This window comes from Benincasa hispida, chromosome 11 (genome assembly GCF_009727055.1).
Source record: "Benincasa hispida cultivar B227 chromosome 11, ASM972705v1, whole genome shotgun sequence".
In the NCBI taxonomy this organism is placed as follows: Eukaryota; Viridiplantae; Streptophyta; class Magnoliopsida; order Cucurbitales; family Cucurbitaceae; genus Benincasa; species Benincasa hispida.
Window position 1 is genome coordinate 63,149,049 of NC_052359.1, and position 72,089 is coordinate 63,221,137.

A 72,089-nucleotide genomic window follows, 5' to 3' on the forward strand; every position below is an offset into this window, starting at 1 on the left:
AAGATTGAGTTGGTGGCTAATAAGAAAGCTTCACTGCAGAGCCAATGAACTTCTAACGCACAACAGTGGTGCATCAGTATGAATTTAGTGCACCTTATCAGCACAATCATGAGTGAGAGAAGAAAAGTTATCCTCAGACGCCTATAAGCCATGAAATCACCATGCAAAATACGGATTTTCTTAAAAGAAAAAAAATTAAAAACTGTAAAAACTTTCTTCTCTTACAACCATTAAAAAAAACCTAAGTGTGATTTTCGGTTTTCCGTGAAAGTAGAAGAGGAACTCCATCTTTCAGCACTTACAATGAAATAGTCATTGAGAACGTTGGAGGAAACAAGAAATTCCACACTACGGCTTGGTTCTCTATCCCTATTCCTTATCTTAAGTGTATTTGGATTGTTTAAACATTGAAAAGACTCATTTCTTTAATATGAATACATATTCGTTTCATCTTTTATCCATCTTCTCCATTTTTATTATGAGCACGTAAATTATTTATGGGTTGAGAAACATCTAGCTAACATGAACTAAGCAATACTTAAACCATGCATTTTACTTGTTTTATGTATGTCTGATGAAATACTTGGATAACTCGAAAGATTACTCTAAGTAGATTAAATCTCGATTTGAAATAACTCGAGATTTAGAACTCATAAAACAAGAAGAGAGGTTCCTTAGAAATAAGTAACATCTTTTGCATTATACACTCATCGCATGCATCCTAAAGATAGAATAGTGTGGCTATGTATACTGATAAGTGTAAGTTATAATTTCGAGTACATTGCTTGAACGCATGATTCATATATTTGCTCACGGATTGTTAGTAAATATTATTCTCAACCCTATCAACGCACATCTACATTTCACAACCATTGCATATACTATTTCACTCGAAGTGTAAACCCCATCGCACATAATTAGCATTAGAGTAGTACCAAAATCAATCATTTGATTAGTATTCCAATCGCATCAACATCAAAGCATTAGCTTTCGTCGCATACTTGTAAAGAAATCCCTGAGTTCAACCCTAGACTTACCAGGATTCTAGTTGATCTTACAATTGGGTTCAATTAGATAAGACAGTGCATTATAAACTCATAATTAACCTTTATTTCATCGCATGGTATGATCGCATCAAGTCCTTGGTGCCGTTGCTAGGGATTACGATAACCATGTGTGCTAAGACTATTGTTTTTTATTTTCGCAGACCTCGATTGTTGGAGTATTGCACCTTGACTGCGAGAAAGGTACAAACATTCTATGAGCGAAGGACCCACGCCTGAGCCTGTATACGACTAAAAAATCGAGAGAACTTTTCACAGATGAAAAAAAGCAAATAAAAGAAGATGAAAGAATAGAGCTTGAAGTATGGTAGAATAGCAAGATCATCCAAAATTTCTACAAGCAGTGATCAATAATGATGATGATGCACATGCCAAACCCATTCTATTGGCAAATTATCGCAATAGACCCATTAAGGACTATGCGTCACCTAACTTGTATGATTTCTCACCAGGAATCATGCAACCAGACTTAGATGGAACCAGATTTGAAATGAAGCTTGTAATGCTTCAAATGATTTAGACGGCTGGCCAGTTTAGGGGAAGGCATGGCAAAGATCCTTATGCCCATTTGAGAAGTTTTAATGAAATTTGCAACACATTTGTATTCCCTAACATCACTCCAGAAGAAGTACGACTCACATTATTCCCATTTTCATTATGCAATGATGCTAGAAAATGGGCATACTCACTTGAACCAGGTGAAATAACGTCCTGGGAGAAAGTAGTCGAGAAGTTATGGAAAAATACTTCCCACCGATGGAAAATTCAAAAAGAAACGTTTAGTGATGCGTGGGCGAGATTCAAGAGGCTAGTGAGAGACTTCCTACATAACGAACTCCCTGACTGCTTACAGATGGAAATTTTCTACTATGTTTAAACTCAGCATCGCAAACAGTAGTAAATGCTGCTACAACAGGTGGACTATTGGACCAAACGTATATCGAGGCTAAGAACATTTTTAATCGAATTTTGAAGAATCATGAAGATTGGCAAGGAAGTGAATATGGGTCAAGCTCGAATAACAGAAGTCAGAGTAATGATGCTATTGCAACATTACAAACGCAGGTGAGCACGATGACTAATTTACTACAGGCGATGATTATGACCAAGTCTGGTACAGAAACGGGCAAATGAACGCAATTGCTCAGATGACTAATGAAAGTTGCGTTCTTTGTGAAGAACCTCATTTTTTTAGGTATGCCCGCGCAACCCACAATCCGCTTACTTCATCAAAAATAGCCCTTTCTCCAACATCTACAATCCGGGATGGCAAAATCATCCCAACCTTTCATGGGATGGTAATCAACAACCGTAAGCCAATTCTCACAACACCCAAAGAGATGGACCACCTGGGTTCCATCAAAGACAAAGTGGGCACCAGCAAGCAACTAGTTCATCTCAAGGATCAACCTCCTCTTCTTTAGAAAACTTATTGAAGGAACAAAAGAATGAAATAGTTCTCCATAATCAAGCTACGTCAATTCGCAATCTTGAAATTCAAATGGGACAAATCGTAGGAGAATCGAAGAATAGGCCGCAAGGCTCACTCCCAAGTACCACCGAGATTCCTCACAATGTGGAGAATTCAGGTAAAGAACAATGTCAAGTGGTGACATTGAGGAGTGGACGCGTCGCAACAAAAATCGTGAAAGGAAAATGAAGCAAAGCTATTGAAACTCTATAAGTAGCGCAAAAACATGCGTTTGATGAAAGCGCTTATATGGAGCAAACAAATGAAGCTAAAAAAGAACCAAGAGATGTGTCTGCGGCAGCCTCTACGTCAAAAGCATCAAATGAGGTACAATTGTCTCCATTCCCACAGAGATTAAGAAAAAAGAATGATGAATGTTAGTTTCAACACTTTCTTGGAGTGCTAAAACAGCTACACATCAATGTTCCTTTCATCAAAGCAATAGAACAAATGCCAGCATATGCGAAGTTCTTGAAGGATATTATATCCAAAAAAAGGAAAATGGGAAATTATGAGACAGTAGCTTTGACGTAAGATTGCAACACTATTATTCCTCCAAAGATGCGAGACCCAGGGAGTTTCACAATTCCTTGCTCCACTAGTGGAATTTACATCGGACATGCCTTATGCGATCTGAGAGCAAGCATAAATCTCATACCACTATCAATTTTTAAACAGCTAGAAATCGGAGAACTTACACCTACTACAGTTAGTTTTCAATTAGCAAACGGATCTTTGGTGCATCCGAAAGGAAAGCTCAAGGATGTACTTGTCAAAGTGGATAAGTTCATTCTTCTTGTAGATTTCATTATATTAGATTATGAAGCAGATAAAGATATCCTCATCATTTTGGGATGACCATTCCTCTCTATGGGAAGAACTCAGATTAACGTGCATAAGGGAGAAATTACGATGCACATTAATGGCCAACAATTAAAATTCAATATTTTGAAGACGATGAACTACCCCGATGAGATTAATGTGTGTGAGGCAGTTGCGTTGGAGGATGAATGGCCCTGCAAGCTTGAGTTTGAAATTGATGAAGATATGAAATTGGAAGACGAAACCAATGCATCACCTGAATCATGCTATGCGGTGAGAGAAATACAGAAAAATTTCGAACCATTAAGTATGAAAGAGAGAGAAGGCAAGATTAAGCCTTCGCTTGAGTAGTCAACTGTGTTGAATTTAAAGGCTTTGCCTACCCACCTAAAATACGCGTTCCTTGCACAAAATGAGACCCTACCAGTCATTATCTCAGTCACATTCTCAAAAGAGAAAGAAGTAGCTTGTTGAAAGTCTTAAAGAAGTATATCAAGGCAATAAGATAGACTATTGCCGACATCAAGGGTATCAGTCCATCTTATTGCATGCATAAGATAAGACTTGAAAAAAGGCAAAGAGGATCCATCGAACCTCAACACAGGTTGAACCCTGCGATGAAGTGGTTAAAAAGGAAATTATCAAGTGGTTGGACACAGTTATCATATTTCCAATCTCAAATAGCACGTGGGTCAACCTCGTTCAATACGTTCCAAAAAAAAAGGCAGAATGATTGTGGTCCCCAACAAGAACAACTAGTTGATACCCATGCATACAGTCACTAGGTGGAGGATATGCATGGACTATTGAAAGCTTAACACATCGACCAAAAAGGATCACTTTCCCTTACCATTCATTGATCAAATGCTAAATAGATTAGCAGAGAATGATTACTTTTGCTTCCTGGATGGTTACGCAGGGTATAGTCAGATAATGATTGCACTGGAAGACCAAAAGAAGATAACTTTCACATGCCCCTATGGGACATTCGCCTTTCGGCACATGCCCTTCGGGCTGTGCAACGCTCCTAACGCTCCATCTTCTTGGAATATCTCGAAGACTCAGTTTAAATATTCATTGATGATTTCTCGGTTTATGACAAGACGTACGAAATATGTCTGGCAAACCTCGAGAAGATTTTGAAAAGGTGCGAGGATACGAACTTAGTTCTGAATTAGGAAATGTGCCATTTTATGGTAATTGAAAGAATCGTACTTGGGCATAGAGGGTCCAAGTCAGGATTAAAAGTTGACAAAGCAAAGATTGATGGCATAGAAAATTTACCACCGCCTACCAATGTAAAAACCGTAAGAAGCTTATTTGGAACGCCGGATTTTACTGAAGATTTGTGAAGGATTTCTCCAAGATTGCTAGACCGTTGAATTTAAGGATAGCCCCTTTGATTTTGAATCCAACTGTCTAAGCGCATTCAAAAAACTGAAAAAAAATGCACTAGTCAACCCACATATTCTGATCGTACCTAACTGGATGAAACCGTTTGAATTAATGTGTAATGCTAGTGATTATGCGATAGACGCGGTCTTAGTCTAGTGCATAGACAAGGTTCTGCACCCTATCGCTTATGCAAGCAAAACTCTTAACAGTGCTCAAGAAAATTATACCACCACTGAAAAAGAGTTGCTTATGGTGGTCTTTGTCATTGATAGCTTGTAGAAATGCAAGTTATTGTCTCTCAAAAGTTGGAACAATTAGGATTCTTAATGATAAAAACGCATTTGTCTTAAAGAAAAATGCATGGAATTCCTCAAACACCTCTAGTCTTTACAAAAGCATACTTTTTGATATAGCTGCTTCACTAACGCATCTTATCACAGGATTTTAAGAAAAATCGCTTAGTGTCGCAGGCTAAGCTAACTATTGGGTTTTATGTCCTAAAACTCGTGGTATGTAAACAATGGAGCTTATTCTGAAAATTCAATAAAATTTTTATTGAATAGATCTATTGCTTGAATAGAAATCCAATAAACCTAAAAGTCCCTTGACTATTGGATGAGTATTTGAACTTTATGTGGAGACATAAAGGTGGATCAGGTTCGAGTAAATAATCAAAATGATCTATAGTATATGGATAAGATTTGGTACCTTATTCTGGTAACACTATTGGATACGACCTACTCTGTAATTGTTACAAGGAGTTGTAAAGTGTTACAAACGAAGTGATCCTAATTCGTTCATGTTGGACATGAGGAGTAGGGGTGTCCTTGTTCAAAAGAGTTTGTACAAGATCGGACCACGAAATGAGTCACTCTTACTTTAAGTACTATAGTACTGTCTCTCTCCACTTAGTAAGTATGGATCCCTTCATAATTCTTCCTGAACCAACCCCCTAGCTTCAGCAATGTCTGGTTATAGGCATCTTTGTTTGACCACTATTGTTCAAAGGATCACAAACAAAAAATGTTTAAGACAAAGGATTGAAAGTGAAAATGTGATAAGAATTCATATTCAACTAACCGTGTTTATTGGGAATGTGCATAAATGGTACATTCAAGGCAAAATTCTTGTAGTGAATGTGTTGGATCTAAAGTTCCCTAAGAAAAAACATAAAGAGGTTTGACCCAACCGTTATTACGAACAACTTGTGAAGAGTTAACTTACTAATCATGGTTATATCGAGTGGACATAATATATCTACAGTGAAGGGAGTTCAACTATGGGCTTTAGTGGAGTGACCCATTAGTTAACGAATGGGGGTTAGATCGGTCTAATGAATTTAGCCGATTAATCTCAGATCGTTAGAGCCCATGATCTGTAAGTTCATGAGGTCCCCCTACTAGCTCGGAAATGGATTAGTTCTAGAGTAGCCTGATAAGTTAATTTGAAACGTTCAAATTAAAATCAAACGGAATTGAAAAAATATATTTAAATATGATTTAAATATATGAAGATGGATTTGTGTAAAAATTAATTTAATATTGGATATTAAATTAATTAAAATTATTTAAATTCTTTAAATAATTATTTATTAATTTTTTAGAACATTAATTTATGAAATTAATTTGTAAAATTAATAAATTTTGATTTTAGAAATAAAATATGATTTCAAAATCAAAATAGATTTTGGAAATAGAAAATTACACAAAATTGAAAAATGAGTTTTTCATGTTCATCTTCAACTAGCTTACAAGGAACCCACCTCTTCCTTTGGTTTACTCCAAGCATGAGCTGCATCTCATGCAGTACATCTCTTTGTATGATAGTCTGCAATATATTGAAGAGATTAGTGTGAAGAAAATGATGATGAACTAATTGAATTTTTGCTGAAAAATTCGGAGAAGAAGGTGTTCTTAAATGGGTTGGTTCAGTGAGCTTTCTCCATATTCCCCCACAACAAAATCTAGAGCCAAGAGGATAGTAGAAGATCTTGTGGTGGTCTACACAAGAATTTGGAGGATTTCGCAGCTGGAAAATGGAGATTTCAATGTTTCGGCCAAGGTATGTTCATGAAACCCATTAAACTCTGTTTTAGCACGTTTCTTTTATGCCAAAATTAATCAATTAGAATGCTTGTGGATCATGTTTTCTTCCGCTGCGTGATGGTGTCGATCCAACAATTTCATCACATGGTATGATCGCATCACCACGACCCAAGGAGGAAAAATTGTCAGAAATCGCATGTTTAGGCTTCACCATAAAAAACTAACACGCTTTTTGAAAACTCGTAAAAATAGTTTCTCTCGGTCCATCTCGGGCGAGATCGATCACCCAGAATTAGTTAAAAAAAATCAACTTTTTCTAATTTATCGATTGTTTTGGGCCTTCTTGGTATATCTGATTAAGATTTGCTATTTTTTATATAATCTTCCCCAATCTTATATTATTTTTAAATTTTTCCCAAATTAAGTTATGTTTACTGAATATTATATCAAATTATTATATAATTTTTCAAGTCTTTAATACAATTTATGTTTTTGAAAATTATATGAATTTTCAAAATTCCAAATAGGTTTTCCAATTATCAAAATAGATTTTTCAAATTGATTCAACATTATTAAATTTTGTGAAAGATAAAAATTTTCAAAAAATTGGGTAAGATTTGGGATATATACTGAATCTTGGTGTTAATCTGCCCGAGATTCTATCGAAAAAGCTCAAATATATGAATTTTTGGATATTAATTATGCCCGAGATTTCAATGAGAGCTCAAATATATAGAATTTCGGTGTTAATTATGCCTGAAATATCATCGAGAAAGCTCAGATATATAGAATCTTGGTATTATTTTGCTCGAGATTAATATCTATATAATTTCGATGCCGAGAAAGCCCCAAATAATCGATAAATTGGAAATAGTTGAGTTTTAGACTAAAATCTTTTTAAAAATATATATATATAAAAAAAAAAAAAAAAAAAAAATCTAGTTTTATAAGATAAAAAAACGTTTTAATTTTTAAAATTTTCCCCTGACGAGGCCTCCACTCCAGCCTTCTCTACAATCAAACTCGCTCCAACCACTTCGGCACCGTCCGCCGTCATCTTTGCCGCTTTTCCGTTTACAACCTCCTCGGCAACAGACTGCTTCTTCGCGCTGCCTTCTGCCGTCAGTTTCATCTCTGCCACATCGTCCTCTTCCGTTAGATCTAGAACCAGCTCTCCCAGATCGTCCACCTTCGCTCCATTCTTGTGCAAATCGCTACCCAATGCCGACAAGCCTCCTCTATTCGTCAGATCTGGTCGTCGCTGCCCCTCCTGTCCTCGACCCTGAGTGAAACCGGCCTCCCCTCTTCCGTGTCCCTTCCCCGTCTGCCCAGATCCCGTGGTTCATCCGGTTTTTGCACGGTGAGATCCCAACGCATGGAGCCACGATCCATACTCTAGCTCGTCACCTAATGAATGTTCAATAGCCTCACATCCTGAAAGTTATGTCCTATTATTCCACAATTATGGCAAAAATTGGGTGTTAAGAAAAAATGAAGCCCAACCAAGGTCCATTTTCTTTGCTTTATGCTTAACTATTGTTCTAACTAATGAGAGAGAAATGAGAAAAATGGAAAGTATGTAAATTTCATTCTAAAAAACTTCATATAAATACATATAATTCTAAAAATAGATTCCACAATGTTAGCAACTAATCCCACTAACTCCATAAGAATAGGAACTTAGACTTGACTACAACTAAAAATAACTTCAACTATTTCCTAGAAACTAGGAATTGACTAGACCAACTCAAAAACTAATTTGCAGTTTTGAGTTACTAACATCCTCCTAACTCAAATACTGCAAACACCTAATTTGCTCCTAAGAGCTTGAAAACAACTCACACAAAAAGATTTAGTGAAGATATCAGCTATTTGCTCTTCTGAGCTGCAATGTACCAGCTACACTTCTCCTTCTTTCTGCATCTCTCTCAGAACATAATACTTGATCTTAAAATGTTTGGTCATTCCATGAAAAACTAGATTCAATGAAATGGCTAGAGTGGCTTGATTATCCAAAGACACCTTCACACACTTTTCCTGCTTCAGATGCAAGTCATGCATAAATTTCTTCAACCAAACAGCTTGGTTGACTGCTACCGTCGCTGCAATGAACTCAGCTTCTGCAGTTGACTAAGCCATTATATCTTGCTTTTTTTAACACCATGAGAAACGCCATGAGCCAAAAGTGAAACAATAGCCTGAGGTGTTCTTCATATCATCTAATGACCCAGCCCAATCACTATCTGAGTAGCCTTGCAACTCAAAATTTTCAACTTTACCAAATTTGATCCCAAAAGATAGTATGCCTTTTAGATATCTCATAACCCTTTTTCCAGCAACCATATGATTCTTGCTTGGATAGTGAACAAATCTAGATAAGACACTTACAGTGTACATAATGTCAGGCCTAGTGGATGTGAGATACATGAGGTATTTAACTAGACTTCTGTACACATTCTCATCAACAAGTTCCTCTCCATCATCCTTTTACAACTTCTCCTTTTGAATCATTGGAGTGTTCACACTCTTACACTTCTCCATATTGAACCTCTTCAATATCTCTCTTACATACTTCTTCTGACAAAGGAGCATTTCATTCTGCCTTTGCTAAATCTCCATACCTAGGAAGTAATGCATCAGACCTAGATCAGTCATCTCAAATACTTTTATCATTTCTTGTTTGAATATCTCTATCTGAACATCATCACTTCCTGTCACTAGCAAGTCATCTACATAGAGAGATACAATCACAATAGCAGTACTTGATTTCTTCTCATACAGTGTGGATTCACTTAGACTTTCACATAACCCAGGTTCAACAAGTGATCATCCATCTTGTTGTACCATGCCTAGAATCTTGCTTCAACCATAGAGACCTTCTTCAACAAATAAACCTTTTGCTCTCGTCCTGGTATGATGAATCTATCTGGTTGCTCAACATAGATCTCTTCTCTAACACTCCATTTTAGGAATGTTGACTTCACATCTAGCTGATACAACCTTCCATCCATGTTTGGGCTGACACAGCCAGTAGCAATCTGATTTGTCCATTCTTGCAACTGGTGCAAAAGTCTCAGAAAAAATCAATTCTCAGACTTGTGCATACCCTTTTACCACTAAACTAGCCTTGAGCTGTTCACAGAGCCATCTGGTTCAATTTGGTTTTTGAAAACCCATTTGACTCCAATCACTTTCCATATCTGCAGGATTCTCCACCAGCTCCTATGTATTTTTTTTCTCTATCATACTCAACTCTTTCCTTCATTGTCTTCATCCACTTGGTATCTGTTTTAGCTTTTTCATATCCTGCAGGCTCTAATGCAGCTACACTAACTTTCATACACCTCCCTCAATAGTCTCATCCTCTGGTTGGTGCATCATCAACTAATTCATCAAGATCTAGAGAGACTTCTTGTTGCTTCACTTTTCTTTTTCTGTCCAATCCCACTCCTCATCCTCCAAAAACTGAACATATATGCTAATCACCATCTTCTCTGTGTGAGGTTGATAGATCTTGTAGGCTTTGGACACCTATGCTATATGCCTACAAAGAATTCCTAGTTCGGCCCTCTCACTCAACTTGTCTCTCTTCACCTATGGGAACATAAAAAAAAAAAAAAAAAAAAAAAAAAACGAAAGTAGCCAAACACCTTCAAATTTGTCAGTTTTGGTTTAGTATCAAACCAAGCTTCATAAAGGTATCTTCTTCTCTAATACCCTCATAGGTAGTCTATTCAATAGAAAGACTACTGTGTTTGCTGCTTCAGCCCAAAATTCCTTTGGCAAGTTTTTCTCATGCAATAAACCATCTTGTCAGTTTCTCTCACTGACTCCATTTTGCTGTGGAGAATATAGAGCAGTTGAGTTGATGCTCTATCCTAGCTTCTTCATAGAAGGAATTTAACCTTTGCGATGTAATATTCAAACCCATTATCAGTTCTCACCACCTGAATCTTACAGCCACTTTAATTCTCACCCATCTCTTAAATTTCAGAAACACTCAGCTACTTCAGACTTATGCTTCATGAAATATATTCAACACATTATGGTATAGTCATCAGTAAAAGATAATGAAATACCTGCTACCATTTAGTGAGAGAGTTGGTTGAGGTCCACACAAGTCAGTGTGGATGAGCTGCAACTTCTCAGTTACTTTCCATCGTGACTTCTTAAAAGGCAGCCTTGCTTGCTTCCCTGTTAAACAAGCTCTGCAGTTTGTTTTCAGCTCCTCTAGAACTGGTACTCCTACTGCCATCTCATTCTTCTGCAGATACTGCAACCCTTTCTAATGAAAATGACTCAACCTCTTGAGCCATAACTCAGTGTCATTCACTTGACACTTGAAAGCTATTTGCTCCTTCTCGAGTGGATCCAACAAAAAGCTCTTGTGTTGCATCTTTATTTTGAATAGCTCATTCTCATTGGAATCAGAAACGAGACATTTTCCTTCTTCAAACAACGCTTTGAATCCCTTCTCTACTAATTGACCAACGTTTAATAAGTTTTGATCAATTTGAAGGACAAACAACACTTTAGTAATCAACCTGGTTCCAACACAGCTCTCTATTGACACTGTGCCCTTCCTCTTTACTTCTAGATACTCACCGTTTCCTATCTTTACCCTTGACTTGAATGACTTGTCAAGGTCCTTGAACAACTCTTTGTCACTTGTCATGTGATTGGTACACCCACTATCAACCAACCAAGCATCACATTGAGTGACTGATGAGAAACAAGTAGCCACAAAGAGTTGATCTTCTTCTTGTTGTACTACAACATGTGCTTCTCTTTGCTATTGAGTTTTTGCTTCCTTACAGAATCGTTCAATGTGCGCCAATAAATGGCATCTTCTACACTTCACATATGGCCCTCTCCAGCATTTGAAATGTGGATGATTCTGCTTCCCACAGTGCTTGCATGTACTACCAGCATCCTTTGCAGCAGACTCTGAGTTACTGCTACCACTTCCCTTCTTCCCTTTCCCCTTCTTCTCTCTTCCACCTTCTCCCTGCTGCACTCTAGCTTTCAATTCCCGCTCAATGCTTCCTTCTTGTCTCATCAACCTCCTCTGCTCTTGTGCTTGAAAAGCACTAACCACTTCTATCACCTTGAGGTTTGAGAGGCCTTTAGTATTTTCTAAGGAAGTAGTGGTTGCTTCATATCTCTCAGGTACTGAAACTAGAATCTTCTGAACAAATCTATTGTCAGATAAATTGGTTTCTGATGCTCTTGCCTTGTTAGCAATCCCAATCAACTTATCTGAGTACTCTTTAATGGACTCATAATTCTTCATTTGTATTCTCTCGAATTCTCGTACAAAGTTCAACACTTTCATGCCTTTAATCCTCTCATCACCTTCATACTCACTTTTGAGGAACTCCTAGATCTCCTTTGCCGACTTCAAGGCCATAATTCTATTGAATATGGTGGGAAACACAGCTACATATAGGCAAGCTCGAGCTTTTGCCTTCTTAGTGACCCTCTCCTTGTGAGTCTTGATCTGATGTATTGTTGGGTTATCAGGAAGTGGAACAATCCCATAGTCTTGCTCAATTACTTCCCAATAATCACAACCCTCCATGTAGACTTGCATTCTGATAGCCCATATCTAGTAGTTTTCACCATCAAACACAGGTGGAGCCAATGATGAAAGACTGTTTGATCCTAATTCCATCTCTAACAACTCTCACAGGTGTATCACTCAGTTTCTCTCGAAGATATTTCAGTGATTCTCACTCACAGATCCCTTAAGAATTGAGGGCTCTGATACCACTGTTGTTCTAACTAATGAGAGAGAAATGAAAAAATGGGAAGTGTGTAAATTTCATTCTAGAAAACTTCATATAAATACATATCTTAAGTCTAAAAGTAGATTCCACAACGTTAGCAACTAATCCCACTAACTCCACAAGAATAGAAACTTAGATTTGACTACAACTAAAAATAACTTCAACTATTTCCTAGAAACTAGAAATTGACTAGACCAACTCAAATACCAATTTGCAGTTTTGAGTTGCTAACATTAACTCTTAAGCAAGTCTCTCATTGGCCAACATGGAAGTGAGTATTGATGAAGAATGAATTTGGGGAGGTGGAAATTTTTTTTTATAAAATGCAAATCAATAGTGGTTTTTTAAAACCAGCCGTGTGCCGAGAGTTTCTTAAAAGAATAAAGATATATATATGAATTGATTTCTTTGCGTTGTCTCACAGTGAGCATTTTTCTTCCTTTTTTGAGAGTTTTGTGAGCTTTGTAAGAGTGATTTGTGAGCAGTTCTTTTGAGAGAAAAGTGAGAGAAATCATTCTTGAACATTGTAAACTCTTGTACTCTACTCCCTACTCCCTGACTATTTTAGTGGAACCTGCATCGATAGCAGAGAACTGAACGTAGGCCATACTGGGTGAACCAGTATAAACCAAGTATTATCTTCCTTTAAACTTTATTATCGTTCTTGTTACTTGAAAGCTTAGGTTAGTTTATCTATTCTTTTAAGCTATCGAGTTACAAATTGTTTATTCCGCATAATTTGGAACTCGAATTTGATCTGGGTCTATTGGATAATTTATATTGTCTAAATTTTGGTTGATTAATTTAGATTAATATATTATTATCTCCTATCAAGTGGTATCAGAGCTGATTGAATTGTAGAACGATGTCAGAAAGAGATGAAAGATTGGTTATTTTTAGTGGATTAGATTTTTCATTTTGGAAGTGTCAGATATTAGATTACTTGCATTCCAAAGAATTGGATTTGCCATTGGAAGGAAAACCAGATGACATGGGAGAAGCGAATGGAAGAAATTGGACAAAAATGTGTTGGGGACTGTTCGCCTAACTTTTACAAAAAATGTGCAAAGCAGTGTACCGAAGGAGACAACCATAGCCGGACTGATGAGGGCTCTATTAACATGTATGGAAAGCCTTCAGTAAACAACAAGGTGTATCTCGCAACAAAATTCTTTAATTGAAAATGGCGAAAGGTACATCAGTCACTGCTCATTTAAATGAATTTGATTTGTTGATAAACAAATTGGATGTTGTTGAATTAGAATTTTCTGATGAAGTAAATGCAATATTGTTGTTGAGATCATTGCCTGATAGTTGGAAAACCATGAAAGCCACACTTTCTAATTCATGTGGTAAAGAGAAATTGCAGTTTTCACAGGTTAGAGATTAAGAGAAATTGCAGCTTTCACAGGCTAGAGATTTTGCGCTCGCAGAAGAGATTCACAGAAAGGATGCAAGTGTTGCTTCTACTTCTAGTTCAGCATTGAATGTGGATAGAGGAAGGAATAATAGAAAAATTCATGGCAACAAAGGCAAATCGAAATACAACAGAGGCAAGTCCAAAAATAGTAGGTTTGAGTGTTGGAACTGTGGTAAGACTGGACACTTGAAAAAGAACTGCAAAGATCTAAAATAGAGTGAGGAGAATGAAACTGGTGCAAATATTGCTATCGATGAAATTCATGATACTCTAACTTTGGCAGTTGAGAGCATTCACGATATATGGGTGTTGGATTCAGGTGCGTCACTTCATACTACTAGTCAATGTGACATTTTGGAAAATTATGTTGTAAGAAATCATGGAAAAGTATATCTTGTTGATGGAGAACCTTTGGACGTTATTGGGATTGGTGACATGAATATAAAATTGGCAAATGGTTCAATTTGGAAATTTTGCAAGGTACGTCATGTTCGAAATATGATGAAAAACCTTATTTCTATAGGACAATTAGACAGTGAAGGATGTGACGTGTTCTTTGGCAAAGGAAACTGAAAGGTTACCAAATGTGTTATAGTAATCGCGCGAGGAAGCAAGTTAGGAACTCTTTATGTCAACAACAATGACAAGAATATGGTGGTCGTTGTTGATAGTTCGAGTCAGACTGATTTGTGGCACAACAGACTGGGAGATATGAGTGGAAAAGGTATGAAAATTCTTCACTCTGAAGGAAAGTTACAGGGACTAAAAGCAGTTGAACACAAGTTATGTAAAAGTTGTGTATTTGAGAAGCAAAAGCGTGTTAGTTTCTCAAAGATAGAAGCAACGCGAAAACAAAAAAGTTAGAGTTAGTTCACATAGATGTGTGAGGGCCTTCTGAAGTATCTTCTCTTGGCAGTTCCAGATATTATGTGACCTTCATTGATGACTCAAGCAAGAAGGTATGGACTTATTTTCTCAAATATAAATCTGAAGTTTTCTCTGTTTTCAAATCTTGGAAGGTTATGGTTGAGAATGAGACAGGTTTGAAAGTTAAAAACTTGAGGTCAAACAATGATGGTGAATATGTTGATGGAGAATTTAAAAAGTACTATGCAAACAATGGAATTGTGATGGTAAAGACCATTTCAGGGACACCACAGCAGAACGGTGTGGCTGAAAGAATGAACAGGACACTAAATGAACGTGCCAGAAGCATGAAATTACATGCAGGATTGCCTAAGACATTCTGGGTAGAGGCAATCAACACGGCAATCTATCTAATCAATAGGAGTTCAACCATATCTCTAGACTTGAAATTGCCTGAAGAAGTCTGAAGCGGTAAATAGGTAAACCTTTCTCATCTAAAGGTTTTTGGTTGTGTGTCTTACATTCACATTGATGCTGCAGACAGGAGTAAGTCAAATGCCAAATCCAAGAAATGTTACTTTATTGGATATGGTGGTGCTGATATGGGGTATAAGTTTTGGGATGACCAAATACTTAAAAGCAGGAATGTGATCTTCAATGAAAAAGTTTTGTACAAACACAGAACAACAGTTGATTCTGACAAAAATAATAGTAAAGAAGAGAAGACTCAATAGATAAGTCTTCCTATGATTGAGACCAAATCAACAGAAAGTGAAGATCAAAGTACAATTACTCCTGAAGAACCAATACAAGAGTTTGAGGAACCAGTTCCAGAACCTGAGGAACTAGTTGTGGTACATAACGAACCAGTTGTTAAGCCTGATGAAGCTTAGAGAACACCACCTATAGTAGTTATGAGGTCTAGCAGGACTATCAGACCACCACAGAGGTATTCTTCTTCTTTAAATTATATATTATTGATTAATAGAGGTGAACCTAAATGCTATGATGAAGTGGTTCAACTAGAAGATTTTGTCAAGTGGGAGTTGGCTATGAAAGACGAAATGGATTATCTTGTGATGAACCATACATGGCAATTAACTGAGTTACCAAGAGGACAGAAAGCTTTGCAGAATAAATGGGTTCATAGAATGAAGCAAGAACCCAATGGTAGCAAAAGATACAAAGCAAGGCTTGTAGTCAAAGGATTTCAACAAAAAGAAGGTATTGACTTTAATGAGATATTTTCTCCTGTAGTTAAACTAACTACTATTAGGACTATATTATCAATAGTGGCAGAAGAGAATCTGTTCCTGGAACAGATGGATGTAAAGATAACATTTCTTCACGATGATTTGGAGGAAGAAATTTACATGGTACAGCCACATGGATTCATAATACAGGGACAGGAAAAACTAGTTTGCAAACTTCAGAGAAGTCTGTATGGTCTCAAACAGGCTCCCAGACAGTGGTAAAAGAAGTTTGATAGCTTTATGAGCAACAGTGGATTTCAAAGGTGTCAGGCAGAACACTGCTGCTACATAAGATCTTAGGGTAACTCTTACATTATTTTATTGCTATATGTTGATGACATATTGATAGCAGGTGCAGACAAATAAGAAATTGTGAAGATAAAAGTTGAGTTATCTAAAGAATTTGATATGAAAGATTTAGGAGTTGCCAAACAAATCTTGGGAATGAAGATCGAGAGAAAAGATGGTACATTGACACTGTCACGAAAAGAAAATGTGAAAAAGCTGTTGAATCGATTTCACATGGAAAATGCAAAACCTGTTAGTACTCCTTTAGCTTGTCATTTTAAATTATCTAAGGAGCACTCACCCACTACTAAGCAAGAAATAGATCACATGGCTAGATTGTCATATGCTTCAGCTATAGGCAGCCTGATATATGTCATGGTTTGCACAAGACTAGACATTGCACTTGCAGTGGGAGTTGTTAGTAGATACATGAGCAATCTAGGGAAGCAGCACTAGGAAGCTGTAAAGTGGATTTTCAAATATTTAAGAGGAACAGTTGATTATGCTCTGCATTTTAAGAAGTCAAATTTTAAACTGCAGGGCTATGTTGATGCAGATTGACAGGTGATACATATGGCAGAAAAAGACTGCAAAAGATAGTAGCTCTTTCTACTACAGAAGCTGAGTATGTTGCAATCACTAAGGCAAGTAAGGAGATGATATGGCTTCAGTCTTTTCTAGAAGTGTTTGGCTTGAAATTAGGAAAAGGGACATTGCATTGTGACAGTCATAGTGCTATTCATTTAGCAAAGAACCTAGTGTTTCATTCGAGAACGAAACACATACAGGTGAAATATCATTTTATTCGATCAGTTTTGGAAAACGGGGTACTAGTGCTTGAAAAGACTCCAGGAAGTCAGAATCTAGCAGATATGTTTACCAAATCTGTTCCTGTCACTAAACTGAAATTGTGTGCAACTTCAGTTGGACTTCTTCATGAATAGAGAGAGGAGTTGCTACCGTTGTAGGGGAGACATGATGCCTGTTTGGTCTCCAAGTGGGAGATTGTTAAGAAAAAATGAAGCCCAACCAAAGCCCATTTTCTTTGTTTTATGCTTAACTCTTAAGCAAGTCTCTCATTGGCCAACATGGAGGTGAGTAATGATGAAGAATGAATTTGTGGTGGTGAAATTTTTTTTTTTATAAAATGCAAATCAGTAGTGGTTTTTGTTTCTTAAGCAAATAAAAAATATATACATATGTTTTCGAATTGATTTCTTTGTGTTGTCTCACACTGAGCATTTTTCTTCCTCTAGTCCTTTTGAGAGAAAAATGAGAGAAATCATTTTGAGTATTGTAAACTCTTGTACTCTTCTCCCTAAACCAGATGTTATCTCTCTTCCTTTAAACTTTATTATCGTTCTTGTTACTTGAAAGCTTAGATTGGTTTATCTATTCTTTTAAGCTTCGGGTTACAAATTGTTTATTTCACATAATTTGAAACTCAGAATTTGATCTGAGTCTTGGATAATTTATATGATCTGAATGTTGGTTGATTAATTTAGATTGATATATTATTATCCGTATCATCCATCAATTTCTCATACAAAATCACAATCCACATCTCCTCTGCCATTGAGCCGAGTCGAATTTTAACTCCCATGCGAAGTGGTTGTGTGACATCCACCCGTACCCGTACTCGTAGAGTTTTCCCCCAAAGCTGTCCATCTTCATTGGCGTCAATTCGATCCACAGCCCCCACCAAATTTCCGAGCAATAAGGCCTTGTTTCGAGAGAAGCCTGCAAATGGGAGATCATGGAAATTCACCCAAAAAGGAGAATGTCAATTCAAGATGTTATGCCCAACCACACCAATTTGCATTTGGTCTACAACACCCCATATCCGAGGTATCATTGCCCTAAAAATATTAGAATTCACAGCCTTCTTTGTCAAAGTTTACCCACCAACTTCATTTGTTTATCAGTCAATTCAAGATCATCGTCTTCAAAATCTACCACCAATTTTTCAGAATCTCCCAATCGCATGGTCTCTACTGACTTCACCAAACTATCCGCCTCCATGGCCACAAGAGCCACCAACAGTAGAATAAAAAAGATGGGCTAAATCGAAGCAGCCCCCTTGCCGGAGAACAAAAGTCGCCACCGTTTTTCTAAAGTTTCTCGTTGTGAGAAAACCTAGAACCAGAGAGCTGCAATTGTATAAAATTAAAATTATGACTACAATTAAATTAATCATCAAATACATATTCTTTTCTTTTATTTTCTTTTATTTTTTTTTCCAACCATAACGTAACTCAACTGACATAATACTTGTACTATGAATTCGATTTTCCTACCCCACACTTTAATTACAATATCTTTAAAAAAAAAAAAAAAGACAACTTGAATTACGAAATTTATCATTAAAGTTTAATAATAAAATGGATGATTTCTTTCCCTAATCCTCTTATTCCCAGTAATTTCGATTCATTTTCAACAAAACAAATTTGAATTTTTTTTATTTTTGCAAATGTGTTGAATTAAATATGTAAAGTGGGAGAATCAAACATCTAACCAATTGAGCTATGCTCATTTTGGCACAAATTTGAAATTTTGTTGTCACATTTGATTAACATTTAATTTTTCAAAATTGAAATGTTAATTTTATAGTTTTTTCCACACCCTTTTCCTTTATTTATATATATATATATATATATTAATCCATTATATATACTATGCTTTAATATATTGATCAAACATATATACTTCATTTATATATATTACACTTTGACACGTATGTTAAAGACTTTTTTCTCAATTTAAATTATATTAAATACTAAAACTATTGAAAATATTTAACAAAATATCACTATCCATCAATAATAGACTACGAATGGCATTATGCTATATTTATAAATAAGTTGGCTCATTTTTTTTTATTTGAAAATAATCCTTTTATACAATATATCATAAATTTATTAAATATAGCTCGGAATGAAATAATAATATAACTCTTACATTATTAAATATACTCCAAGTCTATGGAATATAAACGTGGAATGGAACAAATATATAAAAACAAATAAATATAAATATATAGTAAAATTGAGAAAAAAAAATAGATTAAGTAAAAAAAATGAAAAATGAAATGAAAGAACTTTTGGGCTACAAATAGATATTACAGATTGGCGGATGTCAGAGTTGATATATATTTTTTATGATACAATGATGCTCAAATCACCAACCCAGTTTTCACCAATGAGTTATAATCACCAAGGGAAATAGCAGAGCGAGGTAGCTCCTCGAGCTTCCCACCATCTAAAATGAACACTCGCTTGGCCATCAGTATAGTTTCCAATCGATGAGCAATTACCAGCACCTATTAATATTATATTCATTCAATCCAACCAAGGCAAATGTAAAGCAGAAATTATAAGAAACCAACAGAAAATCCAACTACAGTAAAATAAGCATGAATTAAAAGAAACAAAATAAACAAGCTAAGCTTCTCATCTTACAGTATGATTTTCCATCAGGCGCTCCAAAGCTTGTCTGACCAGTAACTCGGACGTGCTATCCAATGCAGAAGTCGCCTCGTCCAAAACCAAAATAGATGAATTTTGATAGAGTGCCCTTGCAATGGCTAGTCTGCCATATTAAAGGACAGGTAAGTTTAACCCATTACAAGAACCAGATAGAGGAATCCTATAATAGTTAAGTAGAATTAAAATTTTGCCTTTGCTTCTGTCCACCACTCAATGTTAAGCCCCTTGGTCCAATATATGTATTGTATCCTTTCGGTAACCTTCTGATAAACTCATCTGCATTTGCAATTTGTGCCACTTCCTTGACCCTCTCCATGTCGATTTCCTTTGTCAGATCATAATATCCTATGTTTTCAGCTACAGTTCCTGAGAAAAGGATCTGAAAACAAGAACCAATGTTCATATAATTCATCAAGGTTATCATGGACAGTTTTTTTTTTTTACTAACACAATCATGGACAATTACACCATGTATTCATTTCTTAGAGGCCAATTGATTACTTGAATGAATTAAGGGATGAACCAAGATTCGAACCTCATACCTCATGAGAAGAAGTACAGGCTAATTATCATTTGTATTTGAGTACATGCTAATTATGATTGAGTTATATTGACTTTGGTAGAGATGAACCAAGATGAAGGTCAGTACTGTTACAATAATAACCTGAGAAGCATCGGTATGATCCTCCAATAATAAATTTGGTTAAATTTTAAATTTAGCCTGGAACTTTAAAACTTTAGAAAGCTTGGGTTACATTCCAAAGGGAAGTCAACGTATAGCTGGAAACTTATAAGAGAAGCAAAATTAAAATCCCCCGAAGTAATTACCATGGAACAAGGACGACTATGCAGCATTGACATACAGTGTACTTTTGTTTACATCACAACAAAATGTATGAACAACTAATCACCAATCGCTCACCATGTCTTGAGAAACTAGACCAACATTTCTCCGCAAACTTTTAAATCGAACTGTCCGAATATTGTGGTTATCAATAAGTATTTCACCTATTCAGAGAAAGAACAATATCTATATCATGAAAGGTTAAAGAATGTGTGTGGCAAAACAAAAGGAAACAATGTGAAATCTTGAAGCCAGAAAGGGAACTATTAAAAAAGGGATCTGAGAAACCGAACTAATGACTATAATATAAATAATTTACCAGATAATGGGTCATAAAGGCGAAGAAGCAATTTAACAAGTGTTGTCTTTCCTCCTCCAGAAGGTCCCATGAAAGCAACTGTTTCTCCCGCTTTGATATGGAGGTTCAATCCATTCAAAACAAGAGGCATGTTGCTCCCATAGGCAAATGAGACGTTACAAAATTTTAAGTCCCCCTTCAGACAGTTTAAATCAACGGCATCACATGTCTCAGTCACCTATAATCAAAGATTATCCATTAAATCAATGGAAGAAAATTAATCTTTGCAGATGGTATTCTCAACATTCATAAAAAATGAGAAAATGACATTCATAAAACTTTCTAGTTATAAACTTGCTTGCCTTCAATGAAAGCTCATAAAGCGATCATTTATTCCATACATTACTAAAAATGATAAACTGAAAGCCAAAAACGTATGTCTAAAGATAAATTTAAAATCAATTAGAAATTTACCGTAGGTTCGAACTCAATCAACTCAAACAAGCGTTCAATGGCAGGTTCACCTTCCTTCAACTCATTGTATGCCTTTCCAATTTTCTGTATAATTGTTACACATTCGGAAGATCGAACTTAAAACTTATGCAAAAAAGAACCTCAACCAAGAAAAGAAGGAAAAAAGAATAAAAGAAAAAGGAAAACCAAACACTGGACTATAAAATACATATAGAAGCTCTTGTCATAACATAGTATCACCTGAACTGGTTCAATGAGAAAACCCAATGACGTGACGAATGAAACCATGCTACCACTACTAAATGAATGTCTTGAAACCACCAGAAAACCAACACAAAGCATTGATAATGACACAAAATATAGAGCTTGTACAACATGAGGTACAAAAGCCTTCATCTTCTTCTTCTTTAGACGTTCATACATGTCAGTGTGAGCAAGCCTCTGAAACCTGATATTCTCGCAAAACTCTGCGCTGTTAGCTTTCACAAATAGAAATGCTGGGAGGACCTATTACATAATCACAAAGATTAAAAAAATAACTTAATCATTAGTCTTGAGAAGTGAATTGACAAACATGATTTAGATTACAATTTCACCTGGGAAAAATACACTCTTGAGTAAACTTTTAGTGAAGATATACCTCATTTAGATAGGATGAAAGATTAGCAATGCTCAGACTTGCCATTTTAGATATTTGGCGTTGTCTCTCACCAAGATAGGCAATGACAAGAGCTACACATGGAATAACCTGAGATCAGGAAAAGACAACCAGACTCACCATATGATGCCCCTGAGAAAACGCTGCAAAGAAACAATCAAAACAAGATAATTTGAACTCCTGCTTTCTTTTCAATTCTTACCATAGCTGCAATCAAGGAAAGGACAGGGCTAATAGCTAACATTTGGGTCGCCATTGCTGACAACTGCAACATACTGGGCACTACGGTCTGTAATATAAATGAAGCTACAAATAAAAACTAGAAAGTTAAGAACCAAATGATTAAGTTCCATTTCTAAAAAACTCAAATTATACCAGTTCATTAAAATTCACAATACATGTAGTTACTGTGCAAAAAGAGAGATCTCAATTTCACTCACATTCAGGAGAGAATACACAGTATCCGCCACATCAGAGGCCTCCGCGGTGATCCTGTAAGCAATATCGCCAGAAGAAATACCAGACCCACCTTCGAAGAAATCCAAGTCCATCGCCAGAACTCTCTCGAAAACACGAACACGGATTTCGTAAATGGCATTCAACGCCGCATCCCAAATGAAGGCTTCTTGGCAGTAACTCGCAACGAAACGAGCGAACACCAAAATCCCCAAAACCAAACCCTGACCCCACAACTTGATTACATCGATCTTGTCGATAATCGAAGAAAATTTCCCGATCTTAGGCACGAGTAGGGATAAAGAGGAAACGGAGACAATACTACAGAGCCAACCAGCAAGGATATGCTTACGCTGGGAGAGAATATAGGGAATTAGGGATTTGAACGTTTGAAAACTGCGAAGAAGAGGCCGATGCGATCGGGATTGAGAATGTTCGATTATGGGGTCAGAGGAATTGATTAAATTGACGGATTCGAATGCTAATGGTTTTATTCGGACAGGAAGATTTGGGATCTTGGTTTCGAATCTGGAGAAATGAAGAGAAATTGATTTGGGATTGAAGAAGAGAATCTGAGTTTTTGGAAGAAGAAGAGAAGATTGCAGAGCGATGCACATTTTTCCGTTGGTTACTCACGAAGCGCGCGAAGAAAAAGACGATAGGTTCTACATTTTCTGGAGGGATAATTGCCCAAAACATTCTCTAAAATGGCAAAACATCCCATTTTTTTTTAGAAAAATGTCAAATGTCCATTTTAAATGTCATGACCATATGAAATGAGAATATTATCCTTCTTTTTTTCTTTCTTTTTCTTCTTCTTCTCTAATGCGAGAAACCTTTTTTCTAGCTTCTTCTCCTTTGTACATCTTCTTCTTCTTTGGTATGACGAGTCCATACAAGCAACTAACTTTAATGAGCAAGAGCGAGAGAGAGGAGTGATTTTGTGAGTGAGGAAACAAAAAGCGAGATGAGGAGAGTGAGAGACATAGTGATTTGTGAGTGGAAAAAAGAAGAGAGCAAGATGAGTAAGAACGAGATTGCTTTTTTGCATGCGCATGAGTACGTTTTGGTAATTTCACCGGAATTTGACGTTAGCAAATGATTATTTGGCATTTTTTCAAAAACTGGGTCATTTCACTTTTTTTTTTTGTTTTTGCCTAATTTTTAGGTCATCCATGGAGCGGACCCGTTTGAAATGAGAAGGACATAACAACAACGAAGAATAGAAGAAAATAAAATAAATAATAAATAATTAAAAAAATACATTTTTAGTCCCTTATGCTCTGTTTGACATTAGGATTTTGACAGAAATGATTTCAAATAACATGATTTTAAATGCAGGAAATGATTTCAAATTATTTGGATCCTAAATGACTTGAGATAATTTAGATTTGAGATCATTTAAATTAAAATTTCTTGTTTGGATACTTACGGGAAATGAAAAGAAAGAATGAGATTTTACTTTTTTTGCCCTTATATGTTGCAGGAGATTATATTAATAATTATAAATTACTTTTATATCAAATAACAATATTAATTACATAAAATTTGAAGAACAAATTATTTAATTAAAACAAATTAACTTGTTGAATAAAAAATTACAAATGTCATAATCATGATCAAACGAAAGATCAATAAAAGAAAATAATGTAAAAAGAACCACAATTAACAAAGTAAAAAAACAAACTAGAAACTAACCTGATGAAATAATGTGAAGAAATTAGAAAGAAGATGAACTGAAACAAAAATGATATAACATAGGAAGATTGGGAGGGTTTTAGTTATCATAATATATATATATATATAAAAATCTATAAAAATGATCTTGGAAGGTTTTAGTTATACTGTTATAGTAGTATAAAAAATTTCTTACAAAAGATTATGTGGGGGTAAAATCGGAAAGAAATATTTTTTTAGTTTAAAATCCATTTAAATTCGATGCTTTTGGATGTTAATTGATTTCAAATCATTTACTATTTTAATCTATCCAATCAAAATTAGTTATGATTTGAAATCATCCCAAATCCTTGCATTCCAAAAATTTTAATTCTAATTTATGTTATACTTCTAGTGTTTAAGTTATGAGTTTAGTTTTAATTTAGTTTTCCTAAATTTTTAAAATATTACAATTTTAGTTTTGTTACTATTTAAGTCTTAAGTTTCAAATATACACTTTAACCTTGATTTTTTTTTTTTTTTTTTTTTGTAAATATGCATTTTTTTTATTAATTAATTTTAAATAGTTATAAGAATTATAATTAAAGAAATTCACAACTTTTCACCATTATTAAAATAAAATTTAAAATTTCACTTCATAATTATTTTATATTAATTAATAGACATTAACACCAATGACCAAATATGAATATTTAGTTAAAAATCGAATAATTTTACTTTTCCTTATAAATTAGGTGTAAACTATGAGGTGATTTCAATTATATACCAAAATAATATAAAAACCCTAGCAATCTAAAAATTAGGAACCCTTCTAACGAGCCTCCAATATCAATTCTAAAATCTCCCCATCCATTTTATGTTAATCCAGAGGGAATGATTAGATTTGGATTAGCTATCGATCAAGGACCAAGAGATAACGAGAAGGAGTTCTTCACTCCAAATTTGAACACTTTATAAACAAGTTGATCAGACCTACTTGAATGTTCTTGGCATGTAACTTTGACTCAATAATTACTAAATGGTGATGAGACGCTGTGTCATCTACTAGAGAATTTCATTAAAAAAAATAAAAACATAAAACTCAAAATTGTTCCGTACAACCTAATGACCATCCTTTGAATAGTCTACCAAAACCCTAACGTATACCACATCTTAGATTTTAATAAAATGATAAGATTACTCTTATTTAATATGTTTAAGAAAGGATATAATTTAAAACAATAAAAACTGGATTGATATTATAAAAGAAAATATAAATAATAATTTTGAGCCCTAGGCGGTTCATATCACATTGAAAAATTTTATTTCAACTCTCAAAGTTCGAACTTTTTTTCTAAACAATCTTTGAAATCTTTTGCTGTTAAAGTTAGATTTTTTTTTTCCAAAAAAAGTTTGTGTATATTTATGTATTGTTTAAGTGAACAAATCTAAATAACTATAAAAACTAAATGTAGGGATTCATTTTTAAGAAGAAAAAATTGGAGTAGTGATATTGAAAAGCGGAAGAAGACAATATGTATTCAAATTTTTCGTCTTAAAAATGTTTTTGTCTATAAAGTTAAGGAAAAAAAGCTACCATGGTTGTTGTATTCCAACTCCAAATTTTTTTAAATTGAAATAGTTAAGATATAATTGAAATGAATCCATAATTTATGAGAAACTTTTATAATTTAACTAAAATAACAAAAATAGAATTTTTTTTCTCAAAAGAAAATATTAAATCCTAATAATATTTCTAAATAAGTATTTTATTTACAAAATATTATACAAAAAATTATAATTTAGGTTGTAAACATTATTCATCTGTCAAATATACTAGATTGGGTTAAACATAAAACTCAGTTTACTTTTTTAGTTGAACCATTACTGTAGGGGTAGACATCCAAGTATCATTGATTGTTAATTGGTAATTTTATCCACTGACTTGAATTAGCTAATTAAGTCATATATTTTTTAATGATAAATTTTATATATATATATATTCTGTTTGAATTTCTTTCTAATGTAGTGGCCTAGTTGTGAAGCATTTTTCCCTTTTAAAATTTGTTTCTTGATTTTCAGTTTGTAAAAATATTCCAAACTATGTTTTTGTTTAGTTTGATTGTTCTTTTCCCATAAGATATGAATCAAAGGTGAATATCAATGTCAATCTCTATATTTAAATTTTAATTATACAGTTATATTGAATAATATATTAGTAGAATATGGAAATGGACAAATATTTGTATGAATAAAAATATTTATGAAAATTATTTAAAGTAATAATTGAATTATATTTAACTTTCAAACTAAGTTAGAGATTTTTTTTAATAAGTATTAGTGTTTATATTGAGATTAATGGATGATAATTTGTTGTGTTTGATGTGTATTTAATAATATGGATTTTGAACCCTCCAAGTTTGGTAAAAGAGATTGGTCAAATTGCATATCTAAGCTTTCAAATAAATTATTATAAATTACCAAAATGTTAATAAACAAAGTAAAAAATAAATAAATAAATAAAATAAAATAAAATAATTTTTACTTCAACTTTTAAGTGATTAAGATTTGATTTTTTTTTTTTTTTTTTTTTTTTTTTTTTGCTAAGATTGTATTATTTAAATGGTTGAACTGTGTTGCGTGGTAAGAAACACCAACAAAGCTCAAGTAGGGTTTATATATATAACATAAAATCATGTAAACAATATATATTTAAATTAAAAACAAAAAAAAATAAAAATAAAAATAAAAATCTCTCTTTCTTTTGATATTCTAACAAAAGAGAACCATTTTCTCACCATCACTTTTTTTTTTACTCTTTCCCATTAAACAACACACATCAAACAACATTAGGAAAAAAAAACAAAAAAAAGAGGTAAAAATTGGAGTAAGAGGGAGGGAGGAGCAAAGTTAAAAGAAAAATGAATCAGTTTTCTCGCAATTTTTTAACAATGGCGAAGGCAGCCACCGCTACGGCGGCAATGATGCCGGAGACGATGAATGTCGTCTTCAATGTCTGCATCGTTTCCTTCTTCTTCGCCCGCTTTCGTTCTTCTTCTTCTGCTTTTCTCTTCTCATGTTCCTGAAATTATGTTTCACAAATTATTTTTCAATTCTGTAACAAATTCTTTCTATATTCACTCTATATCTAATAAAATTCTCTTAACTTTAAAAAAATATATATAACATATGATTTAAATTTTCTTTTTGCATTTAATAGATCAATAAATTAAATAAATATTAAATAATTTTTTTTAAAAAAAAAAATATTTTGGGTGGAGAATTGAATCTATGATCTAACATACTCATTTTGGCAAACAAGTTAATTTTTCTTTTAAACATCAATGATCTTTTTAATACTTTTTAAAGTCACGTATAGATAAGATAAAGATTAGACTTTATCTGATAACCATCTGATTTTTTGTTTTTGAAAATTAAGTCCATAAACACTAGAATTTCTCTTTGCCATGTACTTTTTTTACCTATCAATGGTTAAAGAAATCGAGCCAAATTTTGAAAACTAGATTTTAAAAAAAAACTTGTTTTTTATTTTAAAATTTGGCTAAAAAATCAACTATTTTACTTAAAGAAGATGCAAGAAGAAAATCATCTTAATTTTCAAAAATTAAAAACAACAAATGAAATAATTTCTAAAAGGACCTTATAAATTGAATTTCTAATTCAAATACAGGATTTTGGTTTGCAATCTAACTTTTTTATTTTTTTTTTAATTTAGAGGGTAAATTAAAGGGAAATAACATTATAAATTTTTATACTTGCTTGACAAGTATTTAATTTTTGAAAATTATACCAATAATATTTGTAGCTAGATTTTTTTTTTTTTTTTTTTTTAATAATTTACATGTTTAGATGTTTGCAAAACCCAATCCAATTTTTGAAAAGTAGGGGAAAATGTCAATTTTTACAAAATTATTATTTAAAAAAAAATCTATACGAATTTAAATATTTCAGGTAGAAAAGATAATAAAAATTAAGCATATTTGGTATAGCCTTAATTTTTTTTAATTCATTTTTCAAGTTAAGAAAACACTACATCACTCCCCTCCATCTCCATAAATTGAATTTCGAGATTATTAAGAAAATTAAATTCATCAAAAAAGAAAAAAGAAAAAACCTTATTTTCCAAAGATGCAGCAACTTGAGAGGAAATGGGATCGACTTCAACGTGCTTGTTATGGCCGGGGTTTAAGTCTCTGTCCACGTCCACAGCCGGAAACCCTTCCCCATCTCTTCCTTGGCTCGACATTTATTTTTTTTATTTTTTATTTATTTTTTTTTTAATTTTTAATTTTAATGTTTTTTAATTTTTTTTAATTTTTACCTTTTTCTTCTTTTAAGTTGGAGAAAACAGAAACTAAAAACAAACTTATTGGCTTCGGTATTATATTCACTTCCAGTGGGAGGGATAGTGTGACACGTGGAGACAATCTAGTGGTTCAATTGTAATTAACTACCAATCAGGAACTACTTTCTTTTATTAACCGTCAACGTCCCGTGAATGCCGTCCGGATTTCCTTCTTTGGTTAAAATTTCTTTACCTTCTCATTTTGCCTTTCATTTTTAAACATATACCTATTTTAGCCTTATTTTAATAGGTTATTTATTTATTTATATAAAATTCGATTAAATAGCCTTTTCTTGATTTAGATTTAATAATTAATAAATTTTTTAATATGATATTTGATTAAATAGTTATTTATTGATTCATTTCACAACCTTTATTTAAATAGATGTAATGTGGTTAAATTGAGTTCTTTGCCGGATATGCCCTTTCAACTCTCCTTTTCTCCATTTCGCTCTCTTTCTGTACTTCTTAATTCCTTTTCACCTTTATCTTTTCTTTTTTCTTTTGTTTTATTTCCATTTAAATTAATTTTCATGTTAGCATGAAAAGCATAAAGGTTCAATCATGTTAAAAGTAGGATGTTCAGAAAATTCGATGATCTAAAAAAAAATTTATGAGTTAAGTTGGTTCATAGATTCACCTATATAACCAAATCAGCTCAAACTAACCCGAATTTATTATTAACTTTAAAATATATTTTTTTTATTATTTATAACACAATTATTTATACATAAGTTGATTTTAATTTTATTTAATTCTAATATTTTTTTTAATAATGTATTTTTTTTAAATAAATGATTTGATTAACCCGAATCAAGAAGTAGAATCCTACATTAATAATGTTGTCATTTCAATCTTAAATGTTTTTGCATTTTTTTTTTAAAGATTTTTATGAGTAGAGCTTAAATCTTTGATTTTATGTGGTTTTTAAATTAGGTTGGAGAGCAAATTGTTTGTATCAATTTTTTAATTTTTTTTTCTGTCCTAGCCATTAAAATTAATTAGAGTATTTTTTGACTGATTTTAATTCGATGGAGATTCATTCGAGCATAAAGTGAACACATAGTTTTGAAAATCTATTAATGGAAATAATGTTATTTCAACACTAATTTTTTATGCATTTTTGTTTACTTTTTTAGATTTTTATGCGTGAAACTTAAATTTTGATCGATTTCCATGATTTAGATTGATCATTAAATCTTTAATATGTATCAATTTTTTAATTAATATTTCTTTAGATTCTCAGCCATTGAAATAAATCACTTTTTTTCTAGATTTTAATTGGAGGAGGTTTATTTGATTATGAATAATTTACAAGGAGACTTGAGAATCATTTCAACCCTAAATCTTTGTGCATTTTTATTTAATTTTTCTTAAAAAGAAATTCTGAGTGAAACGATTGAATCTTGGGTTTTCATGGATTTAGATTGTGTTGGAAAGCAAATTAGATTTTTTTTCCTTTAAATACTTCATTTCTATCAATTCTTTTTTACATTACTTTTTATTCCTGACCATTAAAATTAAACTTGTAACTAAGAGGGTTTTTTTTTTATTATTATTAGATTTTAAATAGATGGAGATTTATTTGATTAACAAAGACTTTTTTTTTTAAAAAAAAAAAAACAAAAGTCAAATATCTTGTGAGTAGACATACATTAAAATGAAAGTTTTAGAATAGGATAACGAAGTAAAATACGTAAACAAAAATTGAATAAATATAATTTGATATGATAAATTAATTAAGATATTTCAATCGATGTTCGTACTTTTTTGTTCCTTGTATAATGAGACATTCTTCCTCTATTTTTCATTCTATAATATAATATAAGCTTTCTTTTATTTGTTTTCCAAACATAAATTTTTCTAATAAATAGAATAACTTTATAATTTTATTCATTTAAATAATATATTATTTGGAATTTAGTACACATAATCAAAATTATATACTTTTTAAATAAAAAGCAAAGGAAAATAGGTTTTGATGGAGGTTATATATATATATATATATTTGAAACAATGAAAAAAGGATTTTGATGGGAGGCTTTATATATATACACTTTTTATTTATTTATTATCATGGATTCACTTTGAAGAACTATAAATGAATCCATGCAATAATAATTAAGATGTTTTATTATGTACTTTTATATAATTTATTTCTTAATTTTTATTTCAATTACGTCAGATGTATTTTAATTTTATTCATCTGTTTAAGTTTATATTTCTTTTTTTCTTTTTATAGTTTTAAACTTCATACCAACTATTTAAATTTTAAATTCAATTATAAGTAAAATCATTTAAAAAAAATTATTTCCCTTTAGAGATGTCTAGATCGTAAACTAATTCGAAATAATAAACATATATAGTTTTAGACACTATTTTTAAATTTTCAATAACATTCAAAATATCTCATATTTATCGTAAACTAATTCGAAATAATAAACATATATAGTTTGACACTATTTTTAATTTACTTTATTTCATGTTAGATATTTACTAATTAAACTTAATGATTGAATCAAAATTTAATGTTAAAAAATAAATAAATCACAATATAAAATTTATTATACAAACCTACGTATAAAAAATAAGCCAAGTTCATTACTTCTAATATGATAAATGTTCTAAAACTTTTTTTGGGTCTTCGTAGTTCATATTCAAATATCATCTTCTTTTCATCTAAATTAAAGATCTTCAGGCCAACAAGAGCTTAGATCAACTAGCATCGTATGTATTGAGGATTGAGTGAAGTCAAGCACGCAACGCCGTGCACAGTCAAACAACCCTCTCTCGCAACTCTCCAATTTCGTTTTTGAAGATTATAAGCTCATACATTCAACATTCAAGAAGCTTTTTCACATTTCTTTAATCTTTACCGTTAGTTATTGTAACTACTTGTATCAGAAATTAGTATAAATCCTCATCATTTACAAAATTTTAGATACAACAACTACTTAGCTTCATTAATAAAACTATCTCCTTCCCGTGGACGTAGCCTTTAATAGCAAAACAACGTACATCGTTGAGCATTTTCTTCCCTTTCTTCTCATCGTCTACAAGATAGCTCGATCATTTACCATTTTTCTTCATACCGTCTAGAAGATCGATCGATCGTCTACCTTTTCCTTCAACAATCGTCTACATGATTGCATGTTCATTTACCTCTTCTTTCTGCCATCGACTACACGATTGCAAGACTCCTCTATCGTATACTCAAAGCACTCGCACATATCAAACAAGAAAGTATTAGGGTTAAAAGAAAATAAAAGAATACAGAAGGTGGAGAACGAGAGAATCAGAGAACAAGAGAGAGAAAGAAAAATTAATTTTGCAATAAACACCCATCAGAAAGAAAGTCATTCTTTCATTTTTCCATCAGACAAAGGACAGACCACGTGTAAGGCATCAACTGGAAAATCGTTGGCACCTAATAGCCAAGTTTTCTACCAACCAAAAAGATTTTGGGGCAAAGAACTGGGCTCTCGGTTTGGATCAGCAAAAAGGGCCCTTTATTTCATCATTTGGGCTAAAAGTTTCATCAATTCACAAAAGCAGGCCCAACAATTTTTGTTCTCTCTTTCGTAACTCTCCAGTTCCTTCATTCTAGGGCAAGCCCTTCCATCAATCGAGGAAGTATTGAAAGATAGATTTCACAATTCATAGGTGGACCACATTATTTTATGTTTATAAGTTACCAAAAAGATTGGCTTGTGCTTTTAAATCTCTCACCCCTATTTATACTATTAAAAAAATCTTCATAAAGGAAAAAAAAATTGATGTTTTTTTGTTTTTTTATAATAGAAGTGTGAGGAAGAATAACTTGAGGTAATTCTAATGAGCTATTATGTAAAATTAAAGTATACTTTTTGCTTTATTATCTTCATCATCCTTGTTACTCTACATATATAAAGGCTAGGTTACAAAAGGGGGAAAAATATGAACTTTTCCATTTATTTAAAAATTATCGACTCTTTAAAGTTGTAATGTAATTCTTGACCTTTCTGCTCTCTTTGGTATAAGGATTTGAGTAGAAATGATTTTAAATTACATAATTTTAAAATGACTTAAATTAAATTTTCTTGTTTGGATGCTCATAAGAAATGAAAAGAATTTGTTTAAATTTATTTATTTCTTTTAATTTTTGTCATTTAATTTTTAATTTGTTTATTTGATTTATTCAGGGAGTTTTTTTTTTTTTTTTTAAAAAAAATACTTTTTTAGTTGATTTCTTCTACAACCTATCTTCGACTAACATTGGAAGAATAACATTGGAAACTTAGTTTTAAAAGTTTGAAATCTCGGCAAATCCAACCCATTTAAAGTGGAATTTTTTAAAAAGAAAAATAGGATTTCAAGTCATAACCGATTTCAAATCCGTTATTTTTTTTTTTAACATATCCAAACATAGAAAATCATTTTAAATTCTAAATGATTTGAAATCCTCTCAAATCTAGAAGTTCAAAACATAAAGTTTATAAAAGTTTCTAGGATATAAATTGACATCTGAAACAAGAGTGACTTGAAGATTGTTGATGCCTTCTTTTTTTCTATCTTTATCTTCAACCCACAACTTAACGAAGTAGGTAGTAGGTCAAATTGGAGTCTATGTCAAAATCGACATTGAAACCAATTTGTATGAATTGAATCGGTTGGCCCGACCAATTCCAATTATTAAGGTCCTCTTTAATAACCCTTTGATATTTTGTTTTAAAAATGATGTTCATTTTCTTAATGTTGGTATGAATTTTGAAAACATTCCAACAAAGTTGTAACAAAACAAAGAACCAAAAGCCAAAAACTAAAGATTATCGAATGTGGCCCTAAATTAAATCGAACCAATAAAATCTATTCAACCTGAATTATTCGTAGAATTATACTTCTAAAAAGTGAATCTGGTAAGGAAAAAGGGTGAGAGGTTAGAGGGTAGTGAGTAGAGTATTAAGTAATATGAGGTAAAAGAAAAGGTAGAAGAAAAGAATATGTTAGTTAGGGCTGTCAACAATACAGGGTCAAGAAACTGCAACCAGAAGCACATTTTAACGTATAGATAAAAACTCATACACACCATCTCAACAGCAACAAAATCAAAAGGCCATATTTTAAACAGTTATCACCATTCCCCACCAGCATAAAATGAAAGAGAGAGAACCATACGTGATGCGTGTAATACCGTTCAGTTCATTCAACGCCAAGCTTCAGCTAGCTCCGTCCTCGAATTCAACCGCCCGACAATTCCATTTTTCTTGCCTGGCCTTTGTGCAGCACCTGTTGTGTGAACCTTCACTGATTCATTCACCTTCTTGGTGCCTTTCTTCAGATTCAAACTGTTCGATCGATCGAGGTTATTCTTTCTACAACTTTGAGCTGTCCTGACTTGGCTTGCGAGACCACTCTCCTGTTCTTCATTTATCAAAGAGTTTATTTCCGATACGATTTCGCAGGGACAGTTATTAGCTAGTGATTGGCTTCCCCCTGGAATGATGTTTTCAATGGAAGATAGAAGATTTTGTGACCCAGTTTTAGCTATACAATTATCTTCACTTGGATGAAGGGGGCTCTCAGAAGCAGGTTCTTCAGTTACAAATACTTGTTCATCTTCAGCTTTGTCATTCTCGACTTCATTTTGTTCGTCTTGATACAACTGTGATGCACTTTGGTGCCCGTCTTCATCTGATGGATTTATGTGCAAGACGGGAGGTGAATCGACAACAGAATCTTCTCTGTCCTTTAGTGTCTTCTCAATGAGAGTCTTGAGGAAGTTCATCACTTTGACTGCATACATCAAAGCAGTTAAAGGATCTGCCATCTGCAAGAACAGATGAATACTATTACACATCAAGTTGCACTCTTTCTATACCGTCATCGCGAGCAAATCAGAGCCTCGACCCCAAGTACACAAATGCGATAGGCATATGAGCCCCAAAGAAAACATGATTCATGCATCTAACAAATAATGATAAGAGCCGCAGCGTCCAACCAAAGAATATTTCACATAAGTTATGGTCTTTTCAGAGCATAATTACCCAGCCTATTATGATATCCAGTTCTTGACCTTCAAAATTTTCGTCATCTAATAACTGATGTCCCTTTAGTAACCATTTCGTTTTTTGTTTTTGATTTTTGAAAATAAAGCCTATTTGCTCTCATTTTCTTACAATGGTTTGCCTCTTTCTTAAGTACAGGAGTTGAGTTCTGAGCCAAATTTCAAAAACAAAAACAAAATTTTAAAATCTACTTTTTTTCCTCAAAATTTGGCTTGGTTTTTAAAAACATGAGTAAAAAGTAGACAACAATGCAACAAATTTAGAATTCGAAGAGATGTTTATAGGCTTAAATTTTAAAAAATTAAAAACAAAAATCCATATGGTTACCAAACAGGGCTTAAAATTTACAAGATGTGATCCTATCTAAAGTTCAAAGAAGGGATTAAAGAAATGTCATACTCACTTGAGTCATGTTGGGGGCAAAAACCATAGCGACATTACGGGCATTCATCTTGTTCTGATGTTCGAACTGCACGACATCAGCCATTAAGTTTACTGCCCAATCAAGAAGCGCAGCTTCTGTAGGGGGAAGGAGTCTTGCTAGCTCAGCACATTCTTCTTCAGTCTGCGCATCCATCACCTGTTCTGGTGAGAGGGAATCCAACACACCAGTTGGAAGTTCTCGAAACCAGGCCTACAATAAATGCGAAGTCATCTCAATATTCTTTCTATTCACTGAGTTAATTCTAAGAGACGAGATGATTGGCGAATGCATACAAGAGAGGCAAAGAATTGATGATCAAGGCATGAGATGACAGTTACCAATGGTTAATGATAGCATAACATAATCGTGCTCCAGAAAATTTGTCATTAGTCATGAACTATGTAGTACCTTAATAAGACCTGCCAAGCAGTGGACATCAACACCATCTGGTACCACACCTCGATTTAACTGGTCCCGAACGAATTCCTCTTGGCTGTTCCCAGCAGTAATCCTGAAAATTCCTTCTGCCTACAGGTTTAGATCAACAATTCATTTTCTACCCGAAATCATCAAATGACAAGAGGAAAAAATAAATAAATAAAATAATGATGATGATAAAAAAGCAATAACATTCTAGATACCTCCAGGCCTCCTTGAGTATACAAATGTTTCTGCATTAACAGGAGTATCGTGGGGACACTGTTTCCTCTCGAATCAAAGGAAAGCTGCATTGACTCTGTAGAAACACCAAAAACATTTGCACTGCAAATAAAAGAATTCATTGTCAAGAGGGGCAATCCTATTTATATCACTTGTACTAATAATAGTTTTGGTAAGATGGAACAGCAGAAAAGGAAGTATCAGATCTAGCTTTCTTTCCTACAACAGCAACCTAAAAAAAATTTCTACCTCAATAGGAACTCATTAGAGAACAATCACAGTCCTAAAAGCCCAAAAGAACCACACAGTGTAAAATCGACCACCTTAATAATCAAACAAAGCACCAAGGTAGAGGAATGCTTATAGCAAACTAAGCACAGGTTCTTCAAATTTTAAACAATATGGTTATAAATTGGTATATGATATATTCCCTGCTGAAAAAAAATGAAACATATCAAAAGTTAATCTTTAGATTATGTAAAGCCAATATAATACAAAACATATCACAATTAAGCACAAGACCATTAAATCCTTGACTGAAAGTATCAACTGGCTTATCATCAAGTGAAGATGAATTTAATACAAAATCATAGAGTGTCAGTAAGAGTAGAAAACAGAATATGTTATATAGTGATTTAACCATTCTTCCCTAAGCCAAGTTCATACACATCACATTCATCTATAATTCAATTGAACTCCAAAAAGAACAAAAGGTTTATTCCCCTCAACACAATTATTGTTCATAAACAACAGAATAGGTGATAAATAGACCAATCTTCATAAACTACTCCAATCATTCAGAATGATTCTCTTTGAGCTTTACATGTTCACGGTTCAAGCTTCAAGATACAATGATTTGACACAGAGGATTAAAGGAATATGAACACAAGTTGAAGTCAAAGTTACATAAATCATACAACCCAAAACTCAAAATCAAATCACAAACAGAATTTCTTCCATCACATCCGTTATCTAGTCCACAAAATCATGAATAGAGAAAAGAAAAAATTACAAAACCAAGACATGGGTTAGAGATTAAAGACCTTGCACTAGGAGCTCTTCTAGGAACTTCAAGCTCAAACTCAACAGGCAAGCCAAGGAAGCCATTGAAACGATCAAAGGTAACATGGGCAACATGCCTAACATTAGAAGGCCATCCAATTTCCATTGAAGAAAGGTTTTGTGCAGCAGCAGCTCTAGCACTTCCACTACTAGTACTTCTACACCCAATTAAAGACTTCCTAAAAGCAGCAACCAAAAATGTCAATAGAGACAGCTGATCTCCCTCTCTGTCCCTTTCTTCTTCTTCTTCCTCAGAACCCAAATGAAATTGAAGACAATGGTTTATGGTGGGACTGTTAATAAGGGTATGTGGGTGCGGACCATCATTGGCTGTGGAAGAGCTTGAAGATGAAGGGAAGTGAGATGGGGATCGTTGGATTACGTCTGTCATTTTTAAAGAAATCCCAAAGAAACCCAACAAAAAAAAAGTAAAATAAAATTAGTTGAGTTGGGGGAAAGAGGAATTGGTCTTTGATTTCGTTAACCCTTTTTTGAAAGATTAATTTGGGTCTACGAAAAAACTAAGATTTGGGTATGGAAAAAGAAGAAGAGTTGGATTGAAGAAAGGGCTTGGGAAGGTAAGACGTGACTATCATCACTTCTCTCTCTCTCTCTCCCTCTCTCTCTCTCTCTCTCTCTCTCTTTATGGTGTTTTTAAAATTGTTTCTTCTATTGGCTGGCTTTGGAGGAATGAAGAAGCAAACAGAGAGAGAAAATGGTAGTTGAAGAAGAAGAAGAAGAAGAAGAAGAAGAAGTAGTGAGAGAGAGAGAGAGAGAGAAAGAAATTTGAGAGAATTTGGATATTTTTCTAATTTTGAAAGCCAACGATTTGCAAGCGAAGAAGAAAAGGACCTGTTTCGTTCTGGGTAGTGGTCTACTGGTCTTCTTCCTCCTTTGGCTTCTATCCTCGAACAAAATGCCACGCCTCTATTGCTATTTGTGTCAATTCCACTATCCTTTCAAATTAAATCTACGGATAAAAATATTATTATTCGTTTGTTCAACAAAACAAGTTAATGTTTATTATCGTTCAACTAAACTCAATTTTACATCGGATAGAATTTTTAATTTTTAATTTTGATGTCTAAAAAATGACTTTTGTATTTGTAATTGATGATTTTATCCATATTTAAATTGGCTTGTTTATTACTTTATTTGACTTTGATGCGTCATAAATTCTTGGTTTATAAATCAATTTTAACTGTTCAATGACTTGTTATGAGACATTTTTTTTAGAGAGGAAACAATCACAATTTAGGCTTTGAATGGAGGAGAGGTAACTTATAAAGGGTAAAATATACTTTTTTTTTTGTCTATAAAATTTGAATTTAGGTTATTTTTTGTCTAGATTTTCAAGTCTTGACACTTTTGATTTTGAATTTAATTTTTATTTGATCCTTGAGATTTCAAAAATAACATGTTCAGTTTCAAAAGTTTGAATTTTATTTTTGAGATTTGAAATTTGTTTATGAATGATGTCTGAGTAGAGTTAATTATAAGTTCATGTGACTTCGCCATTGTAGATTTTTTATGAGTTGAATTTTATTTCTTATTTTTCATACTCATTCAAAACAATTTCCAAATATTAGGGATCAATTAGATATCAATTCCAAATCACATATCACCGAACATTACACTTTTGAAACATCAAAGACAAAAAGGAAATTAAATTCAAATCTCAATGATCAAAAGACTAATTTAAAAACTTGGAGATTAAATAAAAACTAATTTTAAATCCTATGGACCACGAGAGTATATTTGGCCAACTATAAAAGTGTTTTGAAGTTCAATAAATAGTAGGAACATGCAAATATTTGGATCTACAGTCAATAATAAACATCCACATTGTAATGATCTTTTTTGATAATTTGTCTCTGAGTAGGAATAATAAGTTAGCCATTAGATATTTTTTAAAGATTATATACCAAGTAAACACACTATTAGAAGGGTTTTTTTTTTTTTTTTTTTTAAACTTGTTCGCGCTTTTTAAAGTTCAACAACTTATTAAGAACCTATTAGAAAAACGTTAAAAAGAATTCATTAGACACTTCAAAATTCATTGCTCAAACTTGTATCTTCAAGTTTAATCGAGTGTAATTAATTTGATGTATATATTTTTAAAATTAAAATAAATATGAGTGATGAAGTAAAATTTATTGAGTATTGATGAAAGAAAAAAAATTAATATTAGGGAGTGGAGTTAATTTTTTTTTTTTTTTTTTTGGAAATGTATTGTAATTAAAGTGTGGGGTGGAGGAATTGAATCTCAAACCTTGAGATCGATAGTATGAACACATATGTCAGTTGAGCTACGCTCTTGTTGGCAGAGTGGAGTTAATTTTGATTGAAAAATTATTGTTAATTAATGTTTATCTCGAAGGTTAGCCTAAACCTAACCATTTAAGCTATCTCTTTTTTTTTTTCCTTGAAAAATTTCAATTTACATCTAATTTTGAGAGTTGTAACAATTTAAATATTAAATTTTTGTGAGTTTATAAATTGAACACTCTCTTTTCCATTTAGTTTAAAAAATATTATGCAGAATATATAGTTGTTTCAATTGAACTTTTAACTTGCTATAAGTGAATAAATTTAGTTTCAAATGTCGGATTAATAAGACGACATATAAAAAATTGATAGAAGAAATCTAAAATGATAGTCTAAATTGCTTCGTTTATAAAAATTTATAGATTTAATTGAAGTTTCATAGAATGAATGGTGTAAACTGATACACTTATAGACATCAAATGGGTCTTAATAAAAAGTCAAATAGTTATCGAACAGAACTTTAACCTAATGTATAAACATCAACCCAAACGTTAGAAGTATAATGGTTGTTAGATATTATATTAAATTTGCTTTCACCTATGATTTTAAGCTTTTAATCAATTAATAATTTAAGTTGATATTATAGCATTTTGATTCAAAATGTCTTGTGTTCAAACTCTAATATGGGAGTATTAAATACTATATTAAATTTATATTCACTCATTTGAGTAAACGATGATTTGAGAATGTCAAAGATTTTTTTCACTAAAATTGAAAACATTTTCCCATTGCAGCCAAGTTGTTCTTTCAAGAATGCTTATAAATTATATATATATATATATATATATATATATTGGAAAACAAAGTCGTTCGTTTCGAGAAAGGAATTGAGTGATGTTTTAGCCTAAATGTAATGGTTGCAATAAGTTTGTATATCCAAACAAACAATAGTTAAATTAGGTTGGATTTAGTGCAACCAATATATTATAAAGAGAATTTGTATACTAAATTGAATTATTGTGATTTTAGCTTATTTGAACCCTAACGACTCCTATATTTTTATATTGGTGAGTCACATTTTATTAATAGGGTGATCAAACAATTTGGTCTCCAACAAAATATTTCATTATAATGCAAATTATAATGCAATACTGAACCATTACTGTATGACATCGACCTAAGAACTAGACATTGGTATGAAAAAGTTGCACATTTGGTAGTGCGATGACACTATCGTGCAAGGTTTATTGCAACGGGTATCCAATTTGGTAATTTGATAGGAATGGAACTCAAAATTACATCAATTGATACAATATTATTACAAGGTGCTCGTTACTCGTCCGAGAGCAGTTGTGGATCATCTGGTACATAATTAAATATTGTCTAATTATTTTTAATTTAAATTTATTTTAAACATTGTCTATTTTTTTTATAATTCACAGAGATCAAACAACAGTTGCTGATCTAAACCAGGTCCTTACTATATGCAGTAATAACGAGAGGAGGAGATACATTATATGTACGATATACCTATTGCTCCTCCACCAGTTTCTAGGTGTAGGGGATGTGCTCGAGTTCGATGAGGTCAATTACAATGTGAAAAAATTACCTCCTATGACGCTGACACAACCAGATTGATTATGCTAGTCCGATGATAATGATGCCACCTTTTAGTTTATGATTGTCAGCTCATTATCTTCATACATGCATGGACATGGGCATGGTCGTGGAGAGCATAGCGAATATTTATACTATGAAGCGTCGGAAGATGTACAAGAGCCACCCGAGCAACATCAAGAGGAACCAGAGCAACCTAAAATTCAAAATCGACGACGACAACCAGCTCGAAATCGACACATCATCCTCATGTGATACATTGATTTTTATTATTATTATTTTTAGATGAATGAGAAACATTAAATTGTTGTATTGATATGAACATTTTAATTTACATTTTATAATTTTCCGATTATGAACAATAGTTGAATATATGGAAGAAAAAAAAGATTGAGAATTTGTTATTTTCTATGATGTCTCTTAAAGTTAATTTTATTTATTATTAAGAAATACAGTGGTAAATTTTTCTTCTTACTAAGAAATAGAACGGTAAATTTGCATATGATACTTTATTTAGAGAAGGTAAAGGATCAATATTAAAAAAAAGAAAAAAATGGTCAAGTTGTTCAAAACTCGACCATGTGTGGTCGAATTTTGAACACTCGACAAAGAACGTTCGAGTTTCCTACCCTCACCTACATCAATTACAAAAAAAAAAAATCGTACAAATCAAATCTCAAAACTACCATATTTCTCTAATAACTTTCAAAACTATAATATTTTACTAATTATTTATAAAATCAACAATATTCATCTAATTTTTTCCATCTATAAGTCTATATATCATAAACTTTAACATCAATATTAAGGGTTAATAGATATCTTCGTTATTAATAAATACCCATAGAACACTAAAAAAACCAATTTATTCATTTTATAGGCTAACAACAAGATTTATAATAAATCTATTTTTGAAAGTAAGAACAGATTAGTTATTAATTTAAATATTTTTTTATAGTTTCTTTTTAGGAAAATTGTAATAGATAACAAAAGGAATTAATGTAATTAAAGTTTTAGCACCAGATTTTTAACTTTGCAAATATAGCATAAAAGGTAGATTCGTCTTCTTTCTTTAATATTTCAATGTTATCCTTTTTAGTTTTATGTTAATATTGATTTTTTTCCTCACTTCTAAATACTTCTTCATTAAATCTCATCTCATCTTGATCAATCACATCTTTTTTTCAACCTTTCAATTTCTTTACCAATCATCATCTTTTTTTTTCTCTCTCAATCATCATAAATTTCATATTTTGCAATTTTACCCTCATGTCATTTTTTTCATATATATATTTTCAAATTCTATTTGATTTTACCGGATTCCTTTTTAATTTTTATATATTAATAATATATTAGACATTCACCGTTATATTTAAAGTATATTAACAATATATCATATATAATACAATTTCAAATATATCACATATCAATTTTTTTTAAGAATATCACTACATATCAAAATTTTAATATCACATATCAATTAGCTTTCAATTTTACCAATAATATCGTATTCTAAATTTTTTTTATCAATAATATATAACAAAATATTAAACAAATTTTAACTATATCAACAATATATAAGTACACATCAAATAAAAATATTAAATTTTCAAAGTGTAACAGTATAATAGAGGTAAGACATGAATGTATAATAAATATTTGAAGTAATACATGAGTTTATTAGTTGTTGATCTAACAATAATCAAGATTAAATAAGTAATTTAGTTTGAAATAAACCCATATGTATTTCATTTTATAAGCATGATATTCCAAGTATATCAACAGTATATTAAGATAAAAAGCATAAACGTATCAAACATCAATATGTAAATATTTGAAGTAAGACAAAAGTGTATCAATAGTATATCTAGCATCAATCAAGCTTAATTATATACATTTTTTTTTTCTAATAATACAATAAGTCATTTCAAGTATATTATTAATGTATCGATAATATATCATTAATTGATTACCTAACTAGCTAGTATAATAGTTATGAGGACTTCATCTATTAACATATTAACATTCCAAGTAAATCAACCAACTAACAAGCATCAGTTAACAAGCATGTGAAAATTTCAACTGCATCGTCATTCTATCTAGCATCGATCAACAAGGATATTAAAATTAAAAGTATATCAGCAAACCATCAAACATCAATCAACTTTCATGCATATTAAAATTTATTTGGGTTGAATACCTACATGTTTGTGTAGTTTCACTTAAGAATATTTTGGACATTTTTCAATTTCTATTGGCTCCGAGCCTTTCTTTTTTACTATGTTTGCAAAGAAGAAAAATTAATGACACGCTATCAAATTTTATTTTCTTCTTAACTAGACTTGTAAGCTCCCTTTATTTTTATTTACTAAAATATCAGTCATTGTCGAGATTTTATCAATATACGAAACGATATATCTGTAAAATTGAAATTTTGATATCAATATCGATCAACATTGATATCTTAATCATTGTTTATATCATACATCTCATCATCTACTTGACTTTTAACTGATCAAATAATTCTTCTTTCATCTCGTAGGTTCCATGGATAACTATTGCTTTTTAATTTAGTTTTCTATTTTTAGAAACTTTGCTTGTTGTCCCACAATATTTATAGTATTTACTAAGATAATTAAATATTTTTTTAAAGAAAACATTTGAATTCCTAGTTGATATTTAAAAAAAAAAACAATTTTAAAACTACTTTTCTAAAACCACTATTGGAAGTACAAATATAGTTTGTATAAGTTAAAATTTAAATAACCCAAAACATTACCATTATCAAAGAAGTCTAAGTTTATTTAATTATTTTTTTTAACTTCAACGAAATTTATTTTTGTTTAACCTTCTAACTTCTTGAACTTAAAAATATTTAAAAAAAACACTAAATATTAATTAAAAAAAACTTTTAAATTAAGAAAGGCCATCTCGATGCTTTTTTAAACTAAAGAAAAATATTAAATTTTGAAAGAAAAACTTAAATGCGAACTTCTCATCTAACATTGAAAATATGAAATATTATTAGAAAAGAATAAGAATAATTGTATCTCAAAATAAATAAATAATAACAATAATAACTGTAAGTAACATTTAATTAAATTTATAGTAGAGAAGAATGACAGGTGGTGACAGAGGGAGATGAACTAAATAACCAATCCGGCGTGGCCACCTGTCCATAGAACTGTCTTACAACGATGTCTTATCTGAATTTATAGGTGACAAAAACTGTAGAGTCGGGTGGGATCCTCTGCTTCCAAGACCACCAGTTTCACATCTCCACGTCACATCACATCCCTCCATTTCATCAACTCTTCTATCAATCTGCGCCTGCTGGCTGCCCTAATAAACATAAACTCAATTATTTTATTTGGACCTTTTTTTTCCCCTTTAATTTTTATCTCTTTCTTAATAAAATCATAGATGTGTTTGAAAATTAGCATGTCTCAATCAAGGATGCAAGATAAGCTTTAATCATATGTGTGGTGTCTATAGTAATGGACTATAGCTAACTAACTTCAAATAGTATGATCTACAACCTAGGCTAAGTTTACGTAATAGAGTTGTATTGATAGATCAATCGTAATGGACCATAATTTTAAATATAATTGAATTTTTTTTTATCACGTTTACTTAGAATTAGGGGTGCAACAAAAAAAAAAAAAAAAAATTGGCCCAATGGTTAGATTTAGTTTTTTTAATATAAAACTGGTCATATTGGTTTATATTTGAAGAAAACAAGATATATATATATATATATATATATATATACATACATACATATTAGTTTGGATTAATTTTTTTATTTGAAAAATCAATCAAACGAACCAAACTAACGGTATATATACCTTAAAAATAAACTCTAACATTATGTATCTTTTAGTATTTTAATTATTATGGTGCATATATATATGTGTGTTGTTTTAAAAAAAAAGACCAATAATTATGGCTCTTATAAGTTTCTTATTTAAAAAGGTGCCAAGAAAAAAAATAAAAATATCAAATTTTAATCTATATGTAGACTGAATATCAATTTGAAATTAGCAAAAACCCAATACAAAATAAAAGGATAAATGAAAATAAAATTTGGAAGAAAAAAAGAAAATACCAAAAATCTAGATCAAGCTGATAATGAATCGAATCAAATAAAAATCAATCCATTGGTTAAGTTTGGTTCTTGGTTGGCCCCAAAACTAACCAATCGAACCGACTATCATTCTTACTAAGAATTATGAATATGTCACATTTATTGTTATGTTACTTTTTAGGTCAAATAATAACAATAATAATAAATATGACAGATTTATAATTTTCATGTTATAATAGTAATAATAATGGTAACGATAACAGTAATGATATCAACGTAATTTCAAAACTCAATTTGGATTGAGCACCCTCTGCTCATTAATCAGTTTGCGTTTTTCTATTATAAATTTGAAAGTATGTTCCAAATGTCAGTATGGATACAAAACACAAATAAACAACACCAAATTTAATCAATTATGACTCACATTTTTAGATTATCATTGATTTATTATGTTTTTTTTTAAAGATAATCATGACCTAATTTGTCAATGGAATTTTAGACAACCATTTAGTATTTCTATTTGTTTTAAGATTTTATTTCTTAAAAGTCAAAATATTATTAATTCAACTTTAAAATCTGTCTGACGTCACATTGAAACTTTCACATAGGTGAAATTTTTATACATGTAAAATATAATCTAATTAATTAATGAATTATAGATAAATGAATCATTATTAACTAATTTTAAATAATTATTAAATAAAAATGTTGTTGTGAGATGGAGTAAAATTAGTTAATATTTATCTATCATATAGAAATAGTTGTCTAATTTGTCTCATCATTAACAATAAACAAACATTTGAGATATGTTAGGTACTTGAAAATTAATTTGAATATTCTTTTTCTCGAAGAAAAAACACAGAGTGCAGTAAAAAAAAATTACTATGATCTCCATAGGGGCAAAAAGTGTATTAGATATACCAACTTTTTCTCTCTTTCTCTTTTTTTTCTTCCATCTTATTCTTCTTCTACTTATTATTATTGGGAAACGGTTTTTAATGACAAAACTGTTATATAAACAATTTTACCAAAAATATGAAAAAAATACGTAACCTTGTAAATGGTTTTAAATGAATCAATTTACAAAAAGGGAGAAAAGTAATGGATAAAAAAAAAAAAAAAAAAAATTCTTTTTTGCAACTTGAAGAAAGACATATTTATAGACTATTCGTGGCCATTTGAATAGTTACGTCTCTTCTTCAAGTTGGTTAATTCCGAAAAGACATGTTCATATGCAACTTTACATAAAAGGTGTTCCAACAAAAATTGCTGGAAATATTTTCAAATATAACAAAATGTCACTATCTATCACTGACATTTTTATATATTTGAACTAAATATATAAAAACAATATGATAATTTGATAGGTAAATTTATTAGGTGGTTTAAATTTTTAATATATTTAAATGAGGATCCTTGGTAGAAAATTAATCATTTGAATGAATTTTTTTGTAATAAATAAAATATTTAATAAAAATTCATATAAATTCATCTAATTTAATTATTTTTGTATTAAAAAAAAAGAACGTTTCGTGATAAACAACTCAATATCAAATTTCCTGTGAAGAATCTTGACCCTAATTGAATGAAAAATTAAAAGAGGACGGGATGAATATGGAGACGTCATCTCCTCTCCCTACTCTATCCTACAACATTCCTACTTGAAAGTCTTACTTCTTATATTATAATACATATTTTCCAATTATTTTGGATGTGGTTGGATATTATGTTAACTAAAAATAGGTTTAAGTTCATATAGAGAAACAATTTTCTTATTCTTAGCAATTGGATGGCTAATTTAGTTATAGTGAATTGAATGATAATCAATACCTATCACATCAATTAATTAACAATCCTATATGCATAATTTTGAAATAAAAGTCCCAAAAAAGCTGATATTATAATATAAATATGCAACATTTTCAATCTCTTCTTGTGTATTACTAGATAATAATACTACACAAAGTGTAAAAGAAAATAGAATGAAATCTAAACATTTAAGTCACAAATATACACCTACATTATTAAAATGTGAGCCAAAGTTTGGTATCAATATTGGTATATATGATTGATTTTGTGGAAGGAATGATTAATTCCATAATACAATTATAACATAAAAGATTGAGTTGGTTGGGCTAAGGTTATAAAGGTATTTCATAGGGTTGTGATGTTGTAATCTAATTGCTTTTAGTAGGGTTATTGATTAAGAAGAGGAGGAAAAGTTTGAATTTTGGTTAATTACATTCTTTGGTTAGACTCAAAATTCAAGCAAAGTATAATTACTTATAATTAGGTAAACTTTCACTTAATTTGTCATCTACCTCTTGGTAATGGCAATCCAATGGTTCATTATGTTCTTTTCACTTTTTGCTTGTGCCTATGAACTTTTATGGCCTTCAAGTAGGTAAACTCCCATTCATTTGACCTTCGAATATATATTTTTTAAATTAAATATAAATTTTTCATCAATGTATTTTAAAATTTGTTTCATTTAGGCGATCTACTTTCAAATGTTCTATTTTAATAAATTTTAAAACTAATTTTTATTATTAGTTTGAAGTTAATTTTTATCGAATTTGAATAACCATAATCGAACTAGGCACAACTTTTCATTTTTTTTCGTGGGAAGACTTATAATTTTCTTTAGAAAAGTTAGTCACATAGTAACTCTAAGAACAAAATTTAAGACTTATTATAAATATAATGGCTAAATCTTAACATATAAGATATGAAGTAGAAGTGTAGAGGATGATTCAAATTAATTTTTGGTCACAGCATTTTTTCATTTTTTGTTCGGAGTTGATTCAAAATTTGATCTCTCTCGACATGTCAATTTAGAGAAATGCTCATGTTGGCTTAGCTACAATAGTTTTTTAAGTGTCATTTGCTTACCAACATTGATTTCCTTCCTATTTGTTGTGTATATGTGAAAAATAGATAATTATATAAATCACTTTACATTACAATGTAAACAGAAAATGTCATACATATTTTATCCATTAACAACTCACAATTCATACAATTGAATTGAACAAACAACACCATTAGATACTTTTGAAATCATAGGTTTATATAGAGACTAAGTGGGCGTTTGGGGCAATGATCATCCTAAGATTCTAACAGTCACCCTTTGCTACGGTAAATACTATTTCAAAACTTTCAATTAGCCACAGTCAACACATTTCAAAATCTCTATTTTCTATCATATTTACTATTTGCTATTGTTTTTACTATTTTACATTCATCATTTTTTATTTTTTGCTACGGTGTTACTATTTTCTTCTCAAACTAAGATAGTCTATACCTCAAACTCATACTATTATAATCCAAACATAATCTACATCACAAACACAAATTATTATAACCCAACTATAATAACCTAAGACTATAATAACCAACTCCTTACCCCAAATACCCCCTAAATAATTTTGAAATCATAGGTGTTATTGAATATATGAAGGAAAGTGAGAAATGATGAGGGTGCTAAGAATGTATCGACATAATTAAGATATTTTGGTTCATTTATTGACCAATACTACGTTTTTTTTTTTTTTTAAAATCAATCTTTGTGAAAATAAAAATCAAACAATTAAAATATCATTTTGGTTGGTGTACTATGAATTTCATTTTCGTTCAAGTACTTCAAATATTCAAATTTGATTTTGATATTTTCAAATAATTCTTAAATTTAGTCTATAATGTTAGTTTATTGTTAACTTTTAGAGATTCAATCTTCATTATTATTTTCTATATAAATTTTAGAAACATATTTATATTGTGCTTTTTTCATAAAAAAAAATCTATTATTCTATTATTCATTTTGATAAAAATTAATTTCAAACTAACAATCATGAATAATTTTAAAATTTGTAAAAAGTATTGGGAAAAGCCTCCCACTTCTACTGCAGAAATAAACAAAAAATAACAGAGAAATAAAAAGAAAATAATAAAATTGGAAACACAATAATTTATGTAGAAAACTGCCAACTCGGAGAAAACCACGACCTACCAGAAAAAAATTCACTATGTGAAAAATTGCTACAATCACACAGAACAATTCTCTCTCCCAATCTTAATTACAATGGAACTCTCTCAAAGTTTTTGATTACTCACATCTTTTTCCAACGCTTAAACTAGAGAATACAAAATGAATTTAATTAGAGTTAACACATTGAGCTTAAAGTGTTTCTAAATGGGACGACTGAAAAAACCAAAGACATGAACTTCTTTTATAAGCTTTTGGAGCCCATGACTTTCCTAAACCTTTTTTATGTAGGACAAACCCATGACTTTCCTAAACTTTTTCAATGTAAGACAAGCCCATGACTTTCCGAAATCTTTTTGATGTGGGATAACTGCATTTCTAATATTTTGTCAATAAAACCTAATAAATTCCACATTGACAAGATATTTGAAGAATCCATAGCTTCTGCAACATCTATTGCCTTCACCAACAATCATAATTCTCATCTCATAGAATTATAACCCACTTCACCCTAAAAAGTAGACCACTTAGAATACAACCTCCCACGATTTTCCTTTTTCATCACATGCCGATAAACCATGCAGATATTTATGGTGCAACTTCCACCTACTTGGCTCACCTGGAAGTCCTTCAGCCATCGACACAACTTCCACCACATACCTTGTGTATCTACCAAGTCAATGCTTGTGTGCAAACTTGTAGAACACTAACATAACATCTTCTATCATGGTAAAACGAACATACCACGAGGATGAATATTGCCTTGCTTCAGTGGAAGATATTTCATCTTCTGTGATGACGGAGACAACATTAGCGTCCAACTCAGAGCTTTTTGACGAACTTGCTCTATTAGGACAATCCCTTTTCATGTGTCCAGATTGTTCACATTCACAGTAAACATTTTTATGCATGAACTGATCTTTCTTCTTTTTCCACTTGCTAGCTAACAGTATTGAATCCTTTTGTGAAGTACGTCTTTCACTATTCAGTCTTCTTTCCTCAGACAAAATTTTACTAGCAATCTCAGTAATATTGGGTTTTATGCCCTAAAACTCGTAGATAGTAAATGTTATTAATTGACTGTCATCAATAAGGAATTATCGATGTTAATTCGATAAATGTTATTGATTGTGTTCTATTCTATTTTGTCTCAATAACCCTAAATCCAATAAACTAACATCCAAGACTGCCTTATGAGTCCTGAACAGTATGTGGAGACGGAAGAAACTCTTATCAAAGAGTACCTATGAGTGGAAGCAAAATAGTTCCAAATTCATTATGATAGAAATACCGCATTCACAAACATACAATAAGTTATGCATCTAAGAATAAATTACGACATGCTTTTCAAACTTAAAAAACAGAGGAACGAGAGATATATCTCTTGAAGAACTTTTCTTCCCTTGAACTTTCGCTCTCGTCAGGATTGGCAACTCACGCAGTCGCTGTGATCACCAAGTCTATTGTCCACCAAATCTCACTGTCGCTCACCACCGAACCGTCTTCTACACGAATATGCAAAAAGGAGGACACCACCACTCAATAACCTCGGTATTCTCGAAGTGAGAATCCAGGAGGTGTGGACTCTTTTGGATTTGGTAGAGGAGGGGAGGAAACAACGATCATTTATAATGACCAAGCAAGTCGGTGAGATTTTGTGTCTATCGTGTAGATGAGTGCTTGATCGTTTAACAAAGGGTGCACGATTGTTTAGTAAAATGGGGTTGATCGTTTAGACGAACATTTAGTAAAATCGCTCTCGCAAACGATCGTTTTGGAAAACTGCCCGTGTACACGATCGTTTAGGACAACTTGAGCTATCGTGTATACGCTCGTTTACTAGACGATGGGTAGTGTACTAAATCGTGAAGCGATTATCCGATATTCTTGCAAAATGAAAACTATTTTCATTTTATCCTTTAGTTACGAAATCTGAATGTAACCTCCCACTATCTCATACGGTTATGGAGAAAAACTACCAACAATTATCTCATAATTGTTTAATTAAAATAAATATAATCATATTATATTTATAACCTATAGTTTAATATCACATCATATGCAACATATGAATCATAGTCCTTTTCTCCTCCACTAGATATAAATCATATTTATATCCTTTTCCTCCAATTAATGTATCTCATACATCATGTCAACTATATCATATATAATTGACCAGTTTAATCATATCATATATAATCAAACTCCCTCTTGTCAATTTGAACATTTCAAACTAACACAAAAACTAATTCTCAACTTGAATCCATTGAGCTACCAATGGAACCTTATGGACGTGTGGCTTGAAGCTCCAACGGTACGTGAATGGCTGACTAAACTCTTTAGCCACGAGATCCACCATTCATTAATTGTCAGGCATTCTACTAAAGACCGACAGTTGCACTCTTCTCACCACAAATATATTTCTGTGTCCATCAGATATAACCAATTAACAGTACGATAATCCTTCATAGATGCTCATAAGTACAGTTGGGCAAATTTACCGTTTTGCCTCTGTAGTTACATTAAACTCCTTAAGTACCACTGATCCCTCTAATGAACAATATAATATAGTCCTACTATGTGTGGACACCTCTCGAGCCATGAGAAGTTGTGTGGCACCACATCGTTCAAGCCTCGAAATCAGCCTTTAAGGAAGCAATCTATCTACTTACCCTTGCTTCAGGGAAGGAGTGAATTCTATCTTGTGTATCTGAGTTCCCAACTCCCAAATCAGACGATTCCCAAAGTAGTAGGTTTGAGTCAGCAATTTGGCCACTCGCACCCATGCAAATCAAAGGACCACCCTTAAAGGCAGGAGTTCCCAACTCACTCAAGATTGAGGTCATGTTACCAATGGCCATCCTAGTGAAGTGAAGTCTCTATCATGAACAACATTATATAACGAGACTACAATACTTCGTGGACCAGTCTTATACAAACTTCTTTGTATAGGACGCCCCCGCTTACATGTCTCCACATGAATGATTAGGATCAGACCATCTGTAGCAAGTCACAATACTTGTAACTATTCTACAAAGCGGGCCGCATCCGTAGCGTCACTAGGATAAGGTTTCCCTCCTATATCCATATACTACAAACTATTTTGGTTATCACTTAAGGCATGATCCACCTGTATGTCTGCACATACATGCTTAAGTTACAACGACAACCAGAGATCTTAGTTTATTGGTTTGTGGTAAAGCAAATAAAGCATCCAATGTTTCATAGACAATAGTGAAGAAAAATATCATATATTATTACATCATCAACGTTTGTTCAATATAGTGTTTACAAACTACAGGACCCAACGAGAGTTTAGGGCATCAACCCCGGAAATCTCCCACTTGTCTTCAAGCGAGGGATGTACAATACAACTATTACAAAACAATAAACTAGGGCACTAAGGCCCAGTACAAAAATCTCCCACTTGCCTTAGTCTGACCGCGGGTGATCCCATAGACCCATGCTCTGAAGGTGACCTTAAAAAACTGTAGCCGTGAGAGCCTTTGTAAATGGGTCAACAACGTTATGCTTCGAAGCGATCTACATGACTATCATGTCCCCTCGATGCACTATCTCGCAGATGAGATGGTACTTCCGCTCTTTATTTTTGCCGCGCTTGTGACTCCTGGGCTCCCTGGAGTTCACCACAGCACCACTATTGTCACAATATAGAGTGATGGGTCTAGACATGTCTGGAACAACTTCTAGATCTGTCGAAACTTCCTGAGCCAAACGGCCTCCTTAACAGCTTCACAAGCCGCTACATACTCGACTTCCATCGTAGAGTCGGTGATACACCCCTACTTAGTGCATCGCTATACTAAAGCTCCTCCGTTAAGAGTGAAAACTGATCCTAAAGTGGATTTTCAAAAATCCTTATCAGTCTGGAAGTCAAAATTCAGGTATCCAGTAAGGATCAAATTCCTAGTTCCATACACGAGAATGTAGTCCCTCGTTCTCTGAAGATACTTGAAGATGTCCTTGACTGTAGTCTAGTGACCCTATCCTGGATTAGACTGATACCTATTGACTATTCCTACAACATAGCAGATGTCTGGTAGAGTACAGAGCATCACATACATCGAACTACCAACGACAGATGCATATGGGACCCGTCTCAACTCTTCAACCTCTTGAGGCGTCTTAGGACACATTTTCTTAGACATTGTAACTCCATGTCTGAAAAGAAATAGGCCCCTTTTGAAGTTCTGCATCGAGTACTTGAGCAACATCTTGTCAATGTACGATGCCTAAGACAACGCTAACACTTTGTTCTTCCGATCCCGAAAGATCTGTATACCAAGAACAAATTGAGCCTCTCCCAAATCTTTCATTTGAATTTGGATCGCTAGCAAGTTCTTAACTGAAGCCAGTAGTCCTACATCATTCCCAACACGTAGGATATCATCTACATACAACACTAGGAAAACTACTGAACTGTTGATGATTTTTTTGTAGACACAAGGCTTATCAATTTTTGGTCAAAGCCCTACGATTTGATTGTAGTATCAAACCAAATGTTTCAAGATCGAGACGTCTGTTTCAGCCCATAAATGGACCGATTCAGTTTGAAAACTTTTTGCTCTTGACCTTGGACAATGAATCCCTCGGGCTACACCATATAAATGGTCTTCTCAAGATTACCATTTAGAAAGACAGTCTTGACGTCCATTTGTAATATTCATAGTCATAAAATGTGGCAATGGATAGGAGGATGCAAATAGGCTTCAACATGGCAACAGGCGAGAAAGTCTTCTTATAGTCGACTCTCTCCACCTGGGTATAATCCTTTACCACAAGTCTAGCCTTGAAGGTTGCACCTTCCCATCGGCACCCTATTTCCTCTTGTAGATCCATTTGCAACCTATAGGTCTTACCCCATCAGGCTGATCTATAAGATCTCATACTGAGTTGAAGTACATCGACTCAATCTCGCGATCCATGGCTTTGAACCATTCATCCCGGTCAACATCCTCCATTGCCTTCTGATAAGACAAGGGATCATCAACATCTCCATCGCCTTCTGATAAGATAATGGATCCTCAACATCTCCATCGGCTATATAGCTAGGATTTCCATGAAACACATATAGCGAACATATGGGTTTGCAACCCTCCCACTACATCGAGGTTCTTTCAACTCTTGAAGTGGAACTGACCTACCAGATGAACTATCATCAGCAACTCTTGCTGATGAAGTAGACCCTTCAACAACTCTTATTGAAGTTTCAGTAGTTTCGTTGGAAAGCTCATGTAACACGATCTTACTACGTGGACTATGCCCCCTAATATGATCATTTTCCAGGAAGGTAGCGTTCGTAGACACAAACACTCTGTTTTCCATAGGATCATAAAAATAACCCTCTCGTGTACCTTTGGGGTAGCAAACAAAGAGGCACAACCTCGACCGTGGTTCCAATTTTTTTGGATTAGCCTCAAGCACATGCGTTGGGCAACCCTATATGTGGACGTGATGCAAACTAGCTTTACGCCCGTTCCACAATTCCAAAGGTGTTCTCGCAACACGCTCGGAAGGAACATAGTTGAGTATATACACCGCAGTCTCCACTGCAAAACCTCGACCGAACGATGTCCAACAAGATTCTTTTTCTCCTCTCCACTATACCATTCTGTTGAGGTGTACCTGATACGGAGAGTTGGGAAATGATTTTATATTCTATCAAATAGTTATGGAATCTCGAATATAAAAACTCTCCACCTCGATCTGATCAAAGTGTCTTAATCCGTCTATCCAATGAATTTTCAACTTCAGCCTTGAACTCTCTAAACATTTCAAAGGATTCAAACTTCCGTTGCATCAAATAAACATACCCATACCTAGAGTAATCATCAATAAAGGTGATGAAATACTCAGAGCCTCCCCTGGCTTGCACATTCATCAAACTATACAGGTCAGAATGCACTAACTCTATAGACTCTTTGGCTCGATAACCTTTTCCAGTAAAAGGTCTTTTAGTCCATCTTGCCCTCAAGGCAAGATTCACACACTAGTAAAGAATTTTCCTCTAACTCGCTTAGAAGTCCATTCTTCACCAACCTCTCAATCCTATTGAGATTGATGTTCCCTAATTGAAGGTGTCAAAGTTAGGCATTTTCTTTTGGAGAAACCTTTTTTCGTTTATTTTGAGTTACGATAGTTTTAAACATCTTTATGTTATGGAGGAACTCTTTGCTAATGGCCTTAGTACATACAAGTTATTTTCCAGATATGCTGAATAAATTTCAACTCCATCTTTATGAATAAACACTTGAAAATTAAGAGTATAATTACACTGTACTAGATACTTTACAGAAATTAAGTTCCTGTTCAACTCAGGAACTACATAAACCTCATGCAAAATGATAAATTTCTTCTGTAAAGTCAACTGGACTCCTCCCACTACCACAGCTAAGACGACATCCTTGGTGCCTATTCACATCGTCTTCTCACCAGCCTCCAACTATCGCCAGGATCTAATCCCCTGAAAATAAAAGCAAATATGATTAGTGGCCTCATAGTCAATAATCTAGGCAGAATCATCATTCTCCACTAAACAAATTTCCAACACTAGTAAATCATATTTACCTTGTTTTTCCTTGGCCTTGTTCTTCTCCTTGATCCAGCGAGGACAATTCCTCTTCCAGTGCCCATCCTGGTTATAATGGAAACACTTTCCTTTGTCTCTGGGCGCTAGTCGCCTTCCTTTCTAGGCGACAGGCTGTGGGTTAGCAGGTGCCTTCCCTTTCCCCTTACCACTCTTCTTCTTCTTCCACTTGGTAGTGTTAAAAGTAGAAGGTGCAGACTTAGTTCCTGAAAAACCCTTATGGAACTTCTTTGATGATGAGACAACATTTGCCTCACCAACTTTCTTCTCCTTACTTTTCAGCAAGGATTATAATGTCTGCAATTCGTTGAGGAGAGTTGTAAGAGTATAGTACACTTTGTTCAGTATAACGTTACTAACAAAGTGCAGGAAGCTATATGACAATGAATGGAAGATTATGCTAACTTGGCTGCCCTCATCGATCTGAGACCCATTCATCTCCACCACATTGAAGTGGACCATCATATTAAGCACATGTTCGCAAACAGAGGTGCCTTCCTCCATTTTAGAGTTGAAGATGCATTTTAGAGCCTCGTATCTGAGCTATCCAAACGGTTGTCCGAACATTTCCCAATAGAGACTCCATGATCTCATGCACTGAGACCATAGGCTCATGCTTCTTGGCCAAAACGTCATTAAGACTAGCCAAGATATAGGCTCGGGCCTTCTCGTTCGTCCGTGTCCAGCGCTTATAGGCCTTCTGAACATTTCGAGTGGCATTTTGAGGTAGAATAGGAGGACTCTCCTCCGTAAGGATGAACCTGAGATCATCGATGATTAATATTGTTGTGATCGTGTATTTCCAACTAGCGTAGTTTTTGCCAATCAGTTTATCGGTGCTAAGTAGAGCTTATGTGGCGATAGCCATAATTACGTTGCTGAAAAACGAACAAACTTAATAAGTCTTTGCAATACCACATTTTAACACCAATTTTAGTTTTAGCAAAATACTTTCTAAGTACCCTAAGTAAAAAGATTTTTATTTTGTAATGATGCTCCAGCGAGCCAGAACAAACGTCACTAGGCGGGTGATCAGATGCCCTTTCACTGGGATGAGACACTCTCAACCATTAGGCATAAACAACTCTTGTAACTGCATCTAACAGTCACCATTCGTTCGGTCTAGAACTATTAACCCTTAACAATTTCGCGTAAGTGTAACCCGTTTTCAGCCATAGATTCCCACCCTAATGCACCCACCATAGGATAGATTAAGACAAGAGACTAAGGTGACCTTATCCTATACAGAAGATCAGATAAAGAATCGTACAAAACTGTCATCCTATAGGGAGACACTCCCAAGGTGCCTCGAGGCAATGCACAGAAACGTTATCCAACCTAACGAGAGAGACTGTGGGATATGCTATCGCACGTTCCGCTCCCACTTACTATGAACATTCTCTCCTTCCACCTTGATATTGACCTACCTAAACACCATCATTTAGGGGGACACTCTCAGGGTGCCATGAGGCCGAAGATATATTTCATGGTGTGATCATAAAGGGAAAAATGCGAAGAGGTTTAAATGAAGTATCATATACTCCAAATACCTCCCATCTGACTACCTAGGGGTTCATTAACTTAGACCATCTGGCTAATGGTTTTATCTAAGTCGGTTTAATTTGTTAAAAAACAACTATTATCTTTAAAATTAAACAAGTTAAAGTAGTCATATTAAACTCTTTAACGATCTGTCCTCAAATTTGCATGCATGCATCAAATCTATCTAATTCACCTTTCCAGGTATGTTCCCAGGTAGGGGTGTTCTATTTCCGTCATCTTAAATACCCCAGCCTAGACAGAACCTACCTTAGACAAAAGATCCCTTATAGATAGATTTGCTACACTTTTAATCTTTTCTTAGTCAATTTAATCCTATTAAACTGATTAAAAGATTAAACCTTAGGTTACTAATCTCATTAGAACTGTGATCTTAGGTCTATCTCCACCAAGTTTTAAAACACTTTTAAAACCATGATTCAAGCCTAAGTTCATATGCATGCCTTACTTATAGATTTTAGTTCTAATTTCCTTATAACTCTTATAAAAGAAACAACTAAAACCCATACACATAACCATGCACAACTAGGTATTTATAACACTTCTAAATTTAACCTATGTGTCATGCTTCATGCAATGTCCATTCATTACTATATATAATTTTTATATACTTGTAATGAACTAAGCAAACATGCTTTCATACACCCTTATACTAGAACACTTATAATATAAAGCTGATGCATGTCTATGCTTAATGCATGCATAAATATAACTCTTATATTATATGATGCATGAGCATGCTCTTATGTAATTTAAATCATGCTTCTCTAAATCATAACACTTATAATTAGAGATGATGCATGACCAATGCATACCTAAGGTGGGATTTCTATATGGCATACCATATGACATATAATCAAACACACATCCTATGTACATTCATAAAAGATTAATGGACCGGGATGAATAGCCTCAAAACCGGAAATAAAATTATATCTATTACATTTCTCCATCGAGCAAGCCGGTTCACAAGCGAACCGCCCGGGAAGCCTTCTTGATCATTTAGTAAACTGGCTGGGTATCCACGATCGTTTAGCTAAGATCAAGTACCATTTACAATGCGATGAAGCATGAGGCACTCAATCGTTTAACACACCAAACAGAAACCTGCAAGTCTAAATGATCGTTTAGACGACGTTGTTGTTGTGAAGCACGATCGTCTAGATGATCATATAACAAGTGATAATTAACAATTTACTCCGCAATCGTGTAGTCAGGAACTAAGTGATGAAGCTTGCTGAACTACACGATCATCTAGTGTGCACGCGTCTACATGCTGCTGAGTATCTGATACTCAACGATCGCTTACCCCATCGTTCACACGACCCGACCTATGCTTGGTCATCTTCTTCTCGAAGTATAGTAACTCCTTACCTTCAAGCCTCATCACGAGCGACTCATAGAGACTCAAACACTTTGAATTTATAGACTTGATAGCAAGTTAATACGCCAAAAAACACAAGGGCCCTTACAATTAACTTTGAATGTAAAAGAATTAAATAACCAGAGGCATCATCCTAGAAAACTCCATTAATCCACATCCACAAAACTATTTAACAATTAAACAGAGTGTAGACATGTTTTAACCACCAAGAAGTAAATGCTATTCTATACAACAATGGATTTGGAATATCAGAACCTGGCTTTGATATAAATTGAAAGAACTCTTATCAAAGAGTACCTATGAGTGGAAGCAAGATCGTTCCAAATTCATTATGACAGAAATACTGCATTCACAAACATATAACAAGTTATGCATCTAAGAATAAATTACGGCATGCTTTTCAAACATAAATAAGAAAGGAACGAGAGACATACCTCTTGAAGAACTTTTCTTCCCTTGAACTCTCGCTCTCATTAGGATCGAAAACTCATGCAGTCACTGTGATTGCCAAGTCTATCGTCCACCAAATCTCGTTGTTGCTCACCATCGAATCGTCTTCTACACGAACAGACAGCAAGGAGGACACCACCACTTAGAAACCTTAGTATTCTCGGAGTGAGAATCTAGGAGGTGTGGGCTCTGTTGGATTTGGTAGAGGGGATGGGGAAGTATACATACGCTCTCTCGTTTAACAATGACAAGCAAGTGGCGAGAGGTTTTGTGTCTATCGGTAGACGGGTGCTTGATCGTTTGCAAAGAGTGCACATCGTTTAGTAAAACGGGGTGTGATCATTTAGTAAATTGTTTCAATCCACCACGACCGTTTAGAGCTATAGATCGTTTAGGAACAAACTTGGCTATCGTTTACTAAACGATGGGTATGTATCGAATCGTGAAGCGATTATCCGATAATCTCTTGAAAAAATGATAACTATTTTCATTTATTTTCTTCAGTTATTGAAAACTGATGTAACCTCCCACTATCTCATACATTATGGAGAAAAACACACAACATATTAATCGTCATAATTGTTTAATTTAAAATATAATAATATTATTATATTTATATACCTTAGTTTAATATCATATACATTATACAAAATATAAACCATAGTCCTTTTATCTCCACTAGATATAAATCATATTTTATATCATTTTCCTCCAATTAATGTAGTCTCATACACCATGCTCAACTATATCATATATAATTGACCAGTTAATCATATCATTATAATCAAACTCCCTCTTGTCATTTAAACACATTTCAAACTGACCCAAAAAAACGTCTCAACATTGAATTCAATATTGAGCTACCAAGGGGACCTTGTGACCTGTGGCTTGAAGCCTCCTGGTACGTGAATAGCTGACTAAACTCTTTAGCCACGAGAATCCACCACTCCGTTAATTGCCAAGACATTTCATCTACAAGGGACGGACAGCTGCACTCTTCTCACCACAGATATATTTCTGTGTCCATCGAATATAACCAATCAATAGTACGATAACCCTTCACAGATGTTCGTAAGTACAGTTGGGCCAATTTACCATTTTGCCCCTATAGTTACATCTAACTCCTTAAGTACCACTAATCCCTCTAATGAACAATACAACATAGTCCTACTATGTGTGGACACCTCTCGGGCCACAAGAAGGTCTGTGGTGCCACATCGTTCATGTCCTGGAATCAGCCCTTAAGGGAGCAATCTATCTACTTACCCCAAATCAGACAAATCTCCAAAGTGGTAGGTTTGAGTCAGCAATCTGGCCACTTGCACTTATGCAAATCAAAGGACCACCTTCAAAGGCAGAAGTTCCCAACTCACTCAGGATTGGCGTCATGTTATCTGTGGTCATCCTAGTGAAGTGAATTCTCTATCATGAACAGTGTTATATAACGAGACTATAACACTTTGTGGTCCAGTCTTATACAAACTCCTTTGTATAGGATGCCCCCATTCACATGTCTTCACATGAATGATTAGGATGTCACAACACTTGTAACTATTCTAGAAAGCGAGCCACATCCGTAGTGTCACCAGGATAAGGTTTCCCTCCTATATCCATATACTAAAGACCATTTTGGTTATCACTTAAGGCATGATCCACCTATATGTCTCCACATACATGCTTAAGTTACAACCACAACCAAGGATCTTAGTTTATTGGTTTGTGGTAAAACAAATAAAACATCCAATGTTTCATAGACAATAGTGAAGAAAAATATTATATATTATTACATCACAAGCGTTTGATCAATACAGTGTTTACAAACTACAGAACCCAACTAGAGTTTAGGGCATCAACCCCAAAGATGCAACCTAAAGGGTCTATAGTATAGGGACAAGGCTTGGTATTTTATCCTTGTGACATTATGGATACGACCCACTTTGTATTTGATACAAACGCAATGATCCAATGCATTCGTATAGGTGACACGCAAGTTGGAGTATCCTACTTAGAAAACGTGAAGAATGGGAGGTTATGTAGATTATCCTTCTTCCAAAGTCATAGACAGTGTGTTATTGCAGTGAAGGTTTTTTCCAGTAAAAAAATTCCTCTCTTCAAAATTCCCTCCCTCATAAAAAATCAATAGAGCCCATATACTGTTGTAATTCTTAATCCCTAAAAGAGAATATAGAGGATTATCTATTGGTTGTGTCCATTTTGGTTTTTGTTGAAAGATTTCAATTTAAGAGTTCGTGACTGGTTGGAGAGAATTTTTGTGAAGATTTCTGGACTTCAAAGGGTTAGTATCTTTGAACCTTAATCTCTTTTCCTCTACTTAGCATGCAATAAATTTATTGAAAATGCATATATTACTCTCTGTAATTTTAATTCATTGTGAAATGGTAAATTGAGATTGATTCTCGCTTCCACATCGAACCTTGCACTTTTAGAAGTATCCCTCATACAGGAGATTGAGCAATGAGGAAATGTGATCATCACAAATATCGCCTCGGAGCACTAGTGGGAATGTCCTAAACTCACAGTTTGTATATATTGTTAACATATTCTATTTATCAATAAAAGTATTATTGAGTATTTTTCAATATATTGTTATTGGTATTGCATTATGTTATAGAAATCCAATAAGCGAATCAATGACTATAAAATGAATAATTTAACTGTATGTGGTGACATAAAAGAGGATTAAGTTTTAATATATAGCCAAAATGGTCTATAAGTATATATAGATGAGATTAGGTACCTCATCCCGGTGACACTATTGGATGCAGCCCATTTTGTATATTGATATAAACGATGTGATCCCAAAATTATTCATGTGGAGACATGTGAGTTGAGGTATCCTATGCAATGAGTTTGCATAAGACCAGACCTCGAAATAGTCATTTTTCTTTATAACGACAGTTTACTGTTAAAACTGACTATTTCAAATTCAATGACCTAGGGTAACTCGATCTTAATCCAGAGCTAACTATGAACTCCTGTTTATTCGGGATTATCCTTTGATCTGCATAGGTGAGAATAGTCCAACAACACTGCACAATAAGCTTCCCATTTTGAGGTTAAGACCGGATAGATAGCTGAGGACATAGTTCTGCAAGATGGAATTCATTCCTACCCAACTTAGGGTTAGCAGATAGGTTGTTCTCTTAAGCATTGATTCCTGGTCTTGAACAATGGGGCCCCACCTTCTCATGATCGAGAGGGTCATAGTTTATAAGATGGACTATAAACCAATTGTTCAAATGGAGGATCAATGTAAACTTAAGGAGTAAGATGTGTTTACAGGGGTAAAACGATAATTTTGTCCTAGCTGTAAATAGAAACAACATTTGAAGGATCGAATTACTAATCATGGTTAAAATGGACTGAAATATATTTATAGTGAAGGGAGTACAACTACTGAACTTTAGTGGAATGACCCGATAGTTAACGAATGTTGGTTAATTAGGTTAAAGAGTTTAGCCGGTTAATCTCGGATTGTTGGAGCCCATGATCTGTAGGTCCACGAGGTCCCCCTATTAGCTCATATCAGACTAAACCTTAGAATAGTGTGACGAATAAACTTGAAGTGTTCAAATTCAGTTTTTGGAGTAAAGCGTTAAATATATTCGATATATTTAACCTAATGTTTGATTGTGAATTAAATATAAAGAGAGAGAGAATAGAAGCTTTTAAATAAGATTTAAATATCATTCGTATTGAATGGGATTAGTTTTGGATTTTATATTAAATTAAATTGTTTAATTAATTATTTAATATTAATTTATTTTTAAAATTAATTATTAGAATTTATTTTGAAATTAAAAAAGTTGGTCAAAATTGCATCTAAAGTCAAAATTGTTGACTAAGTCAAATATGCAATAAGAAGTCAAAATGTTGATTTTAGACTTTGAGAGTCAACAAGTCAAATTGTTGACTTTGGACTTTTTAAGTCAAAATTTTGACCTTTGACCAAGTTAGTGGAAAGTTCCAATAATTTTGAGTGAGAAATTCCAACTATTGTATTGCTAAGTGTTGTCTTCAATTTGAAGACACTTGCCCCACTTAATCCCACTTTGAGTTAGTGGTTTATTGAGTGTCAAATTCTCATCAAACTCAAAATTGCAGGTCATGCTGAAATGACCTGTAAATAGAAGAGTTCTATGATATATTTTACTTCTTGGCAAAGTGGACATTTACGAGATTTTTGAGAAAAACTCTTGAGCCTAATTCTCTCTCAAACTTTAACTTATTCCTCTTCAAATTAGTCACTCACCGAATCCCACCATCCCATTCTAAGGCTAGAGTATAGTCGAGAAGACTCTTGGTGGTATATGAACCGTTCGGAGGAGGTTGGAGCGAATTTAGAGAAATTTGAAGCAACAAATGTTACTATTTTTTTGCTCTATTTTCTATTGCATGCTTATGAAAGAATCGAACTCGAGATTTCCATAAGAAATGGAAATAAGATCATTCCAAATTACAATCATGAATGAACATAAAAAATTACAGTCATATACAAAATGTGCAGTTATGCAATTAATATAGAAATTACAGTATGAAAACTCAAATAAACAGAGAGAAAACTCTATGAACATTTGAAGATGCATCTCCACGCTTCTTTGTGCATGACCGCTCGAACAACAGCAACCTCGAACACTCGATCTACACGACCACAAAACAACACGAACACTTTACGCTCGTCCTCAACGATCACCTCGGTCATGAACTCCTTAGCCACACGAACGGCCTCCACAGAACCTCAACGATGTCAAGTTAAGTATGACACCACCAACAAGGCTACCTTGGTATTTTCGGTGTGAGAATACAAAGGTGGGCTCTATTCGGACTTGGAATGAGGCAGATGAAGGAGGAAACACCGATCGTGTACACGACTGGGCAAGTGGGAGATGGCGGAGACCTATCGTATAAGTCGATGCCCAATCGTTTAGCTAAAGCTATGCGATCGTCTAGCAAAAGCTATGCGATCGTTTAGCTCAGTGTCTGTCGGCTACAAACACTACACGATCATTTACTTTGGGTAAGCGATCATCTAGCAAAAGTTATGCAATCGTTTACTAAATACTGTACGATCGTTTAGCTCGCCCAAGCTGTCGTTTAGTAAATCTATATTTACTTGACGACTACTGTGAGATCCTTTTTTAGAGAAAGAAATCTAAAAAAACTTTTTATGAAAACTTTTCAACAGTTACTAAAATGAGGAAAACCATTTTTCTTTTATCTCACGGTTAGCATGAAAATCCAATAACCACCCACTCAATTGGTTCTTAAAGAAAAAGAATTAATTATCCAATAATTAATATTATTATAAATATAAATGATAACCAACTTATCATACTATATTTATAACCTATAGTTTTAATATTTCATCTCATGAAACATATAAACCATAGTTCTTTTTCTATTCCATGGCACTTAATGTAAATCTCATTTACATCAATCCTCCACTAGATGTATCTCATACATCATACCGATTATATCATATATAATCAAAATACCTCCTGTTAATTTGAACATTTCAAATGAACATCAAGAACTGATCCTCAACTGAATCCATTGAGCTACCAAGGGGATCTTATAAACCTGTAGCTCGAAGCTCTAACGGTATGTGAATAACTGACTAAACTCTTTAGTCACGACATCCACCATCCGTTAACTGTTAGGTACTCCACTAAAGACCAATAGCTAAACTCTCCTTACCACAGATATATTATGTGTCCATCTTAACCAATCAGCAGTAGGATAACCCTTCATAGATCGCTCGTAAGTACAGCTGGGCTAATAACCGTTATGCCTCTGTAGTTAAATCTGTCTCCTTAAGTACCACTGATCCCTCTAATGAACATAAGTCATAGTTCTACTATGACTGAGTCTTCTCTTCCAAAGAGAAGTTGTGGTCACTATGTTCAAGCTCCAGAATCAGCCATTAAGGGAGCAATCTCTCTACTTATCCCTGCTTCGGGAAAGAAGTTAATTTCATCTTATGGATTGAGTTCCCAGCTCCCAGATTAGACAAGTCCCCAAAAAGGTAGGCATGTTGAGTTGACAATCTGGCCACTCTCACCCATACTAATCAAAGGACCGTTCTCCAAAGGCTAAGGATTCCCAAAACACTTAGGATTGAGATCGTGTCCACTATGGTCGTTTAGGTGAGATCGCAAGTCTCTAGTATCAACGACGTTATATACAGAGTCTAGTCATCTCGTGGTCCAAGTTTTATACAAATTGTTTGTATAGGACACCCCCGCTCGCACGTCTCCACATGAATGGTTACGATCTATCATCTGTAGTAGTTTACAATATTTGCAAACCTTTACAAGGCGGGCCATATCTATAGTGTCACTAGGATCAGGTATCCCACCTTAATCTTTATACTACAGACCTATTTAGGTTATCGCTTAAGGCATGATGAACTTGTATATCACATATACATCTTAATAAGTCACATAAGATAACCAAGGAGCTTTGTTTATTGGATATGAGTAAATGCCAAAATTAAATAACACTTATTTATTCATTAAACAATGTGTATCTTTTACAAAACAACAAGACTCCGAGAGAATTAGAACACCAATCCCAACAGCTTATTCTTTACAAATTAACTTAATTAGAGTACTTTAGATCCTTTATTACTTCTGCTACGCATAGTTCGTTCCATCAGCACAACATTGCTGATCCATTTATGAAGCTTCTCGGTTAAAGTGTTCAAGGGTCATCTAGAATCTAAGTCTAGAGACACATACATTGTACAATCTAGGGCAAGTAGGAGATGTGTAATGGTTATATGGATGCCCTAATTTATGTATTTATTTACCATATTTCCCACTATTTTGGATTATGATATTATGTACAACCGACTACTAGAGTTTTAGTTCAAGTGGGAGTTCATTGGTTTATGCCTAAAACTCATAAATAGTAAATGTTATTAATTGACCGTCATCAATAAAGAGTTAATGATGTTAATTCAATAAATGTTATTGATTGTGTTGTATTCTATTTTTGTCTCAATAGCACTAAATCCAATGAACAACATCCAAGGCTGCCTTATGAGTCTTGAACTGTATGTGAGAGACATATAAGGATCAATGTTAAAGATGCAACCTAAAGGGTCTATAGTATAGGGATAAGGTTGGGTATCTATCCTGGTGACACTATCAATACGACCTACTTTGTATTTGATACAAATGCAATGATCCAACACGTTCGTGTAGGTGACATGCGAGTAAAGGTATCTTATACAATGGTTTGCATAAGACTGAACTACGAAATAGTAACCACTAGATGTAACACCATTAACTAGTTAGGTTTCTATTTCAATTGGATAACCTTGCCAACTTAGTCTTAATCCTAAGTGACTCCTATTCACGATGATTGTCCTTTGATTTGTATGGGTGTGAGTGGCTAGTTTGCCGACTCAACATGCCTACCATTTTTGGGACAAGACTGAGTGAGAGCTGGGAACGTAATAATACAAGATGAAATTGTTTGAATTGATGTCCTAAATCTAGTGTATCTCGTGGTTTGTAGTTATGTTAATACAAATTATTTATCTAATAAAATCTGAGGTATTTTATTTGACGATTAGACTGCATTAATTCAATCTAATAAACTAAGATCCAAGGTTATTTTATGAAACTTAAACATGTATGTGGAGACATACATGTGGATCATGTTTAAGTAATAACCTAAATGGTCAGTAGTAGATGGATAATGTTGGATACCTTATTCTGGTGACACTACAAATACGACCCGCTTTGTAGATGTTACAATTGTTGTAAAGTGATACAAATGATCTAATCCCGATCGTTCATGTGGAGACATGCGGATGAGGGTATTCTATACAAAGAATTTGTATAAGATTTGACCACAAAATGAATAGACTCTTTATAATACCGTTACTAGAAGAGACTGACATTTCACTAGGATGACCATAGGAGACTTGACCTTAATCCTGAGTGAATTATGAACTCCTGTTTATGACGTCAGTCCTTTGATCTGTATGAGTGAGAATGGCCATGATAGCCGACTTAATAAGCCTACCATTTTGGGGATTTGTCTGATTAGGGAGGTGAGAACATAGCTACACAAAATGAAATTCACTCCTTCCCATTCCTTGGGAAAGTAGATAAATTGCTCCCCTAATAACTGGTTCCAAGTTTTGAACAATGAGGCCTCAATCTCTCACTGGCTTGAGAGGTGTTTGTTCATAGTTGGACTATAAACTTTTTGTTCATTATAGGAGCCAATGGTACTTAAGAAGTTAGATGTAACTGTAGGGGTAGAACGGTATTTTGTCCTAGTTGTATTTATGAGCATTTGTGAAGGGTCATCGCTCTGTTGATTGGTTATATTTATGGACAAAGAAATAAATCTACAATGTGAATAGTGCAACTATCGATTTCTAATGGAGTGCTTGATAGTTAAATATTGATTAATTGGATAAAAAAGTTTAATCAATTAATCTCATATCATTTGAGCTTCTACCTGTAGGTCCATAAAGTCCCCTCAATAGCTCACTAAAGGAAATACAAGATGAATGATTTGAATTGTTCAAATAAATTGATAGAATAACATATTAACGGGATTAATATGATGGTTAATTATAGATTTGATCTATAATTAAGATAGAAATACTTGAATAGGATTCAAATAATGACTTTTTTTTTTTTTTTTAATGAATCAGATTCATAAAGAATTAGTTAATTTTGAGTGATGGAGATAAATAAACATATGATATTTATTTAATTAATTAACTACATACATTAAATTAGATTTAATAGATATAATTATTTATTAGGTTTGCTAATTAATCAAACAAATATTATTTGATTAATTTAGCCTTAAGGGCAAATTTGAAAATACTTGGAGAAGGGGTAAACCCTTCCCCATATAAATTGTTTCTTTTGCCCAAATTAAAGATAAGGATTTCATTTTGAAAACCTAGCCTCCAAATTCTCCCAAAAATTCTCTCAACACTTTCTCTTCTCCACCATTCCTCCTCCAAGGGTTAAAGACCACTCTTCTACCCTTGGATTCTAAGAGAATATCGAGGTCTCTCTTACGCTTGGATTCTAAGAGAATATCGAGGTCTCTCTTACGGTGGTGTTCATTGTTCATTGGAGATATGTTGCGAAGAAAAAGCTTGGAATTTCCATGAAGACAAATGGATCTACAAAGATAAGAAATTGTTCTTCCTTATTTTCTATTCTCTTTAAAAGCATGCTGAATTAAATATGTTTATCCTTTGTTTTATTATGCTCGTTGCTGTATTTTATTTCTTATAAATCGAAAAATTGAAATGCAAGGAGTTCACATGCTTTCGCTTGGGATTCGATCCCTTCAATTGGTATTAGAGCTAATTTTCTTGCATTTACGTTCTTTGGTTTGGTTTTTGAAACAAAAATCTAGTTTACAGGTGGGTTTGATGTTCTGCATTTGGAATGTTTGAATATTGGTTTGCAATATTGGATGTTTACAGTTTTTTACACAGATTTTGCGTTTTATCTGGATTAAAATGTAAAGGGCAGGTGTTTTTGGGTATTTAATTTATTTCTTCGTGTCTGTAAGTCCCTGTCGATCGAAAGAGAATCAATTGTCGAGGATATCAGGGAGAAACAGAGGCTTTTGAAGATGTTCGGGGCTGGAAAATCGCAAATCTGAGTCTGTTTGCCCTGTAGCGTCGAGACGCTGCTTGTGAAGCTGCAAAGGCAAGAGGCGCGTGCTATGTTCGTAACATCATAACGTTAACCCCTCAGCATTGCCATGCTCCAAGGGTCTGACGGAAGAAGCAGCGTGCGCGCGTGTTGAAGGTTGTCCCTTAAGTTTTTTTTGTCCTAATTTACTTGTACCTTAATTTAAATAATTAGGTTTAATTAATTAAATTAGTATAAATGTTATATTAATTTAATTAATTAATTGTTCTTTAGGCTACAAAAAATCGGTTCAATTAATTACTGATTAATTTAATTATGCATGAGATATGATTTAAATTAGTTTTGAATGGTGCATAATGTATACCATTTATATTTAAAATCCCACCTTAATATAAACATGTTCATACATCATATCTAAATATAAATGTTATATTTTTGGATGCATGATTAAATTAGGATGCTTATGCATCTTAATATAAATGTTATATTATCTAGATGTATGGTAAATTAAGCATATTCATGCATCATGCAATATTATAATTGTTATAATGTACGATGACATGATGGTTGATGATGATGAGATTGGAATTCCCTGCAGCAGAAGCAATTGGATGCATCAATCTCTAAATTTTGTTTTACATAATGTACAGAATTCAGAGTGATGGAAACCTTGGAAAAATATAAACCTAAGCATGTTGTTTACAATGTTAAAATAGAGAGGAAAGGATTAAGAAAGCACTCACTTTTAAAGATCAATTCTTTATGTTCCTCTCTAAATCAAGCCGATTTCTTCCAATCTCACAAACTCGGTATCCATGAACTCAACAAACAGAAACGACACCATCAAGGGGTCTTTCTCGTTATTCTTAAGGACGAGAACCGTGCAGAGGTGTGGACTTGCACTCAATCTTGGCATGAGGGAAGAAGAAGAGAATTGAGAATTTTTTCTTCCTTGAAAAATTCACAGAGAGAAGGAGAACCAGAGAGAGACGTAGAGAGAAAACTTTTCTCTCTTCTAATTTGTTATGTGTGAAATGGAGAGATTAAGGGGGTGAGAGAGTTATAACTCAATTTCCTTTATTTTTAATAAATTCAAATTAAAAAAATTTTGAATTTAATATATATATTATATATAATATAATATATTAATATTTAATCTATATGCTATATCATATATGTTGGGTTTTATGTCCTAAAACTCGTGATATGTATACAATGGAGCTTATTCTGAAAATTCAATAAAGGTGTTATTGAATAGAAATCCAATAAACCTAAAGTCCCTTGACTATTGGATGAGTACTTAAACTTTATGTGGAGACATAAAGGTGGATCAGGTTCGAGTAAATAGTCAAAATGATCTATAGTACATGGATAAGATTGGGTACCTTATTCTGGTAACGCTATTGGATACGACCTGCTCTGTAGTTGTTACAAGGAGTTGTAACGTGCTACAAACGAAGTGATCCTAATTCGTTCATATTGGACATGAAAAGTGGGGGTGTCCTTGTGCAAAAGAGTTTGTACAAGATCGGACCACGAAATGAGTCACTCTTACTTTATAACGTTGTTTACTGTTTAAGACTGACTATTTCAAAGCGATGACCTAGGTAACTTGACCTTAATCCTGAGCTAACTATGAACTCCTATTTATCTGGGATTACCCTTAGATTTGCGTAGCTAAGAGTTGACTCAACAGTGCCGGCTCAATATGACTACCATTTTAAGGGTAAGACTGGATAGATAGCTGGGGACATAGGGTGCAAGAGGGAATTCACTCCTACCCGCTTTAGAGATAGTAGAGAGATTGTTCCTTTACGTTATGATTCTAAAGCTTGAACAAGGGATCCCGCCCTCTCATTTGGTATGAGAGGGACTCGGTTTTTTGATTGGATCACAAAAAAATTGTTCATTAGGGGATCAGTGGGGACTTAAGGAACAAGAGGTAATTTTGGGGTAAAATAGAGATTTGACCCAGCCGTTATTACGAACAACCTGTGAAGGGTTAACTTACTAATTATGGTTATATCGAGTGGACATAATATATCTACAGTGAGAGGAGTTCAACTATGGGCTTTAGTGGAGTGACCCATTAGTTAACGAATGGGGGTTAGATCGGTCTAATGAGTTTAGCCGATTAATCTTGGATCGTTGGAGCCCATGATCTATAGGTCTATGAGGTCCCCCTACTAGCTCGGAAATGGATTAGCTCTAGAGTAGTGTAATAAATTAATTTGAAACGTTCAAATTAGAATAAAATGGAATTGGAGAAAATATATTTAAATATGATTTAAATATATGAAGATGAATTTGTGTAAAAATTAATTTAATATTAGATATTAAATTAATTAGAATTATTTAAATTGTTTAAATAATTATTTATTAATTTTATNTTAGAATTATTTAAATTGTTTAAATAATTATTTATTAATTTTATTAGAAAATTAATTTATGAAATTAATTTGTAAAATTAATAAATTTTGATTTTAGAAATAAAATATGATTTTAAAATCAAAATAGATTTTTGGAAATTGAAAAATTATACAAAACTTGAAAATGAGTTTTTCAAGTCATCTTCAACTAGTTTACAAGGAACCCACCTTCTCTTTTCGTTTACTCCAAGCATGAGCTGCATTCCATGCAGCACATCTTTTTGCATGATAGTCTGCAATATATTGAAGAGATTAGAGTGAAGAAATGAGGATGAACCGACTGAATTTTTGCTGAAAATTTCAGATGAAGAAGGTGTTCTTCAATGGGTTCTGTTCAGTGAGTTTTCTCCACATTCCCTTTGATTCCAGCTTATTTTGAGTCCCACAACTCTATCTAGAGTACCAAGAGGATAGTAAGAAAGATCTTGTGGTGGTCTACACAAGGATTCAGAGGATTTTATTGTTAGAAATGGAGATTTCGTTGGTTCGGCCAAGGTATGTTCATGAAACCCATTATACTCTGTTTTTAGCATGTTTCTTTTCAACCAAAATTAATGAATTAGAATGCTTATGGATCCTGATTTCTTCCGCTGCATTCTGGTGTCGATCCAACAACATATAATATATAACTTATAGTTAATATTATATCACATATAACATGAAATATAGTTTATTATTCTCTCTAATAACCTAAGATATTAATATGAATCAAATTCATATTAATTTTAACCTATAGTTTTTATATGAATCAAATACATATAAATAATAGTTGAATCATATTCAAACTATAACATCTCTCAATAAAATATATAAATTTAATATGAATCATATTCATATTCATTTTAACATATAGTTCCTATATGAATCATATTCATATAATTAATATTTGAATCATATTCAAACATTTTTTTCTCTCACAAAACTATATAAATTTAATATGAATCATATTCACATTAAATTTTAACATATAGTTTTTATATGAATCATATTCATATAATTAATGAATCATATTCAAATATTTATTTCTCTTATCAAAATATATTTAAATTTAAAATGAATCATATTCATATTAAATTTTAACAAATAGTTTTTATATGAATCATATTCATATAATTAATATTTGAATCATATTCAAATATTTATTTCTCTCATAAAAGTTATATAACGTATCAACATACATTATATTATAT

At 33.1% G+C, this 72,089-nt stretch overlaps 4 protein-coding genes across 4 annotated transcripts; all 4 read right to left on the bottom strand.

Moving 5' to 3' along the window:
- Positions 1 to 17,947: 17,947 nt before the first annotated feature.
- On the bottom strand, positions 17,948 to 18,468 carry LOC120091792. Its single transcript, XM_039049910.1, has 2 exons — positions 18,320 to 18,468; positions 17,948 to 18,154 (listed from the first exon to the last, which is right to left on the bottom strand). Exons 1-2 carry the CDS (start codon positions 18,434 to 18,436, stop codon positions 17,966 to 17,968), a joined length of 306 nt encoding a protein of 101 aa, XP_038905838.1. The 5' UTR covers positions 18,437 to 18,468; the 3' UTR covers positions 17,948 to 17,965.
- Positions 18,469 to 19,425: 957 nt separating this feature from the next.
- On the bottom strand, positions 19,426 to 23,371 carry LOC120092206 (ABC transporter B family member 29, chloroplastic). The gene is made up of 10 exons (XM_039050445.1): positions 22,614 to 23,371; positions 22,376 to 22,462; positions 22,156 to 22,263; positions 21,756 to 22,022; positions 21,516 to 21,599; positions 21,063 to 21,279; positions 20,822 to 20,907; positions 20,091 to 20,278; positions 19,873 to 20,002; positions 19,426 to 19,733 (listed from the first exon to the last, which is right to left on the bottom strand). Exons 1-10 carry the CDS (start codon positions 23,244 to 23,246, stop codon positions 19,587 to 19,589), a joined length of 1,947 nt encoding a protein of 648 aa, XP_038906373.1. The 5' UTR covers positions 23,247 to 23,371; the 3' UTR covers positions 19,426 to 19,586.
- A 3,814-nt stretch (positions 23,372 to 27,185) lies between these two features.
- On the bottom strand, positions 27,186 to 27,363 carry LOC120090202. Its single transcript, XM_039047744.1, has one exon. The coding sequence runs from the start codon at positions 27,305 to 27,307 to the stop codon at positions 27,212 to 27,214; it is 96 nt and encodes a 31-aa protein (XP_038903672.1). The 5' UTR covers positions 27,308 to 27,363; the 3' UTR covers positions 27,186 to 27,211.
- Positions 27,364 to 33,582: 6,219 nt separating this feature from the next.
- Positions 33,583 to 37,759, bottom strand: LOC120091193 (rho GTPase-activating protein 5-like). The gene is made up of 5 exons (XM_039049097.1): positions 36,823 to 37,759; positions 35,761 to 35,881; positions 35,528 to 35,647; positions 35,099 to 35,329; positions 33,583 to 34,457 (listed from the first exon to the last, which is right to left on the bottom strand). The coding sequence occupies exons 1-5, from the start codon at positions 37,230 to 37,232 to the stop codon at positions 33,834 to 33,836; spliced, it is 1,506 nt and encodes a 501-aa protein (XP_038905025.1). The 5' UTR covers positions 37,233 to 37,759; the 3' UTR covers positions 33,583 to 33,833.
- Between the last annotated feature and the right edge of the window lie 34,330 nt (positions 37,760 to 72,089).

Excerpts from the sequence above, each read along its gene's own strand:
- LOC120090202 (XM_039047744.1), bottom strand. The coding sequence starts at position 27,307 with ATGCAGACATTGAAGACGACATTCATCGTCTCCGGCATCATTGCCGCC.
- LOC120091193 (XM_039049097.1), bottom strand. The coding sequence starts at position 37,232 with ATGACAGACGTAATCCAACGATCCCCATCTCACTTCCCTTCATCTTCA. Across the intron at positions 35,882-36,822 it reads AGAAGAGCTCCTAGTGCAAG|TGCAAATGTTTTTGGTGTTT; the intron begins GTCTTTAATCTC and ends TTTTATTTGCAG. Across the intron at positions 34,458-35,098 it reads TTGCCCCCAACATGACTCAA|ATGGCAGATCCTTTAACTGC; the intron begins GTGAGTATGACA and ends CTGTTCTTGCAG.
- LOC120091792 (XM_039049910.1), bottom strand. The coding sequence starts at position 18,436 with ATGGAGGCGGATAGTTTGGTGAAGTCAGTAGAGACCATGCGATTGGGA. Across the intron at positions 18,155-18,319 it reads CTGATAAACAAATGAAGTTG|GCTTCTCTCGAAACAAGGCC; the intron begins GTGGGTAAACTT and ends TCCCATTTGCAG.
- LOC120092206 (XM_039050445.1), bottom strand. The coding sequence starts at position 23,246 with ATGTGCATCGCTCTGCAATCTTCTCTTCTTCTTCCAAAAACTCAGATT. Across the intron at positions 22,264-22,375 it reads TTTCCTTGATTGCAGCTATG|GTTATTCCATGTGTAGCTCT; the intron begins GTAAGAATTGAA and ends TCCTGATCTCAG. Across the intron at positions 20,908-21,062 it reads CCTTTATGACCCATTATCTG|GTGAAATACTTATTGATAAC; the intron begins GTAAATTATTTA and ends TTCTCTGAATAG.